The sequence below is a fragment of the Uloborus diversus genome, chromosome 8, assembly GCF_026930045.1.
Source record: "Uloborus diversus isolate 005 chromosome 8, Udiv.v.3.1, whole genome shotgun sequence".
Lineage (NCBI taxonomy): Eukaryota > Metazoa > Arthropoda > Arachnida > Araneae > Uloboridae > Uloborus > Uloborus diversus.
Window position 1 is genome coordinate 30,560,356 of NC_072738.1, and position 60,948 is coordinate 30,621,303.

General features: G+C 35.1%; 1 protein-coding gene across 2 annotated transcripts; it reads right to left on the reverse strand.

Annotated features, from left to right (window-relative positions):
- Positions 1 to 36,306: 36,306 nt before the first annotated feature.
- On the reverse strand, positions 36,307 to 60,442 carry LOC129227680 (serine/threonine-protein phosphatase PGAM5, mitochondrial-like). 2 transcript variants are annotated; one of them, XM_054862273.1, is made up of 7 exons: positions 60,330 to 60,442; positions 57,643 to 57,840; positions 55,574 to 55,755; positions 51,622 to 51,836; positions 47,548 to 47,681; positions 44,895 to 45,038; positions 36,307 to 36,396 (listed from the first exon to the last, which is right to left on the reverse strand). In XM_054862273.1, exons 2-7 carry the CDS (start codon positions 57,798 to 57,800, stop codon positions 36,378 to 36,380), a joined length of 852 nt encoding a protein of 283 aa, XP_054718248.1. In that variant the 5' UTR covers positions 57,801 to 57,840; positions 60,330 to 60,442; the 3' UTR covers positions 36,307 to 36,377. The 2 variants fall into 2 exon arrangements, with proteins under 2 accessions (XP_054718248.1, XP_054718249.1); XM_054862274.1 differs by lacking the exon at positions 60,330 to 60,442 and adding an exon at positions 60,160 to 60,297.
- Between the last annotated feature and the right edge of the window lie 506 nt (positions 60,443 to 60,948).

Consider the following 60,948-nt stretch of genomic DNA (forward strand, 5'->3'; position numbering starts at 1 on the left):
GTATCGCCATCTGTCGCCGCAAATAGTAACTAAATATACTATACAAGGAATAAGTTTTTCTGTTCTCCCAAGTGTAATAGTTTAGGAGTTACACAACAAAAATCAATGGGAAACTGCAAAATGTGATAAGAATATGTCAATTGTTAGGAAGGTTTTTAATAGCTACACAATGGGCACAGAAGCACCCTTCAAAAGGGTTTTAGTATAAGATAGTGATGTTCTTTGAAACGGCTTTTTGTTCAGTCGATAATAACTTAGGTGGGCCTGGCACACAAGAATCGTTAGTTTTTTTTTGTTGAGCAATCCCGGTTGCTAATTGTTTTCACTTGACCGTCCTTGGCGTCCGGTTCCTTTTTCAATCCCACCTTCCTCTGCAGGCGCGACTGTCCCCCGGTCCTGAACAATCCGCTTCTCCTGGTCGGCGGCGTCCACGTCCTACACACAAGCACGATCACACACATACGCACACGCGTGGCTTTGCACACATACAAGCCAACGTGCACTTATGCAGGTCTACGCACACACACAATCCTACACATACTGCCTAAGAGGTGGGGCATGCTTGGGGGGACAGGAGCCGTTTCTAGAAACAATAACTCCAATGACTCGGGTCCTATCGCAGCTCGTGATTGCGAAAAACATAATTTGAATTCAAAATTTCAGAATTCAAATTTTATTAATTAATTAATTTATTTATTTATTTGAGTAATCACGATGGCTGATTGTTCTCATTTCACCTTCCCTGGCGTCCGGTTCCTTTTTCATCTTGGACCAGGGGCCACTGCAGCACCATCGCCCATCGGCCTCAGCAGACGCGCCTCCAAGGTCCTGACCACTGTCATCCGGAATGCAGTGGCGTGCATGTCCTACACACGCGCGCGTTCATACATACTAACACACATACACGCTGACACACACACAAGCCTTTACACACATACACTTAGGTCTACGAACACACACAGGCATAGCCTACACATGCACGCACGCACGCCTACACACACACACACACACACACACACGCTTGTACATACGTAACAGCCCAGCAGGAGGGGCAGGCTTGAGGGGACAGAAGCCGTTTCTAGTAACAATATCTCCAATGAGTAGGATTCTGCCAGTGCTGTAACCAGACTTATGTTTTGGGAAGGATTTTACAAAAAGGTTTCTCTTGAAATCTACATGATCCGTGATATTCGATTTCATTTAAATATTCTATTGGTTTTTGTTACAATAGGTTAGATTAATGAGAGAATGCTACTACAAAGGTATTAACATGCTCAAATGTAAAAGATGACATATCTATTGAAGGAAGCAAAAAAATGATTTATGCATTGCATAACTTCACCCCCTGTTAAATATTTGATGTATTTTTAATAATTCAAAAAATAGATGCGAGTACTCATATACGCTCATTCGAAGTAATACTTCTTTATTCCTATGTTTTGACCATTGATAAAAATATATTAAATTTCGAATTTGCGTGCTTCAAACTAAAAAAATTGCGATGTTTTCATTAGCGCCGGTATTTGGTAACGCTGCATTTTTTTGTACGAAATGATGTTCACAATAAATACACCAAAAATTAAAGCTACAGATAAAACACTGATTTTGTACAATTCGCTAAAGGTAATAATGTCATTCTTTAAAAAAAGAAATTGATAAACGGATAAAGAAAGAAAGAATGCTGCGGACACTTACTGCTGAGATAAATTCATTTTAACTATTAGTTTGTGGCCACTCTCAGCTTCATTCCGATGACGTCTGCCTCCAGCTCGGTTATTCGCTATTCCTGACTGAGGAGTTCTAATAAGAACGAAACTGCAGTCTCAGGATGCGATAACCGGGCTGTCTGGTATGTTGTAATAATGAGTTTAAAAACAAAAGTAGAAAAATATTTTAAGACATATTGTGGAATACTATCAAAAACTTCTAAACGGGGTTTGAACCCTGAAAACCCACCTCTTAAATATGGCCATGCTTCATACACAATTTTAACCAATCTAAGCGAAAATTAAGATGTTAACATTTAGCGTAATATTGTCCTTCCATCCACGGAGTTAGCGTAGGCGCGGCGCGTATACTATCGGGATCATGTGTCACCCTCTATTCGAGAAGTTCTATTTTTGGTTTCCGTAGCGTGTGTAAGTAGGCTTAACGTGTAAAAGTAATGCATTTCATTTAATTACTTAATTTTTTTTCTTTAAAATTGTTTTTCGCTCCTATTAAAAAAGTACACAAACAATAATAAAGAAAATTGACCTCTTTTTGAGAAAGTACAATTATCTGAATTTTTGATTATCCGAATAGGCTTTGGTCCAAATTGGGAATTGAAAGTAACGAACAAGACATCTGGCGAGAAAATCTAAATCGGATAAGATGGCGATTGCCCATTGCTTGAAGCGTTAAGGTTTTAAGCAAAGGAAGAAAATCTTATGTGTTTATATTAGCTTATTGACTGAAAATAAAAAGTTCTCAGGCTGTTGTGTTTGCAAAAACTATTGTTCCAGAGTTAATCTTAAAGATAAATCTGAAAAAGGCATCTAAAAAAAATTGTCTTGTTACTCAACATATTCACGATCTTTCTTCTGTTCATGTAAGTGCGGCAAGTTGGGAACGAAAATATTTTGCAATTTAAATCACTCGGAAAACTGACCCTGAATTATTATTCCCAGTTGCGTTATCAGTAAAAGAGCAGAATAATGAATGTGTAAGCACATACCAATACAAGGAAACGCTTACTAGTGAAAAAAAAAAAAAAGAATCGATAAATCTAGAGTTTTTGAATTCTTAATGAATTAAGAACAACCAAATCGAAATATAGATTGCATAGAATATGAAAAAAAGCAAGTATATCACTAAAAATAATTAGAAAAGTAATGTTTCCCAGTAGCTTAATAACATAGCATAAGATAATAGCAAACAAGTTGGTTTCGTTTCTTTCCTTTTTTTTCAGCTCCACCTATAGTTACTTTCCGTTTTCAATTGATTCGGAAAAATAGAGTTCTAATGCTTACATTGGCCATGTTTAAAGATCCAACCTCCGTATTTTTCCCTTTTTGACTCTTTTTTGTTTTTCTGCCAGGTCTTCGGGGGCTCCAGGCACACGGGAAATCTCCCTCCCTTTTGGTTTCGTGAGCCGCTGCAAGCAGAAATTCATCAAAAAGAAGCTACTTGCCCTCGATGCTGACGGTCAGGGGACGTCCGCAGAGAACTTCTTCGTACCATCCTGTTGCGTGTGTCACGTGACGCGGAATGAACAGAAACAATGACCCTCGAGTTGGACTGGATAGGAAAGCCGTGTCGAGATGTTTCGTTCCTGACTCCAAGCGTGAGGAATATGTTTGTCAGAAAGAAATTGGATGGAAGGAATTGCCAAGGGCATTGCCAAATATAACAGCTACCTGAATTAGAAGCTAAAGACCAAACTATGTGTGACAATTGTTGCTGCTGCGTTATGAACATGCTTTTTCGATAGAGCTAAAATGGATTAGTTTCTGGTGATGCTTAATGTGTTCATTGGCACAATCAGAATGTTTTGTTATAGTTATTAGAGTGGAAAGTGCACATACGAATTCTAATGCGCAAGGGTGAATCTGAAAAACTGATTGCAATTTCAAGAGGTTATATAGTGTACCTGGGAGATTCTGAACCACATAGCATTGCAGTGTTGGAAATGCTTTCATCATGCGGTAGAGGGTGGTCTACAGGAATACGTTTACAAAAACACGTAAACGTCAAAAGTTTTCCCGGTACTTTTCCGTTCATTTGGTTTGGCGACTTTATTTAATTTGACAAGGTAATTATAAAAAAATTGCTTCAAGCGATTGGCAATCTCTGAAAGTATGTGGTGGTCCTATAATTTATAAATTTAAGTTGTTGAATGTCGTCAACTACGAAATTCTTAGTTTGCATTAGCGATCAATGAATTAAATTGATAAAAAATAAAATATGTTCCAAGTGGCGTACCTTTTTCGGAAAAGAACTGTTTATTTTATTGTTACTGAATACATGAAATTAACTTGCTCTGATACATTCATAGTTCGTTTGTTATACACTTCAAATGTTAAGAAGCAGATCTTTTCAATTAAATTAAAGAACACTTTCATTTTTGATGCCTTATTTCGCGTCGCATGCTCAATACGTTATCTGTATCAAAAAATGAGTTTCTTGTAACCCCAAAACATGTACTTGAATCGATTTTCGATTTTTGCTTCATTCATGATAATTTGGACCGGAAAGGCAAACCGTGTCGAGACGTTTCGTTCCTGGCGCCAAGCGTGAGGAATATGTTTGCGAGGAAGAAACCTGCAGGAAGGAAGAAGCCAAGGATATTGCCAAATGTCACAGCTACCTAACTAGAAGCTACAGACCAAACTATGTGTGGCAAATGTTGCTGCTGCGTTAAAAGCATGCTTTTTTTGACAGGGCTAAAGTGGATTAATTCTTGGTAATGATTTTTGCATTAGCGATCAATGAATTAAAATGGCCAAAAAAAAAAATGCTCCAAGTGACGCACCTTTTTCGGAGAAGAACCGTTTTTTCCTTTTGTGCGGAATGTATGAAATCAGCTTGCATTGATGCATTCATAGTCTGTTCTTTAAACACTTCAAATGCTAAGAAGCAAATCTTTTCAATTAAAGTAAAGAACACTTTCTTTTTAGACGGCATATTTCGCGTCGCTTGCTTTATCTGTGTCAAAAAATGAGTTTCTTGTAACCCCAAAACATGTACTTGAATCGATTTTCGATTTTTGCTTCATTCATGATAATTTTCTAATCTAGAAATAACTTATTCATTGCAAGCCCTACTCTAAGAGAAAACTTTTCTGTTTTCGAACTTCCGTAGAACGCTATCGATTAAAGAATGAATTTTTGACCCCACAATGCTTTTTATTTCGTATCCTCTAAGTGTTTTCTATTACTTCTTAAAGTCTGGCCAATTTTTTCAGAACCACCATCTTTTCAGTGGTATATAGATGCACCTTCTTGAAACATGCCTTCAACAAGTACACGCTGGATTTGTCTAAATGATGTTTGCAAAAATAAAATGAGCGAAAAAATAACAATCCAAAATTCTGAATCGGCTGCTCCATGAGCCCAACCCGCTTGGAGGGGAGGGGGCTAATAACTCCTCAACTCTCTTCCAAACACTATGATAAGTTACATGAAATACACCGCCAGCTCAGTCGTTAAATCTGATGACTGCAGGCGGTAACTTATTGAAAATACCATGCCTTGCCTTCAATTTTTTAGTTGAACCGATCCATTGCTTCTGTCACTCGTCTGGTCAGTGCGAATTCTATATTAGGTACCAGTTTGTTTGGTACCCAAGAAGCATTAACTCATCGGATTTTGCTCGGCCGGTCATCGACTCCTCCTAAACTCATCGCGTAATGAACGCTGATATCGTTCCGATCAGAATCCGAGAACGGTTTTCGATGAGCTGTTTTTTGTCGGAAAACTATATCATTCGATCAAATTTTCCGATGAAAATTTGCCGAACTGCATTTCATCGGAAAAAAAGATCGTAACGATCAAATTTCCCGATGAAAATTTTCCGAGCTGCATTTCATCGGAAAAACAGATCGTAACGATCAAATTTTCCGATGAAAATTTGCCGAGCGAAATTTTATCGAAAAACGAAATTGTAACGATCAATTTTTCCGATGAAAATTTGCCGAGCTACATTTCATCGGAAAAAGAGATCATAACGATCAAATTTTCCGATGGAAATTTCCCGCGTTACATTTCATCGAAAAAAAAGTTGGTTGTTTAAATTTTCCGATAAAAATTTTCCCAATCTAAAATTTTTGGAAATCTTCCAACTGTTAAAATGGGATAAGTTTTATTTTTCGAATAATCCGACTATTGATCAAACGTAAGGCTATACGAATCAACATTCAGGGTTTAGAATCGGAGGAAAAATGACTGACTTTGACTCCGAATCCGACTCCTGGATTTTGGAAGGGTTTACTCCGATTTGCTGCAAAATCAATTCAACTTTAACTCCACGATTCCAACCCCGATTACCTCACTGGAATTGCGAACAAACCCACTCTTGAATGATTTCTCTCTATCTCCAAAACAATTCCACTCCGTTCAATTTGACTCCAAAATTACCGACTCCGACTCTGTTTTCGGGCAAAATGATCGACTCCGATTCTTCACTAGCTGGCGCCACAAGTATATTCACTGAATAAATTCTCACTATCCGTCCAGAAATCTGTCATAGCCTTGACCCCCGATAGATGGCGCCACAAATGATTTTCCATTTAATGGGCGGTAATTTACTGAATATTACTTTCCTCCTTGCAAAGAGCATTACTTGTCTAGTGGTTAGCATATGAATCTCGTATTCAAGAAGTCCAGGGTTCGATTCCCGGTTAAATCGACTTAGATTGAACTCGTGAATCACGTTCATCAAAAGTAAGAAATTAAAAAAAACAAGTTATTAAAAAAAATTAAAATATATTGAATAATTGTACCAACTGACGTCAACCGAAAATACCCCATCCTGAAAGTTTTCAAGATGGCGGAAGGATCACTTGATCATCCAAGATGGCGGACCCCCCCCCCCCCCCTTCCCACTGATAATTTTTTTTCCTCCTGCTTGTCCCTATATCGCGGTTGTTAGTACTTCTCATCGTATTTTCATCCTAAATTCATCGCCTCGGAACAGTACTGCTCGTATATTCCTCCAAATCTCATCGTATTTTCATCCAAAATTCATCGCCTTTGGGCTTGTTAAGGTATTTTTATTTTTTTGCAAGCATGGTTTTTCTTAATGACTACATCTGTGCTTTGCATTTGATTTCTCTTCTGCTTCTTTTTTTTCCTGCAGTTTCAAGGTACAAGATTTGTTATAACTATTGCATTTACCCCCTGATTTGGTACTCTAGGGATTCATATTAATTTGTTTCTTATTTTGGTACTTGATGTGTGCGATTATTGCATGTTGAAATAGTTTATCTTCAAAACTGGAATTGATAAGCTAGCCAAAAGGATAGATTCAGCAGCAATTGAAGATGATATATCATCCAATGTTGCACTTGGAGCATTAAAATTTCTGTTTAAGAGAAAGTTTGGCACAGAAAAAGATAAGTTGAAGTTAATACTGATATTATTCACATAGAAATAGATAAGAAAAACATTTAAAATAACAGAAAATATACTGACCAAGAATTACCCCGAAGGATCTGAATTACCCCACTAAACTGGGATATAAATCAGTATACTTTTAATACTCATTATTTTTAAAAAGAAGACAAAATGTATGTTGGTGTGAAAAGCTTAGACTATTTGCGATTAAAAAACAGCACAAACAAAATTGTTTCTTTAAAAGTGCTTCACATGCACGAATCTTGAAAAAAATCACTACTTTCCGAGACGATCTTTTCTAAAGATGTTTTTATAGAAGTGTGAAAACTTTTTTTTTTCTATTATTTACTTTACTGTTGCATGGTTTTTGACTTTGATACAGGAAAATTAAATGTACAAGATGACATATTTTTTTTTTTTGCAGAAACATTTTTTAACAGTAAAAAAATTAGTGACGATTATTTACCCCGAAAAGAGAGTGACCCATATTTCCCCCGGGTGATCCTACTTTTTTATTTTTATTTATTTATTTATTTTTAACGAATCATGCAGTTTTTTGAGTTGGATGCAACAGCAAAGCGGCGGCGGCGGTTCTAAACTACAGCATTTCTAGCTTATAGTTAAATACGGTCCGGGTGATTATCATTAAAGTTTCATTTCAAAGAACTTTAATTTACAAATTACAGGTCCAAATGACTATATTTCGCCAGAATAATTGTAAAGTCATGAGAATTGGTATGGTGAAGGAAAAAAATTGTTCTGAAGTATGCCGATAGATGACGCAGTCTGTTACAGAATTAACTGTTGCGGAGTTTTAATTACTAAGTAAGACCTGGGGAAAAGAGATTCATCGTGATGCTAATATTAAATCAATATCTCATCAATTCATACATGAGGTCAGAATTTTTTTTGGAATACTCCATCTCCATTCAAATCGGCTCTTACGGGAGCATATCGTCTGCGATGTTGTTCGAATTCCAGCACACCAATTTCTCTTTCGAATCTTACGCACTAAAAAAAACCCTCTTCCCAACCAACTGCTTGCCAAAAAAGCTCCCCCCTCCCTCTTTTTGTTGCCATGTGATGTCCTTCCTGCCCTTTCACTAAAAACCTAAAAAAAAAAAAATATAAGAAAAAAAAATTTTGCGTAAAAAATTTGTTTTATTATTATTTTTTTTGCATTGCTTGGCCCGGAAGCCGTACATTTTTTCCCCTCTCTCATCACCAAAAAATGTCTATTTATTGCAAGTTTTCTTACTCCCAGGCCCGGATCTGCGTTCCCGCAGATCCCGCAGTTTGGAGGGGGGGGGGCACTTCCTTATGGGGCCCAACGGCCCAAGAAATTGGCAGTAAAAATAAGAAAACACGAACACTAAGCCTTATTAATGCTGCAAATATATACTTCTGGCTCCTGGGGAGGGGCCATACACAGTTTGTTGCAGGGGGGCCCAAAATTTATAGATCCAGGGCTGCTTACTCCGTTACCGATAACAGGTATATGGGATTCCTTTCCAGCAGGGCTATGGAGTCGAAGAGTCGGAGTCGGATTGATTTTGGGGTGAAGGAGTCGGAGTCGGAGTTGTTAGAAAACATGCTGACTCCGACTCCGACCTTCTTTTTTTCCTTCCTTTTCACTGACTCTCCTTGCATTTTTTAAAGACTGACTACCAATCGGTTCGATTACATGTATAAAAAGATACTAATGAGAAAATAACTGCCATTATGGCAATCAGCTAGCTGGAGTGCTTACCGAACTTTCTGTAGCAGTCCCCTACTTTCCTTGTTTTTTAACTTAACCAATAGCAACTGTCAGCAAACGGTTTGTTGCCTAACATTTTCAAGTAATCACTTTCAAATAAAAATAGAAATATAGTGTTTTATTCGATCTCAGTTATATATAAAATAGTAAAAGAAACGTAGCAAATTAGCAAGTCGAGGCCCGTAGCTAAGGTTGAAACGTTTAATTGTGATCGGCAATTTCAAAAAAGTTCTGGCGTAAAAGCACGAATCCAAAAGATCCGATGAAATAATCTTATGTTTTTTTCTTTATTAAGACTATTTCTATAGGCTTGGTTCTCACTAAAAAGTATGGAACAAAATAAGTGTAAAAGAATTCATGATTACAACACTCAATAGTTGCAGTTAATCTCAAAATCTTCATATTAAGGTTAATTCTAAAGCCGCCAATAAAATTTAAATTAAAAATTTAGCGAAGAAGAAATACAGGTATAGTAAAAGCTATTCGTATGGATTTGCATACCGCCGCATTTTGTGTAAAATTAGCTCCTGACGTATATGTGCCCTATTTTCGTTGAAATTTCATTGATGAAATATAATTTTAAATATGTTCGCGAAAATTTTCAGAATTAAAATATTTATATTTTTTCTAAACTCTGAAATTATTTTTGGGTGTCATCTACCAGATCGGGGCAAACTATCCCCTCTCAAGAACTTGGATTTAGAAAAGAAGCTTTTATTTCTCTCAAGTTACAGCTTTCAAAAATTGAAACCACACGATTTGATCAATATCAATTTGTATATAAATTTACTATTTGCATTAAAGGGAGTCAAATTAAAAGTAATCCTTTTCACATTTTTTAAAAGGGATTTTTAAGTCATCTCACTTTTTAACTCGTAACTATTGGAAAATATTATTTTTAAATTTTTCTAACGTTGTATGCGTCTTGGGTTTACAATAAAAAACAAAATGCGAAATCGTCATTAAAAGGAATTAATATTTCAATCTCTGTTTAGAGGTTTTCCCCCTTCCCCTCAAGGGAGAGAGGGAGTAGAAAAAGTACAATTAAAATAATATAAAAAAATCCGGAGTCGGAGTCGGAGTTGGAGTCGGGCGTTTCAAAATCCAGGAGTCGGAGTCGGCCATTTTCCTTCCGACTCCGCAGCCCTGCTTTCCAGGCCTGTTAAATACTTCATGTGTTTGTTGTCATTACTCACCACATTCGTACAAGAATCAGCTAAGATTTTTTCAAATCTGGTGTGGAACATGGTGTTTTGCTCTTCGAATAATCAGTTTGTCTTGGAACAAGGTGAAGGGCATAACGAAAAATTAATGCCAACTAATCCGTTAGGTGCATGTATTATTAACCTCCTGTTTTTCTCCTGACATCAATACTGTTATCGCGGTCAACACTAATAAATTGCTCGCAAACCCCTGGAATCTATTGTACCTTTCTTGCGAACATCACTTTCGCATAACTACGATTTCTTATCGTATGCTTTTTCCGTTTAATTCAATCGAAATTAGAGTTCCTATTTCTGCGCCATCTATTGGCATACTGTCTAACTTTTATTTTCCTTCGCACAAAGTCCCCTGTTCTAGCGAAGTATCCAGGCATTCGGACCGGCAGTGTTTAAAGTTAGAAGATTTTGATAACGGGACTTTAGTTAAAATCATCCGGTATATTTAAATTTTTCAAATGATTTATCCACAGAATGATAAAACACTGCTATGAGCAGCACACATTTTTTGACTAGTACTATAAATGGAACGACACAGAGAAGAGTTTAGAAATTAGAACTTCCTTGCGTTTAGTACTTTTTCTTTGCGAAAAGGAAAAAACATTTCTTCTCCAGCCATTAAAGAATAAGTTATTAAAAATGACAAATTTAAATAACTCTAATATGTATTGAAATCGGTTTCTAGGGGGAAAATATCTGAGTCCCCACTTAAAAATTTGTATGTTTGCGCCCATGTAATCACGCTTTTGATTCCAAAAGAAACATAATAAGTAATTTGTTACGGAAAAAGTGGTGAATATCTAGTCTGCATTATTTTGTTTTTAACATTATAAACGGGAGAACAATCGATAGAGAGAAACTCAACACACGGGATGAAATAACAATAACGGCATTGAAGAAATTCGCGCCGGCGACAAAAATTATTAAACGCGGGAAAACATTAAATTCGGGAGTAACAGATGTGTTGATTCAAATGCTAAGCGAATATTCGAGAAGAGCACTTAAAACTTCAAGAGAAATAACAGTAAATCCTCGAATTGGCTTAGGAAAAGATGACGCCTTTTGAAAATGACAGAAAATAAATTCTAGTACCAAGAGGGAAACTAGTGATAATCGCTTGAAAGTGCAAAATAATAAAAAAATCTAAGTTTAACTTTTTAGAATATCAGTCAATTGCCAGTTTATTTCCAGACGAGAAGCCTTATATACCTCAATAGGTTCATTGACCGTGTTAGTTATCTCTTTTATTCTAATATTCCTTCTCTTGCAGGTTGGTTCTAGGATATCCTACAACCACTTGTATATAGAATTAATAAGTGTATGCTCAGGACAAGCGCGGCTGAATCCGTGCAAGAAATCTCGTATTTTAATGTCTCAGTGCCATTAGAACATGAATAAAGATTCAGTGAAAATGAGCTTGATATTAATTATTCAGTAATCTGCAATTATAGATCTTTGATGGCAAGTACATGGAGTGTCTGCCATATTTGGCACTGTAAAAAAAAGTTTTCTGGCCATCCAAAATAAATAAATAAATAAAATTTGAAAACAAATTAAATAAATGAAACGACGCGGAAAAAAATATTTATTTGTCTATACAGGTTGGTAAAAATATTTTTGTTCCTCCTTAGGCTAGAAAAAGTCTGGCATAGACAAACTCTGTTAACGAGCTTCCTTGCAATCTATAGAATTTCCACGCGATTGTAGAAACTTACAGAAAAAACTCATAAAAAAATTACAGTAGTTTATTTCATTTAAGTTTGAACTCTTTGCAGTTTATTTTGCAATGATTATTTTGAATTCATGGGTTTCAATCAACGCTTTTTGTTTCAAATAAAGTGTTATGTAGCTGTTGCAAATGAAAATATTCGGCATTAGCACTAAATTTCAATTTTCCCCGAGTTCTGCATCGAAACGTATCGTTTGCGGAAGGATCCAGCGAAGGGGAGTTTTGAGCTTAAAAACTTCCCATAACCCTTTGATTAGAAACAACCCTAATCAACCCAAATATGCTGATTTATGTACCTGCAAGACACTCGTGGTCTAACCTCCCCTCCCCGACCCAGAAGGAAAAAATCTGGCTGAGCAAGTGGTTTGCTGCCTTACGACTTCGAAATCGAGGATATTTTTTATTTTTAATAACAATGAGCGTACTTAGATCTCATTTCCAACCATAGATAGCGTTGCTTGTGAAACTGCGATTGAGATCCTAATAAAGGATCTTTACTAATACACTTGGTTACTTGAGGTTATTTGACACCATCGTTGCCTATGTTTGATACAACCCTTGCAAAATTTTCATACACCGTTTAAATTTTTGAATGGTTGTGTATCGCCATCTGTCGCCGCAAATAGTAACTAAATATACTATTCAAGGAATAAGTTTTTCTTTTCTCCCAAGTGTAATAGTTTAGGAGTTACACAACAAAAATCAATGGGAAACTGCAAAATGTGATAAGAATATGTCAATTGTTAGGAAGGTTTTTAATAGCTACACAATGGGCACAGAAGCACCCTTCAAAAGGGTTTTAGTATAAGATAGTGATGTTCTTTATGACGGCTTTTTGTTCAGTCGATAATAACTTAGGTGGGTCTGGCACACAAGAATCGTTAGTTTTTTTTGTTGAGCAATCAGGGTTGCTAATTGTTTTCACTTGACCGTCCTTGGCGTCCGGTTCCTTTTTCAATCCCACCTTCTTCTGCAGGCGCGACTGTCCCCCGGTCCTGAACAATCCGCTTCTCCTATTCGGCGGCGTCCACGTCCTACACACAAGCACGATCACACACATACGCACACGCGTGGCTTTGCACACATACAAGCCAACGTGCATTTATACAGGTCTACACACACACACAAGCCTACACATACTGCCTAAGAGGAGGGGCATGCTTGGGGAAACAGAAGCAGTTTCTAGAAACAATAACTCCAATGACTAGGTTCCTATCGCAGCTCGTGATTGCGAAAAACATAATTTGAATTCAAAATTTCAGAATTCAAATAGATTTTATTTATTAATTAATTAATTAATTAATTTTTTCGACCAATCACGATGGCTTATTGTTCTCATTTCACCGTCCCTGGCGTCCGGTTGATTTTTCATCTTGGACCAGGGGCCTCTGCAGCACCATCGTCCATCGGCCTCAGCAGGCGCGCCTCTTAGGTCCTGACCACTGTCCCCCGAAATGCAGTACATACACGCTGACACACACACACGCCTTTACACACATACACTCAGGTCTACGAACACACACAGGCATAGCCTACACATGCGCGCACGCACGCCTTCACACACACACACACACACACACACACACACGCTTGTACATACGTAACAGCCCAGCAGGAGGGGCAGGCTTGAGCGGACAGAAGCCGTTTCTAGTAACAATAACTCCAATGAGTAGGGTTCTGCCAGTGCTGTAACCAGACTTTTGTTTTGGGGAGGGTTTTACAAAAGGGTTTCTCGTGAAATCTACATGATCCGTGATACTCGATTTCATTTAAATATTCTATTGGTTTTTGTTACAATAGGTTAGATTAATGAGAGAATGCTACTTTAAAGGTATTAACATGCTCAAATGTAAAAGATGACATATCTATTGAAGGAAGCAAAAAAATGATTTATGCATTGCATAACTTCACCCCCTGTTATATTTGATGTATTTTTAATAATTCAAAAAATAGATGCGTGTACTCATATACGCTCTTTCGAAGTAATTCTTCTTTATTCCTATGTTTTGACCATTGATAAAAGTATATTAAATATCGAATTTGGGTACTTCAAATTTAAAGAATTCCGATGTTTTCATTAGCGCCAGTATTTGGTAACGCTGCATTTTTTTGTACGAAATGATGTTCACAATAAATACAACAAAAATTAAAGCTACAGATAAAACTGATTTCGTACAATTCGCCAAAGGTAATAATGTCATTCTTTAAAAAAAGAAATTGATACAGATAAATAAAGAATGCTGCGGACACTTACTGCTGAGATAAATTCACTTTATCTATCAGTTTGTGGCTACTCTCAGCTTCATTAGCTCGGTTATTCGCTATTCCTGACTGAGGAGTTCTAATAAGAACGAAACTGCAGTCTCAGGATACGATAACCGGGCTGTCAGGTATGTTGTAATAATGAGTTTAAAAACAAAAGCAGAAAAATATTTTAAAACATATTGCGGAATACTATCAAAAACTTCTAAACGGGGTTTGAACCCTGAAAACCCACCTCTTAAATATGGCCATGCTTCATACACAATTTTAACCAATCTAAGCGAAAATTAAGATGTTAACATTTAGCGTAATATTGTCCTTCCATCCACGGAGTTAGCGTAGGCGCGGCGCGTATACTATCGGGATCATGTGTCACCCTCTATTAGAGAAGTTCTATTTTTGGTTTCCGTAGCGTGTGTAAGTAGGCTTAACGTGTAAAAGTAATGCATTTCATTTAATTACTTAATTTTTTTTCTTTAAAATTGTTTTTCGCTCCTATTAAAAAAGTACACAAACAATAATAAAGAAAATTGACCTCTTTTTGAGAAAGTACAATTATCTGAATTTTTGATTATCCGAATAGGCTTTGGTCCAAATTGGGAATTGAAAGTAACGAACAAGACATCTGGCGAGAAAATCTAAATCGGATAAGATGGCGATTGCCCATTGCTTGAAGCGTTAAAGTTTTAAGCAAAGGAAGAAAATCTTATGTGTTTATATTAGCTTATTAACTGAAAATAAAAAGTTAATCTTAAAGATAAATGTGAAAAAGGCATCTAAAAAAAAACTTGTCTTGTCACTCAACATATTCACGATCTTTCTTCTGTTCATGTAAGTGCGGCAAGTTGGGAACGAAAATATTTTGCACTTTAAATCACTCGAAAAACTGACCCTGAATTATTATTCCCAATTGCGTTATCAGTAAAAGAGCAGAATAATGAATGTGTCAGCGCATACCAGTACTAGGAAGCGCTTACTATTAAAAAAAAATCGATAAATCTGGAGTTTTTGAATTCTTAATGAATTAAGAGTAACCAAATCCAAATATGATTGCATAGAATATGAAAAAAAAGCAAGTATATCACTAAAAATAATTAGAAAAGTAATGTTTCCCAGTAGCTTAATAACATAGCATAAGATAATAGCAAACAAGTTGGTTTCGTTTCTTTCCTTTTTTTTTCAGCGCCACCTATAGTTACTTTCCGTTTTCAATTGATTCGGAAAAATAGAGTTCTAATGTTTACAATGGCCATGTTTAAAGATCCAACCTCCGTATTTTTGCCTTTTTGACTCTTTTTTGTTTTTCTGCCAGGTCTTGGGGGCTCCAGGCACACGTGAAATCTCCCTCCCTTTTGGGTTTCGTGAGTCGCTGTAATCAGAAATTCATCAAAAAGAAGCTACTTGCCCTCGAAGCTGACGGTCAGGGACGTCCGCATGAACTTCTTCGTACCATCCTGTTGCGTGTGTCACGTGACGCGGAATGGACAGAAACGATGACCCTCGAGTTGGACCGGAAAGGGAAGCCGTGTCGAGATGTTTCGTTCCTGTCGCAAACCTTGAGGAATATGGTTGCGAGAAAGAAATTGGATGGAAAGAAGAAGCCAAGGACATTGCCAAATGTGACAGCTAATTGCATTAGAAGCTACAGACCATACTATGTGTGACAAATGGTGCTGCTGCGATATGAGCATGCTTTTGCGATAGAGCTAAAGTGGATTAGTTTCTGGTGATGCTTAATGTGTTCATTGGCACAATCAGAATGCTTTATTATAGTTAGAGTGGGAAGTGCACACGAGTTCTTATGCGCAAGAGTGAATCTGAAAAACTGAGTGCAATTTCAAGAGGTTATATAGTGTACCTGGGAGATGCTGAACCACATAGCATTGCAATGATGGAAATGCGTTCATCATGCGGTAGAGGGTGGTCTACAGGAATACGTTTTCAAAAACACGTAAACGTCAAAAGTTTTCCCGGTACTTTTCCGTTAAAGGTGCTCCATTTGGTTTGGCGACTTTATTTAATTTTACAATGGCGACTATACAAAAATTGCTTCAAGCGATTGGCAATCTCTGAAAGTATGTGGTGGTCCTATAATTTATAAATTTAAGTTGTTGAATGTCGCCAACTACGAAATTTTTAGTTTGCATTAGCGATCAATGAATTAAATTGATCAAAAATAAAATATGTTCCAAGTGGGCGTACCTTTTTCGGAAAAGAACTGTTTATTTTATTGGTACTGAATACATGAAATCAACTTGCTCTGATGCATTCATAGTTCGTTTGTTAAACACTTCAAATGTTAAGAAGCAAATCTTTTCAATTAAATTAAAAGACACTTTCATTTTTGATGGCGTATTTCGCGTCGCATGCTCAAGACTTTATCTGTGTCAAAAAAAAGGGTTTCTTGCAACTCCAAAAGATGTACTTGAATCGATTTTCGATTTTTGCTTATCATGATAGTTTTCTAATCTAAAAATAACTTATTCATTGCAAGTCCTACTCTAAGAGAAAACTTTCCTGTTTTCGAACTTCCGTAGAACTCTATCGAATAAAGAATGAATTTCTTACCCCACAATGCTTCTTATTCCGTATCCTCTAGGTGTTTTCTATTATTTCTTAAAGTTTGGCCAATTTTTTCAGAACCACCTGTATGCAGGGTTTACCAAAATGGTTCGTCGTGTTTCAAAGAACTATTATTTTAACACAGTGGTATATAGATGCGTCTTATTGAAACATGCCTTCAACAAGTACAAGTTGGATTTGTCTAAATGATGTTTGCAAAAATAAAATTAATGAAAAAATAACAATCCAAAATTTTGAATCGGCTGCTCCATGAGCCCAACCTGCGGTGGAGGGGGCGGGGTAATAACTCCTCAACTCTCTTCCAAACACTATGATAAGTTACATGAAATACACCGCCAGCTCAGTCCTTCCATTCCGATGACTGCAGGTTTTAACTTATTGAAAATATCATGCCTTGCCTTCAATTTTCGAGTTGAACCGATCCATTGCATCTGTCACTCGTCTGGTCAGTGCGAATTCTACATTAGCTACCAGTTTGTTTGGTACTCTTTGTTTTTTTAAGAGGTTTTCCATCTCCAGCAGCCGATTCCCAAACCGAGCTGATGAGTGCTAATTAGCACAAAACTGCAGTCCTTTGATGGAATGACTGAGCTGTCGGTGTATTTCATGTATTTCTGCCTTAGCCCAGGCAACAGGGCGGTAACTTACTGAAAATACTATATTAGGTTATACTATCGATCTTAGTGTCGCGGAAAAGAAGCCTTCACGATCTACAAGATGGAAGATTAACTTAATTTATAAGAGTTGTAGAAAGAGTTGCAGTTTTGACTCTACTGTCTGACTGCCAATGAGGTGGAAAGATGAACGTTCGGTTTTAGGCGGAAATGAAAGCATCAGTTAGTTTGCAGAGATGGCAGGTTAAGCATTTCTGTTTGCAACTCTGAGTGAAGTAAACTTTTTTTTTTCCTTTTTAATGTTTCCATAGACTTTTTGTTTTCACTCATTTTCAACTCAATGATGACAATAAATAAATAAGTCATAGTGACAGGATAAAACGCGTGCATCAAAACCCCATCTTTATATTTCCTATTCTCTCCCAGCAGATTCATTACGATGGAATCGTCTTAACCTGGCCGCTTGCCAATTTCCATTCCACAAGGGATTATGATGGTCCTTTAAATGTGTTCCGGTCCACTTTGCTACAAATTTTTGGCCACTAATGTCCAATGTTACTGTGATAAGAAAGTTGGCGCAGGGTATGAATTAAGTTTAATGTTGAGAAAGTAATATCATGTAGACGTCATTTTTCTCAATCATATGCTTTCTATTCTGGTTTGTAAACTTGTGCTGTGAAATACATGAATTTTGTGTTTTGAAAATATTATTTTTTTATGTAACTTTAGAGATTAGAAATAAAGTATTCATTTTTGTTCATTTTTGTGTTCTCACAGCTGTCTTCTCTTCTCTATCACTTTTGGCCCACGGACCGGTGAGAGTTTGTGAAAATATTTCGCGAAATCGGATGTTTTTATTTATTCTCCTCAACCTCTTTTTTGTTTTTGTTTTGCTAAAATGTTAAACCGTTATTGATAAAGTGCTACATGAGCTATGTGGGAAATTTCACGGCTAACTGACTGACATTTTTGAAACAAAACGATACATATTTTGAAACGTTCAACCAACGCAAAATATGTGTCGTGCAAATGATCTTTTACCCTGAAATATTGCACTTTTAAACTGAATTAAAGAGTACAATTCAATTTCCGAAACACGTTTTAGTTGATTTTTAAATATTTATTAAAAACATGGTAACTGACTGACATTTTAAAAAGAAGTAAATAAGTCATTCAGTTACCGTGCTTTTAAATTTTTTTTTAATCGTCCAAAATGTATTTTGGAGAATTTAATCGCACCATTAAATTTAGCCTAAAAAGTACAACATTCCACGGGCAAGGATAGTTTTCACAATGTATATTTTGCGCTGAATGTTATGAAATAAGTATTGTATTGCTTCAAAAATGTCAGTTGCCTGTTTAATTGCAATATACAATAGTTTTACGAGCATTTACTAACGAACTATTTAATGATAAATTATTCTCGTATTTTTTATGCAAGGGCTGCATTTTTTTCCAACCTCAGATAGGCTGTGACGAAAAGTCCATCAAAATCAAAAAATACTTTGTTACCAATAGTAATATAAAGGTTCATTCAAATGAAACCCGGTCAATGCATCTAACTTTATATTAGACGCAAGGAGGAGCCACATAACTGCATTATAGAAGCACCATCTGCTGGTAGAGAAACTGACGTGTGCGCAACGTTCGATGCTGCACTGCAACAGTGTGGTTTCACCTCGAACAGAAGGTGATCACACAAGTTTGCCATCTACTATGAAACACACTTTTTTTTTTTACCAAAAAGGGTTCACTGCTAGCAGAGTTCTTGAAACGGGGAACCACCATCAATGCCCAGCGTTATCAAGCCACTTACGGAACCTCAGACGAGGCATGAATTCGAAAAGATCAGGCGTGCTTTTGTTGTCCAATGGCAACCAGGCACGGCCAATGCGCATAAGACGACATTGCAGTAATTTCGATGGGAAACGCTGGAACACCCACCGTACAGTCCCGACCTTTCACCGTTTTACTTTCATGTTTTTGGACCTTTAAAACTAGCTATTCAAGGATATCGATTCACAACGACGAAATGTGTTACTGAATGCAGATCTGGATCCGACAGCAGTCTACTTGCTTCTTCAAAGATGGAATCGACCGATTAGTGCCGAAATGGAATAAATGTGCTAACAGTTTTGGCGACTATTTTTGAGCTAATAAAATCGCTACTGTTACTTTACTCTAGTGATCGAGTTTCTATTGATTCCCCCTTATACAAATCAGGTTACTTCTAAACATAATCGCCTTGATGAGTGAGATTTTTGTCATATCGTGAACAAGCTTTGAAATGCCCTTTTCATAACATGTGTGGCAATGATTTGAAGGGAGTTATGATACACATAGTTCGAGCTCTTCATTATTTCAGAAGCAATATCCCCTAAGCCACTTTTTCCGTTAATTATTCACTTTAGGTGAACATTCGATTTTCCTAAACCATTAGTCAATGCGTTCAACAAGATCGTCTGTAGAGACAGACTTACGTCCTTGTCTCCCTCTACTGTACACATCAGTTTAAATTTTCGACATCATTCAGGAGCAGCATTACAACCAGGGAATCTCAGGGCCTCAGACAGCCAAAACGGGACCCTTGTCAGTTATGTCGCCGGGGTCCTCCCGCCCACCAAAAAAAGGAAAAAAAAAGAAAAGAAAAGGGGGGAAAAGAGAAGAAAGGGGGAAAGGAAGAGAAAAAAGGGGGGAGGGCAAAAAAAATCGAAACTGCTTACTAGAAAACATTTAACTCAATGTTAAGTGAGAGAACAATAAATGTCAAAATACTAAATTTTACTTAACCTTTACGTTTCTCTTATTCGAGAAATCCCCCCCCCCTTTTTTCTCACTTTCTTTCTTTCTATCTCTTTCATTCTTTTCTTTTTGGGGGGGGGTCAGGTCGACCCCCCTACCCCCCAAGAATTGGGTCCCTAGGCCTGAGGGATCTCAACGGACGGGAGCCTCATCTTCTTTGACTGCACGGCGAAAAAATGACTCGATTTTTCCATCACCGCTGGTGGTGCTAGTATTCCATTACTACTCTCATTTGATGCAGAATGGGAAAGAGAATTTCGTAGGTCCCCGAGTGTTTTCGACAGGGTCAGTGGGGAGACCGCCGGGAGGTCGCCTACACTCTGCTAATTTCGGGCCGTGGATGAAAAGAAATTTTGAGAGGTCTCATATGGCACCCGATTATCCTCATCAAAGAGATCTTTTTCATTATGATATCAAAATTACTTTCTTTCTCGTACTCTTTCATTTAAAATCTCATATTTATTCAATATTCTAATCGATTAAAGTATTATTTGCAAATTTTTACCCAGATCATTATTTTTATTGCAAGAAAACATGGTTATTTCTGCATCGTTTTGTGTGTGTGTGTGTGTGTTTTTTTTTTTTTTTTTACTTATTTAACATCGATCATTCACAAAAAATGCATTTTCCATCTGCCTTTTGTAAATCGGATCACCCAAGGGATATAATTTCGAAATTGGAAAAAAAATTGCGAAGTTAAGTTTAAATAACTTTTATGTAGTACTTCATTATTAATTTCCTTGCTTGCACGTTTGTTGATAACTTAATTTTCACAACTAAATTATATAGGTACATATTTTAATATTTTTTACAAATCAATTCTGGTATTTAATTCAAACATTGATATGATTCATTGCTTAACATACAAAAAACGTTCTTTTTTAAAAAAAAATCATTACTAAACTAAGATTTTGTTCTGCAAATAGGTTGAACCCAAATTTTTTTCTATACGCGTAAGTTCTCCATACGACTATAAAAATATTTCAACAATTAAATTATCTTCACATACATTGTTGTCACAATTATACTCCCCCCCCCTAATCAACTTGCTTTGTGCGGATAAAACATTCTTATTTTTTCCTCTTATGTAAGAATTTCGTCAAGCAGAGAACAGCATTTTTTTTCGTAGAGTTGTTGTAATCATTATGCTAAGCACAAAGTCATTCTGAGAAAATGCTAAACACAACATTTTTCAAACAATGTAATTAGTGGAGTAAGAATAGGGGTCGGACCCAAACATCCAAAGAAAAAAGTTCAAACCTGTTGCAAATTGTTTATTACCCTCCCAATAAGAACAGGTACGAAGTCCCACCCCATTGTGCGTCGGGTGTCGGAATGGGGGGACATCTAAAACTTACTGTTTTGACCATTTTTCGGAATTTTTACAGTAACTTTCAAGAGGGAATATTATGTCAAACTAAATTTAAAAGCATGAAAATAAAGGTGTTTACCCCGCAAGAGGGATAACGCAATCCACCAATGCTACAGAGCCCCCCTATCCCCGTAAAACGAAGCAGTACCCCCGTTTCCATCCCTCCATACATTTCAAGTGGAAATATTATTTCATGCACAGTTAGTTTGTAATCAAGTGTGTCCATCCTCCAAGTGCGATGGTGCCCCTCCTCCCAAAGCTACAGCATCCGCCCCAAAATAAAATAATACACCAATCTCCCCCCCCCCCCCGACCCTCCTTTCTATTTCAAGTAGAAGTATTATTTCATGTAAATTTAAAATGCATTAAATAAGGACTGCCCACCCCACAAAAACAGTAGCTCACCTCCCAAAACGAAATAATATACTTAAAGATTACCCCTTCCCCTCTGATGGCACATTTGATTAAATGGTCGGAAAAATAATGCTGAACTGGATTTTTTCCCCTTTTACTATATTGCTTTTTTAAGAGTACTTAAAAGCAAAATTTTTAATTTGCGTTATAACATGCCTCAAATACGTCATCAGACTGAGATAAAATCATCATCAGAACTGAAGTTTTCAAATGATTTCTCCTACACTGTAAAAACGCTTCAGAAACGTTCCTGGAAAATAATAGGCAGCTGATGTGCCCAATTTCTTCCAGTCACTTATCTTACAAAAGCCAGGAACGTTTTCCGATAAAATTCAGTGACCTTCCTGTTTAAAGACAGTCGTGTCTCTGGAACTTCAGAGTATGATATAATAGTTTGGTATTTTCCTGCATTTTCAGGAAAGCTTCAAAAGCAGTATCGTAAACATGGCCACAGCTAAAGCCTTGGTTTCCTAGAAGCGAATCGCCGATCTTCGACGTCGCTCATCGACGTAACGCTGAAATCAAAGTCAAGTGGATTCCGACGTGACCACTCAGAACGCCGAATTGACTCGGGCGCGCATGAGCAGAAGAATCAAGTTTTCGCCTCGGCGAGGAACGACGCCGACGCTAAGCGTGTTCGCTTCTAGGAAACCAATGCTTAAGAGAGAATTCCAAGCAAGTATCTAGAACGTTACTCGCCTGTAATTCTTGCAAAGCCACGTAGTTAATAAACTGATTTGCGCCCTTTGGACGTCTTATCAGTTTAGCCCGGCCGCAGTCGAACTCGAGCCGATACACTTTATAAAGACGCTTAGTTAATCTTTAAACTGGGAGCTTAAAATATTTTTTACAGCAGTGAGAAGTCGGAATTCGTGCGACTTGCAGCAATTCAGGAAATTGTTTGGCTATGATGCGTGATTTTTCCAGGAGGTGGATAAAAACCAATGAAATCCCGGAGCGTTACACGGAAATACTCAGTAACGTGTCGGAATTCTTTTACAGTGTAAGCTTGAAATAAAAAGTCTTCGTTATCAAGATCTTTTTTGGAATCCTCGGCAAAATCGTTATTGTTGCAACTATGTCTAACACAGTTTGCGCATATAGTTGAGCAATTCAGTCCACTTTCAGACTTATCAAAGATTCATTTTTCCAATTGAACCCATCAGAGCAAGCACAAGATATGAGGCGAAGAAAGTCTTCTAGAGCGGAAAGCTTGGCTGTTGTAATAGGACGCAGATATTTCTGTGGTGCTTTCTCCTTCTTTGTACCCATGAAAAATGACACTAGCTCTCTCATACTTAGAAGTGACATATACACTGCATTGCAGGCATATTTCCTTGAAATTTGCAGATCATTACCAAAAAGAAAACCATTATCGAGAAGGTATCTTCCATATATAGCACATATGACAGCAGCTGTTTGTTTTGTGATGGTGGCGTGGATTTATCTCTCGCTTCAGATAATAACACTTTAACCGTACAAGTTTTCTTTCTTTCTGAAACCAAATTCATCGAATACTGATGGATGATCAACGCACAACTCGTACTAGAAGTTTTTAGCAATTTATTATTCCATCTTTACTGTTCATACCATATTTTGTAAAATATGGTTTGGGCTTACACATCTCTACAGATAGTAACTACTCTTGTAACAGAAGCTAGAGACCAGGGGCGGACTGGCCACGTGTGAGATGTGGAAAATTCCACATGGGCCGTCCTTAACTCGGGCCGTTTTCTGTACATTCAATGTGTGTACGTACCGTTTTCCACAATTTTATTTCAAAAAAAAAAGTTCTTAGCTAGGCCGACCGTTCTTGTGTCGAGGGCTGAAGCGAGAACTGCTCTTTTTTTTTGGGGGGGGGGGGAGGGAGAGGAGGACAGCAGCTCCTTTTCCAACGGTCACTCTCAGGACGTTACTCTGTTCTTCCCTAACTATTACCGTATCTTGTTACGTAGGGAAAACGAAATAATGTCTTTGTTGGGTGGTCTTCATCCGAAGCAAAGCCTTCAGGGTTCATGGGTCTCTCTCGTATATGTCCGAGATTGATGTTTCCTGGAATTCTGGTAAGGAGTTTTATTGGGGGTGGGGATCTTTTTTTTGTGACGATCTGAGACTGACTGGGAAAAGATTACATTGAACCTTTTTCTAATGAAATAAGAGGAAGGCGCCATCCTAAGAATAGAATGTATAGGAGCAAAACGTCTGCTAAAAAGCTCTTTTTTTTTTCCTTTTCATCCTTCGTTTTTTTGTTATGTTTCCCAGCACTTTGCAATAGATAGATCCATGACTTTCTCAACCAATTATATAATTTTGAGATCTCCTCAATTTCGCCTCCGAGGGAAAAAACGAGTCATTTGTTATACACCGTGTTGACTGCTCAATGGGATTGCATGTGTTTTAAATCCAACGGTGACAAGAATCATTTTTAGGTAAGTTTAATTTTTTTAATCATCATGTTTTTTTTTTTTTTTTTTGTCATCAGCACTTTAAATAATAAGAACTTGAACTATCGGTCATAATTATAACAAATTGACGGTGTTACACAAAAATGGGTCAACTCACCAAGCAGTACTTTTGAGTAAATTGAGTTCTACGCTGAAATTCATAGATGACATATTAATTCAGAATTTGGGCTTAAATCGTCTTTGTATCCCCGTAGTGTATCAGTTTATCTGCCAACCTATGTGAATAACTCATTATTTTTTTGAAAATTTTTGTTTGGTAACTCATTTTTGTATAACACCGTCCAATTCATCTATTTTCGTTTAGCAAAAATAAAATTTACAAAAGTACAAACAATATAAATATTTAAAACAGTGATTTCCAACATTTTTTTATCCGTCGCCCCCTTACCTTTTTCCTTGAAAAAAGCAAATTTTAGAGCAACGTAAAATCAATATTAGGTATTTTTTGCATACAGTGAAACCTGTGTAAGTTGACCACTCGCGGTGCAGTACTTTGGTGGTCAACTTAGACCGGTGGTCAACTTATAAAAGGCAGTAATGATTTCTTGAAATATTTTTTGTCATTTCTCGCACCGTGTATTCATTTTTCGAGGAATTCACCCTTATTACTCTTTCTATTCAACTAACTTTCATTGTTTAACATTACTGAAAGTGAAACCATAGTTAAAAATACTATTCAAATAGTTTTGTTTTTTCTTTGTTTTGAACTATATTAGACACCGTAGTTTTAGAAATTCCATATGTGCCAGCGAATTTTCTCTGGCTTTCTCCTTTTTCAATTCATTTTAATATTTCATACTATTTATTAATTTCAAGTTCAACTAACTTTCTTTTTGAAGCCTTTTTATGTAACACTTATAGCACAAAGAGCAACAAGCTCCTCGACTCTCTCAGTTCATGAAGGCAAAATTAAAATGTCAAGGGGACTAATGGCCCTAGAAATTGAAGGAAAAAAAAGAAAAAAAAAACTATCATTAAGACTTATTAACTTTACAAATAGGCACTGCTGGCCACTAAGGAGATGCCCTACCCATTTTGTTGCAGAGGACCCAAAATGTACAGATCCGGGCCTTAGCACAATTCCAGTATTGCCACAACCTATTGCAACTGAAAGAAAACACTTTGTACTTTTCTACTGACACCTATTTTTATTGAACAGAGTACAAAAAACTATCTCAAATAGAACAACAAATGAAAAATAAGTTTGGAGAATAAAGAGCAGCATAAGCTTTATGCTGCTGTTTAGTTAGTAAATTGCTAGTCCGTTATCAAAGCATTAAAAACATTCTTGGAAAGCTATCAAATAATAATACAATAATAATAAATTAATTCATAATAAAATAATTTACTGAAGAAAGTTTTAAAAAATAAACCAAGTGGTAAACATACAAAGGGTTTTTTACAATACTCCAAACCAAATTTGGCGTACATTAGTGGTCAAGATAGACAGGTGGTCAAGTTACAGAGGTTTTCCTTCATTATATAAGATAAGACTAATTCCGTTCCTGACAAAAGAGGTCAACATAGACAGATGGTCAACTTACAAGTGTGGTCAACTTTACAGGTTTTACTTTACTTAATTTTAATTTAAAGACTAAATACTGTACCAATTTTATCCACTTATTGTTACACACATTTTTTATGTTTTTTTTTTTTTTTCAAGAGTAATTAGTTTTTGAAGGGAGATAATAAACTAAGATTATTAATGTACTTTTCAAAGACAGCAGAACATTTTTCTTTTTTTTGGTATAAAATTTAGGATTTGGAAGAATAAAAAACTTTGGCAGTTTAAACTTGAAGAAAAAAAAAAGAAGAAGAGAGAGAATGGTTTGTTCCGGTGTCCAGAACCTGCCCTGAATACAATTCGTATGCTTGTCCAAGATATGAGGATGTGCATGACCCTCCTGAACTTAATTCATTTCTTTTTTAAACTCATGATTTTTTGTCTAAACTCTGGACCATCGATTTTGCATACGTTTTCACTTTCAATATTTGCTGTTTTGTTTCAATTTTTAAATTCTTATGATTTATGTTCTTATTATTATTAATAAACACAAATCATTAGAATTTAAAAATTGAAAAAATATAATGATTTATGTTTATTACTTATGTTTATTATTATTATTATCATTTAAATTTTTGTTTTGAATGTTCATTGCCCCCTGGAGGAACCAAATCAACCTTTTGGGGGTAATCGCTTCAGGTTGGAAACCACTGATTTAAAATATACTGGATATTTCACTTGATTAGAAATAAAAAGCAAAATATCCTTTTCATAACGTTCTCTTGAGGACTTTTGTTAATTTTAAAATGAATATCAACTTAAAATTTCAGTTGACAATCAGCAATTATGCTATAGAATTTTTAATTCGTATTGAAAGTTATCCATAAACTTTTATGTGATTTGTTTTGATTTTTAAAGAGAAAATGTCTTACATTTTTAGATACATCTATTTAATTCATGAATATAACACGGATTGTTTTTACATTTAGCTTTAAATTTTATGCCGTAGTAACATTCCTGAAGTAAATTTCAGTTTTGCTGTTAAATAAACAAATTAGTTAAAGAAAAAAAAGAGAGAGAAAGTAAGGAAGGGTTTACGCTACAGTAACCAATCCTATTTTGCTATATTAGTTGGTGTTTTATGTTGCATATAAGCAATCTTAATGAATTCTTAAAACAGATTAATAAAGTGTAAGTCTAAAGAAGTTCAGCTGACTCAGCACTTATAAATTGAATCAATATCAGCAACTACAGTGATTTATCATTATAAATAATGTCTTCACGATTTTTAAAGCAGAAATACATTAAACAATATCCAATTTATCCCCCCACCCCCTCATCTATGTGAGGGATGAGGAACCATTTCGCACTGAATAAATTGAAAGCCACATGCAATCTCAGAACTAGGCATTAAAAAAATCTTATACTAATAAAATCTGAGTATCTATCTATCTATGTCCAAGCTTCTTCTCCCGAACGACAGTGAACTGACCATCGAACCAGGTATCGATGGATTCGTCATCTTCCCGTCTTCATGTTTGGCTATTTAACATAATCCTCCGATAATAATTAGCGGAGATATCAATTAAAAACTATTAATTATGACTCTTAGATTTCAAAATCAAATCCCTATTTTTCGAAGGCTTTCCTCCATTCAAATTATTATTCAGTGCTTCATCTCAACTTTCCATAACAATGCTTTTATTAAAATGTATAGCGGGTGAAGAAAATCATTGAGATGAAAGATCTGTTGCCATTTTTTTCTCGAATATGAACAGGTAAAATTCTTGTTTTTATTTTGAGGCTTTTCCTGTAATCAGGGGATTTAAAATGTTTACTTTTTGGGGTTTTCCGCAATCTGCCGCAAAATTTCAGTGACTTTTTTTTTTTTTTTTTTTTGGTTCAAGCCTGAGTGTTGAACTCGCGTCACTTGATATAACTTTCATTTTTTAGGTAGTCCGTGCAACGCCGGGCACGCAGCTAGTAAATAAATAAAAGGTGCGGCTATATGAAAAGAACTTTTTCTCGTCAATACCTTTTCATTCCGTAAAAATTACGGATTACGATAAAGAAGTTTAAGGTTTCAAAACTAATTTAAAAAACGTCTTTGAAGTTGTATATTTCGTTTTGGCATTTAAAAATAAATTACCTTTTACAATGCTATTTATGATAAAAACTGAAACTAATAAGTTTAGGTACATTAGGATGTCTTCTTATGTAAAATGGAAAATAATACACAATTGATTGATATGAAAATTAAAAATGAAAATATTTTAAAAGATTTGGAGTTTTACAGCGTTTAATAAATTTAATGCGATTTTTAAAATTTATTATTTGTAATTCGAGCATTAAAGTTGTTTCTAATAAACGAAATACTCTTAAATGCGGATTTTCAAAGAAGCCACAAGTTTTCACAATGATTTTTTTATTGCGTACAGCAATTTAAGCTTGTAAATATTTTTGTGAAAGTTAGATCCTTGAAATATCATCTGTATATTATGGGCGTTTGCTGTATGCTTGATTTAAATCAATCTGTCCACTAGTTTGCTTGAAATGAAAAGTTAAATAAAGATTTCTGAAAAAAAAAAAATAATAATAATCTTGGTATTTCAGCGGGGGGAGAGAGATGAGGGGGTGCTGGGAGGAACGTTTTATTTTTCTGGAAAAAACACACTAGAAACATTTTAGGTTTGGAAAACTACTGCCAAACTTTTTTGGATGGGGCCGGCATGAATTTTTTTTCCACATTAAAAGTTTAAGGCCAGTCCGCCCCTGTGGAGCGACAAGCATAAAATTGTGTGTTTATGGTATGAGCTCCCCTATCCCAAGAAATAAGGGAATTAAGTTCCATGAAGAAATAGATAAAATCACAGACAAGACAGATGACGTCCAATTCTCAAGAAATAACAACATTATAATAACAACCAACAAAAAGAGCACAGTTGACAAGGTAAGTCAATTAAAATATTTCTTAGGAGTAAACACAGCCACTATACTGATTGAAGACGCCGTAAGCACCAAATACATCATTAGAAACGTCGACACTGAAACCTCATTAAAATATATCGCTGAAAAATTAACCGAAGACGGTATCATAGTCAGCCAATTAATCAGATTTACGAAAAAAGGCTCTACAGAACCCATTCCCGTCGTGTTGATAAAAGAAATAGGCATAACAAATAGAGATAACATAAAAATAAGCCGATTACGCTTTAAAATTGAAAAATTCATCGACAAGCCTAGTATATGTAGAAAATGCCTTAAGATAGGCCATCCTGAAAAATATTGCCGAGGAACCCAAAAGTGCGTCAATTGCGGCGGGGAACACGCCACATGCGATATCACTCCAAAGTGTTTACGCTGTAAGGGAAATCACTCTGCTCTGGATAAAAATTGCCCAGAATACGAAAAGTACATTAACAAGAAAAATAGCAACATAATTGAAATAAAACCCTCTTACGCCAATGCAGTAAGAACAAACACTAACTTTGATATCCCTACTCAAAAAACGGAATCAAAAGAAAATAAAAACTACAAGACTTTATTAAATATCATCAAAGAAAAAGAGTCTGAAATAAACACATTAAAAGAAGAAATCAAAAACATAAAGACAGAACTCTTCGCGTTACGAAACGCTCTCACCGGACTTTTCGATAATACTGAAAATGTAATGGGAGATAACGAAAAACAACTAATTGAACAATATAGAGCTCTACGAAACAAAGACATTTTACTCAGTTCATGCTCCGTCTTCGACTCCTCAAAAGAAGACCTTTTTTACGACGTTGGTAGTCCTATGCAAGTCTCTAGTCCTCATGTGGACGAACCAGGAGGAAGCACGACGCCTTAACGGGGTTTTTTTTGTTTTTCTTATGGGTTTTTTTTTGCTTAATTGGAATTGCCGCAGTGTAGGCAAAAACCTTTGTTTTCTTAAACTTCTTATATCTTGGTCTAACCCCAATATCATTTGCCTCCAAGAGACTTGGAGTAGCGACAACAAAATACCAGTATTGTCTAATTACATTTCATATGCAAAAGAAAAACCGTTTCCTCATAAAGGTGGAGGTGTCTGCATCTATGTACAAAAAAATTTATCTTCCCGTGAACTTTTCTACGATACAAGTAATTTAACCCTAGAATTCAACGCAGTTGAAGTTTTTGTCGAGAACAAATCTATTAAGATTTTTAACTGTTATCGTCCCCTCGGACACTTCCATGATAACATTATCAACTTTTTTAACAACATTTTAGATAATAATATTATTTTTACCGGAGATTTTAACGCCAGAAACACATGCATTGGTGACAGAATCTCCCATCCTAGCTCGAAAAAATTTTTCGACTGGATTCTTGAAAAAAATTTATGTATAATCAATAGTAAAGAACCAACCCGCCGCAATAGAGGCAAAGAAGACGGAATCCTCGACCTCACAATAGTTAGCACCGACCTAATTCTCTTATTTTCTTGGTTTCGAAGTAAAGAAAGTGGAGATAGCGATCACTTTCCAACTTTTTTAAAACAAAGTAACGCAAAAGATACCAAACTCATCAAAAAACGATATACAAATTGGAATATTGTCACTAATAACATAAGTAATTTTATTGCCGAAACAAATATAAATCCAACACAAAGCGAAGACATCATTAAATTTAACCAAGGTATTCTTAAAGTCGTCGAAGAAAATACAAACACTATCACCTTTAAAGACACAAAAACTCATCAAAAATGGTGGAACAGAAGATGTGCTATAAGCAAAAAGGAAAAAAATACAGCGATGAATAAAGCCTATCACACGAACAACGTCACAGATTGGCTCAATTATAAAAAGAAACTTGCAAAATTTAGAAAAGTAATCAAAGAAGAAAAAAATAAATTTTGGGGAAATATCCAACACAACCTAAAAACTACCAAGGACATTTATCGTTCGGTTAACAATTTAAAACGTTATTCTACGAGACATAGTTACGTTAGTAATTTAGTTCTGGAAGACAAAGGCAATTTGATTAAAGAGCCACAAGCACAAGCAGACCTATTTGCAGAACACTATTCCAGAACTACCAACCCATCTTCAGATTCATCTCCCACAATTTGGACTAAACTTCCTCACAGACCCTGCATTTCGAAAGACTTCACCGCCCAAGAATTAGATTTTGCAATTAAGAATTTAAAATTCACAGCTGCAGGCACAGACGGAATAAACAACAAAATTTTAAAGAATTTACCAGCTACAGGGAAAAATTTGCTGAGAGAGTTTTTTAACAATAGTCTATTCACCGGTATCATTCCTAATATCTGGAAAATGTCCAAAATAATTCCCATCTGCAAACCAGGAAAAGACAACAAGAACACAGAAAATTACAGACCGATTGCCCTTACTCAAAATACTTGTAAATTAATGGAAAGACTAATCCTTGAAATATTGATATGGTGGGAACAAACATACAATATTTTTCCTAATTTTTTATTTGGTTTCCGAAAAGAAAGAGGAACTGAAGACTTTCTAGTCAAATTGATTACTGATATAAAAGACGCCAGAACAGACAAATATACCATCTACCTCCTCTCATTAGATATAAAGGGCGCATACGACAACATCAGAACAAACATCTTAATAGGAAAACTGTTGAAAACTAATCTTGACACAAAAATAATCAAATGGATAAATAATTTTCTAACAAACAGGTCTTTTAAAGTGAGTTGGAGAAACTCAATGTCAACCACGAAATCCCTCGCGTATGGTTTGCCTCAAGGCTCAATTTTATCAGCTTTTCTCTTTAACTGCTTTTTAATCGACTTACATCACATTCAAAACAAAGAATGCTCTATCTACGCTTATGCCGACGATATCACCTGCATAATCAAACACAAAAAAGAAGATGAAGCAAAGATAGCCCTTAATAGAACAGTACACCAACTTACAGAGTGGGCAACAAAAAACAAACTTGAGTTTACCCCTGCCAAATGTTGTCTCCTCAATGTTTCAGCAACTAGATCAAAAAATAATTTCGACGTGAAAATGTACAATACTATCATACCATGGAATAATAACCACAGAATCCTTGGATTATGGATAAATAATAATCTCAAATGGAAAACTCACACAGATACAATCGAAAGAAAAATCATCAAAACAATCAATGTTCTTAAAATTCTCAGCACACAAAGTACCGGAATGAATAACAATAACCTTATCTCAATAGTTAAACAAACCATTATCCCACAAATTGATTATGCCAACATATGCAGGACAAAAGACACGAAAAGAAACAAAAACAGATTCTCCACTATTGAAAACAAGGCACTTAGATGCTGCCTAAAAGTCAACTCTTTTACCCCAAACGATGTATTACGACATCTCACACACCTTGGCTCGTATGAAGATAGAATGACCTGGAACATTGTCAAATATAATCTAAAACAAAATTACAAAAGTGATCGTCGAAGCAACTTTAAAACCAATATAAAATTAAAAACCAAGAGCGACATAGAAGTCAAAGCACTCAGTATCATAAAAAATTATAAATCAAATTACGTCAGTAATCAAGACAACTTGCTAGGAAATCTTAATATACCACCATGGAAAGAAAACAACCTAGAGTTTATCACAAAATCCGAACATTTTCAAAAGGCAACCTGCATAGAAGAAATTAAACAATCTTTTACAGAATATACTGAACAACACAGCAACTTTGATATCTGGGCAACAGACGGCTCAAAAATAGAAGACAAAGTGGGTTTTGGCATTGTAAACAGTAATAAAGTTAATAGGAAGATAAAACTTCTAGACATTTGCTCAGTGTTTACAGCAGAAATGATCGCCATCTATTATACCGCTAAATTTCTCATCGACAAATCAAACCCCACCATTATCATTACTGACAGCTTAAGTTCAATAGAAGCATTAAAGAACAAAAAGAAAAAAGAAGAAAAACTCATTGTAGCCACAAGAAATATCTTACAAGAAGCCAGCAACAACAAAAAAATTATTGTAACCTGGGTCCCCAGTCACACAGGAATTTATTTAAATGAATTAGCCGACAAATTAGCTAGAGAAGCCGTCATGGGCCAGAATACTCCAATACTTTCGCTAACAACCTGGAAAGACTGTAAAAACCACATCGAATCAGCTCATAAAAATGAACTAAAGGAAAGATGAATGAACTCAAAATATTACAACAAATTCAAACTAAGAACTATCCCTGATAAATCAAGCATCCATTGGATTAAAAACAGAAAACAAGAAATCTTTTTAAATCGACTAGTCCTTGAGAGTTTCCTCTTGAAAGACAAACTCTTTAAACTAAAATTTGAAATATCCCCAAATTGTAATTCCTGTGATTCTCCCGAAACTATCTGGCACAGATTAAACATTTGTGATCGTTATAATAATCAAAGAAATCTGCTCATCCAACTTATCCCTAAACACCTTGTTTATTGCTCTGACGATTTTTTAGCCTCTCCCCTTCTCGCTTTCTCTCCAGATTATTGTTCGGTTCTCTCCTCGTTTTTTCTAGAACCGTAATCCCTTTTGGCTTTTCGCCCTGTTTATATTCTGTTCATTACTCCTTGCTTTTATATCTCGATTTGGTTTCGTTCTTCATGTCTCTTAGGTTTATGCTAATTTCCTAAATTCCCACAATCATTCCTTATTTGCATACATATTTGATCTTTCCTTTTATATCATATTGTGTACCTTTTTCAATACAAGCTTTGTATCAACCTTTATATTAATAAGAATCCTTACAATTTGACGTCCAATTTCCTCAAGCCACTATTCACTAAGAATCGATAGCACTCCTTTTTTAATATCCCAGTCCTTGTAAAGAAGAAATATAAAGATCCTCCCATGATTGGTCAATCTCCTCTATTCAATTTTCGCTCAATTTAACTAGCAGAGGCAAGGCGTTTTTCACGCAGTCCTCTTATCAACCTGGAGTCTGAAGACTCTTATTCAACTTCAACTTCAACACCTCTTGGAGCGATCGGCGTCAAAATTGAACCAAAGCCTGTTTACATATGGATTCACATATATTCCAAATTTCAACCAGAACGTAGCATTACTTCTTGAGATAGGGCACTCAAAATGGAAAAAAAGAACGGGTGATTGCGCTACCCCCTTTTTAGCTGTTGACACAAAAATAAAATCAGTTCTTATACTCACTAAGGGCTACTTGCCGATAAATTTTTCTTTCATTCCGTTCATTATTTCTTGAGATACAGCAGTCACAATTGACGACAAAAAACGTTCTATAGCTCAACCCCCGTTTGAGTTATTGACACCAAAATTGAATCAGCACCTGTTCCTGTTAATACCAACATATGGACCAAATTTTGTTTGATTCCGCCGGTTACTTCCTGAGGAATAGCAAGCACGCGTAACTCGAAAAACGTCCCATTGCTCCACCCCTCTTGGAGGAATTCGCGCCAAAAACTAATGGGCACAAGTTCACATAGGGGCACATATGTGTACTAAATTTCGTTCGATTTCATGCGGTAGTTTTTGTTGTAGAGCGGCCACAAAAAACTGGTCACACACAGACGTGACACACACACACACAGACATTTTCCAACTAGTATGTTGTGGCCATCACGAAACTTTCTTCTATATTTTTCCTTTTTCTGATCCCTCCCCATGCTTGACGAGGAAGCAATATTCCTAACAGAAACAAAATGACACATGCAAAAACTTGACGACCATCCCAATGTCTGAATTATTGTAAAAACAAAACAAAGAGCGAAAATTGAAAGTTACTTTAAAAGCCTTACTTGAATTAATTACAAATATTTTATTTATTAACAAACATTAGTGGCAACAGTTAAAAATTTTAAATCATTGAGATAATATTTCCGATCATTTCCATACAATTAAAATCACGAGAAATACGCAGACGACAATCTATTACGATTTATCTTTCTTATTGTTGCATTAATAAAACTATTTTTATTCGCAAAAAAAAAAAAAAAAAAAAAAAATCAACACCTCTTGGAGCGATTGGAGTCAAAATTGAACCAAAGCCTGTTTACGTATGGATTCACATATATTCCAAATTTCAACCAGAACGTAGCATTACTTCTTGAGATAGGGCACTCACAATGGAAAAAAAGAACGGGCGATTGCGCTACCCCCTTTTTAGCTGTTGACACCAAAATAAAATCAGCTCTTATACCCACTAAGGGCTACTTGTCAAAAAATTTTTGTTTGATTCCGTTCGTTATTTCTTGAGATACAGCAGTCACAATTGACGACAAAAAACGTTCTATAGCTCAACCCCCCTTTGAGTTATTGACACCAAAATTGAATCAGCACCTGCTCCTGTTAATGGCAACATATGGACCAAATTTTGTTTGATTCCGCCAGTTACTTCCTGAGGAATAGCAAGCACGCGTAACTCAAAAAAGTCCCATTGCTCCACCCCCCTTGGAGGAATTCGCACCAAAAACTAATGGGCACAAGTTCACATACGGGCACATATGTGTACCAAATTTCGTTCGATTTCATGCGGTAGTTTTTGCTGTAGAGCGGCCACAAAAAACTTGTCACACACAGACGTGACACACATACATACACACACAGACAGACATTTTCCAAAAATATTCGAAATGAACTCAGCACACCTCAAAACGTTCGAATCCGTCAAAATTCGAAATTCGAAAATTTGCACGAATCCAATACTTTCTTCTATATATTAGATATAGAAGAAAGTAACAAAGTAGTTGTTACCACAAAAAAAAAAAAAAAAAAAAAAAAAAAGCTCAGCTCAAGCTCCAACAGTTTGCGAAGAGAGGTAGGACTGGTACTGCCAACATTTGAGAGTTTTTCAACATTTTTACTGCAAGTTATCCTAGTAAAACATACCAGGTTCATACGTATCCTTTATTCCAGGTTCAAATGAGCTCCATTTGTTTCATTTTCTTTAAAAAGGTCTGTTTTAAGAGAGCAATGCAGATTGAAAAGTGCAAAGACATACATTTTTAATGCTATCCTATTTAAAATGCTTATCAAGATTTAAAAAAGAAAGGCAATTTACAACTGAAAGTTGTTAGCTAAAATAATATTTTTTCATAACACAAACACCCAGTGATGTCCCCATCAATTTTTTTTGAGGGTATACTTCCAGTAATTCACTGCGCGCAATTTGTGTATGCGATGATATACATAATTCATCTTAATATGAAAATTATTGAAGCTTGAGGGTATACCCTATATGTCTAAAAAACGTTTGAGAGTATACCTATGAAAACATCCCTGCAAACAGCTATATGATTTTTTTTTTCATTTCCTGAAAAAAGGTCTGTTTCAAGCAAGTCAATTACAAATTTGCAATAAGCATTAAATTTTTTTTTTTTTTTTAAGATGCTTTCTCCTTTAAAATGGTTATCAAGATTTAAAAGAAAAAAAATGCAGCTACAAGTTTGCTAAAAGAATATTTTATTCATAGGTATTAAACATTTGTTTCAATTTCTTAAAACAAGTCTCTTTCAAGCACGCAAAGACAGATTTGCAACAATACAACATCAAGCAACAATTGGTAAAAACTGAAGCATTTTCTTGCATGAATCAATGTGTTTTGTACTTTCTGCAAAAGACAAATTTACTTTAGAAGATTGACATTTTAAACGAAGTTTTAAACAGAGTACATAATCAACCATTCAAAAATCCAATTACAAACTAGAACAACTATAGTTGGGGCAAACCTAACCGGCAGTGTCGAAAGGCTGTGTTTAGGATCTGCCTAGCCTTCACAATGCTGCCAGGTTAGGTTTGCCCCAATTATAGTACACTTTCACAAAATCACATAATATAAGAGGGAAACAAGAAATGCATCTTATAGAAAAAATCTACATACAAAAGTGATATGCAAGGCAATATTGTAATTAAGCGTTACATTAACTTGATATAGAGAAAAACTTTTAACAAATGTCCACAGATAAGTTTTCAAATTAAATCATACATAATTTTTAAACAAATATAATAAGCTCATTTTTTACATTTAATAATCTTGGTTTGGTGCAATGTTCATTGCACCAAATAACAATGAGTAAAAAATAATAACATCTAAATTTCCTTTCATTTTACACTACTTTATATCTATTTTAGAAACATGTTTCCAGACAGAACTAAAACACAATATGCAATTAATTTAATATTCATTTATTTAACGAGCTGTTTTAGCTAATGTGCAAGAAAAATGGAAATTTCTAGGAGTGGAGGGAGGTAAAAGAAAAGTGGGCATAAGACTATTCTTGGGTACAAAGCAAAAAATAAAATACAATAAATCATGATTCATAGTAAACAAGGTATTGCCAAAAGGATTGTTTTGTGTATGGATATGTTTCAGACCATTTAACATCTTGTCAATGCTAATTAAAAGCTTATTTATGTTAATTTTATAAAAATAAAATAAGGTTAAATTTTACTTTGAAATAATAATTAAAAAAAAATAATTAGAAAATTAAGAATAGTAATAATAAAAAATGAAGTAAAAAAAATACTTAAACTAGAAAATGAAAAAGTTGAGATTATTAAAAAAATACCAAAAAAAAAAAAAAAGAATGAAATCCTTACAAAAAAATAAATTGAGAATGCACAGATTATGCGTTGTCAGTGCCAACAGTTAGGAGCTTTTTAACAGAAATCATGTTAGCAACAAGTATCAAATTAAGAAATTAATTGACAATTTTTTAATTCAAGCTGAAACATATGTTTCAAATTTTATTAAAAATAAGATTATGTTTCAACATAATACATCTAGAATTGTGATTGTGTTCCTTAATACTTAATGTGACCAGATTTTTCTAATCAAAACTCTGGATGTACGGAAATACAGTATGTAACTACTAAACGAAAAATAACTCTAACAACACACAACAAATTCTTTGGTATAACCAACATAGGTATACTGTTGGAAGCAATTTTAATAAGAAAATTTCTATATCGCAACAAAAAACCTAAAATTAACAAAGATATTTTCAAGTTTCTATTGACAGTTATTTTTCAAATGTCCAAATTTTTTTCACAAAAGAAAAAGGCCTTTCAAATACTGCAGTTATTCCTGGCAAGCTGAATTCAATATATTTTTTATGCATTCAATCGACAAAATTATTGAAAAAAAATTTGTATTATTATTTTTATTGTTTGGCAGATCATTAACAGAAAAGCTTGACATTTTGGCAGGGTATTTTGCCATCAGGACAAAAAAAGTGGGACTGTCTCATTAAAATCTGGACATCTGGTCACTTTATTGATGCTTGACACAAGAATTAAGCATATTTTCAGAACTATTATAGAACTGGTATAGGTATACAGAACTATAAAACATTAAAAAAAAATGTTGTGTGGTTTTTAGATTTAAATGTATGCTCCAGCTTTGAATTCATTAAAATACCCATCAAGACAAAATGCTACAAGCGTAGCGCAATATTCAAAACACATTAAAATTTTAATAAACTAAGCTTTATTTTAGTTAGCAATATTCCAATGAAAAATACATTTTTCTGAGCAGCTCAGTGAAGAGGGAGATACTTACATCTAAGATCAAAGAATATTATAAAATGTTCTCAGTAGTTGGAAGTAGTAAGCTACAAGGAGTGACGCTACTGTAGTAGCTACATTTTTTTAGTAGTTTGTAGTGTAGCGCACTGCTTTTTTAAAATAGAGTAACGAGCAGTTCGATACAAAAACCTACCTTGTAGAGATTTCTGGAAAATACTTTTAAATAAAGTTTTTAAAAAAAGAAAAGAAAGAAACGCGGTTTCAAACGAATCTGACTTGCACCAACCAGATTTGTAAGACTCTGAAAATTACGAGCTGAGCTCAGAGATATTATTTTGACTCCACATGTTCCACCTGTTTGACGTTTAGCATTGAAATTTTCACATTTCCCCAATATTCCCCTTGAATAGCACATGGCTTAGAAAGAAAAGATTAAGCAGTAACTGCCAATTTAATACTGCGTTTATCTTTTCTGGCAGCAGAGAATGTCCTGTTGATGAATATTTTAGATGTCAACGAGATTACTGTGCCAATATCTGCCTAATATGGAAGCTACAGTAAATATCATAGAAAGGATGATATTTTACTGCCCTGGTCAGCTAACAGGGGCGTAGCTAAGGGGGGGGGGGGTTTGGGGACAAAACCCCCCCCGAAAAGTTAGTCTCAAAAAAAGAGAAAAAGAAGAGAGAAGAGGAAGAAAAAAAAAAAGAAGAAAAGGAAAAAATTCCAAGCGATTATATATATATATATTAAATATATATATATATATATATTAAATATATATATATATATATATATATATATATATATATATATATATATATATATATATATATATATATATATATATATATATATAAAAGAACTAACCCCCCCCGAAAGTCGGGTCTAGCTACGCCACTCTGTCAGCTAACAATAAATATTGCAGTGTTACAGAAATGTATGACAACCAAAACTTTTCGTTTCATGCAAACTTTGCCCGTTAAGCAAAAAGCTTTTGGTATCGATGTCATCTGCATATTCAGCCGAATCTCAACTTACCCGAGGGATGCGTTGCAAGACTCCTCGTGTAGCTGGAAATTTCGCCTAGTGAAAAAAGGCATCTGTGCGATTTTTTATGAACAAACCAATTATTTTAGACACTTGAAAACATCCACCCCTCAAGCTGTTTTAAGCCAGTTCTTAACTTCTTGAAACCTTTTAAATTTAGAGAATTGAAATTTTACTGTATTTTAAAAAAGTTGTGTTACTGAATATAAAATACTGTTAGGATGCACAGAATCAATGGGAGAGAAGGGCATAAAATGAAACAGTACTTTATGCACAGTATGAAGCAGTAATAAAATGCAATATAATTATATTCGACACACTTTTTAGTTGTTCAAGCATATCGAAAATCTTTACATCTCTTTTGCCAGAAACTTTCTATTTTCCTTTCCATTTTTAAACTTTAGATAAACAGTTCCCTTATATGAAATTATGTTTATCATCAGTTTATATTTAGAATGAAAAGATGTGGAGTGCCGATTCACAAAGCGATGTTCCAACTAAGTAAGGTGTGGGGACCTACGCCTTCAGTCATGCTGAAAGGAAAGTTCATTCATGAAACTAATGATTAGTACTCAATAAAGAAGGTAATACCCAAGCCCTACGATTCCCTTCCAAAAATTTTCAAGTTGTGGGTGAGGAATTCACGTCAGGTTACTTGAGGAAAACTCGGCTATATAGCCATTTTGCGTAAATCCAATCGAGTTGTAGCGTGAGTAAACTGTAGTTTAAAATTGCACATTGAAGCACATACAGTGAAACCTGTGTGTAACACAATACTGTCTATAACAATAAAACTGTCTATAACGATATTTTTCTTGGTCCCAGCAAAATGTCAGCATAAATAATGAAACTGTCTATAACAATAACCTGTCTATAACACTATTTTTTCAGGTCCCCACAGTATCCTTGTAGACAGATCTTACTGTAGTAAGCATTCTTAGTTATGTTTCATAGAGTACAACCTCGATATCTCAAATCTCTCGGGACGGGGAAAAAATTCGAGACATCGAGTTTTTGAGTTATCAAGGTTTTAAAAAAATTACACTAGAAACTCTCATAATTACACACACTATGCTATATGCATTTATATATGTACTATGAGACCACTTTGAATTACGATCAATAAAGTAGTCTTCAATATTTTACTAGATTTGAAATTTTATAATTGTTGAAAGTGCACAGGAAGAGATTTTGAAATGAATAACAATTTCAACTTGGTTTTTCACCTAAAAATTTAAAATTTCTTATCTTCAACTAGTAGCTCGCCGCATTCAAAAAAGTTTTCAGCAGCCATTTTGTAGGAGTTGAAAAAGCAGAATGATGAAAATGAGGAACGCATTTTCCGTTTTCACTTGAAAACTGACTGGCGAGAAATCAACCCCCTTTCCTCAAAGTAGACAACATGCTCGAGAGAAATGCACAAAAATTCTAAACTCTGGGGAAAACACAGCACCCCTTTCATACCAACACTTCCCTATTATCTTGCTTCAATCCCCTAATCACAAAGTTTCCAAGAAGAGATATGAAAACTGGGCCCTGGAACTGGTTTTACTACGAAAATTGCCAAAGAAAAACGACAACTGAAACTTGCTTCTGTGCAAAAATTTCGACATATCAAGGGTTTCGAAAAATAAATTTTGAGATAACTATGGAAAATACATAGGGGTTTTTATAGAAAATGCAGGGGAAAAATGTTTTTACCGAGACATCAAGGGTTTCGAGATAAGGAGGTTCGAGATATCAAGGTTCGACTGTATTTTGGATATTTATCCCCATTTGATTATAAATACTAGTGCTGTTTGGGATATTTTTTCTATTTCTGTACTTTCTTTTTTTACTGATTGCAGGGATCTGTCTAGGATTTTTTTACAGGGTCCTATTTTTGTGAATTTAAAATTTTTTTTGTGAAAAATCAAATCTTTTTGTGAAATTTCAAAATGTTTAACCAAAACTTATCCATCAATATAGATTAGATTTCTGGTTTGCATACTCATTTATTAACAAATTAGTTCATGCAAGGTCCGATTTGGTCAATCAAAATTTTGTGAAGGGTCCTTTTTAACTAATTAGATTTTTGTGAAGGGTCCTTAAAAGGACCTACATTTCCTCTGGCCAGACCCTTGGATTGAGTGTTGATATATTAACATAATAAAATTCAACTATTAGATATCGTAAGTTTTTCAAGGTTATTGGGTAAAATTGAAAAACGCTTGTCTTTCATTTTATCAGTGGTGTAAGGAAAGAGATATTGGCCAGGTAAGGGCTCCTAACTTGAAGCTCAAAATCTATTAATTAGTTCCTACAAAATATAATTTCAAAAAAAAAAAAAAAAAAAAACTCCTATAATCAAAATTAAAAGTTTTTCTCTTTTATTTAAAATATATTATTCATCATCTAAATCAATTTTATGTCTACGTCTGTCCATGTAAAATTTAAATCAAATTGCGACTGCATCAATTTACATTTTCAAGTAGCCGAGTTGCACTTCTAAAAATTTGAGAATGATTTCTTTGAACTTTTAAATCCTTTCTTGCAGCAAGTATTCATAAAAATCATAAAAAATGTTTGGAATGACTAATTGGCTCAGTAAAGAAAAGAAAGAATAAATAATTCTTAGTAATATTCCATGCTCAAATGAGTCAATTTATCAATCACTACTTTCTGAATTTTTTCGTTCAATTCTCAAACGATGTGTATGCATTTTATTTATTTATTTTTTTAAAAGTAGAAAAGTAGCGACTACATTTCAAAAGTAGTTTGTAGTTGTTACATTTTGAAAAAAAAAAAAAAAGTTGTAGTTAACTACATTTGTAATAAAATAGTTGTAGTTTGCTACAAAAAAAAAAAAAAAAAAAAAAAAAAAAAAAAAAAAAAAAAAGACCACTGTGTTCTATAGTGCACTGTGTTGCTAGATTAAGCAACCTCATAAATTTATGAAGTGAAAATATCAACTAAAAAGTTACGTTTACGATTGACAAGAGACGGATCTGTGTTTAAGGCACTGTGCACCACTATGTAGTTTGCCTTCCCCTCCACGCAGCCACACAACTGCCTAGCAAACACAGAAAGAAGTATTGATTTTACAGGCACAGTAGCAGACATTGTTTACAGGATCAGCAAGTTGCTTATAATGCTTTTATGATGTAATTTTCTGCCATATTTTTTAATTAAAGGATTTAACAAAAAACAAAAGCTTTTTTGTTTTCTTGCTCGTTATTTTTTTCTTTTTAAGTCCCTATATTCTTCTTTGCTAAAAAACTTTTTATGAACAATTAAAGTGAGCATTTCAACTCTCATGAAACACATTTCTAGAAGTTATTTGGTGACCTAGGAGAAAGCAAGTCAAGGCCCTTGCACTCGGCAGCAATTTGTGGGGGGACTGCAAATTCAACCTATTTGTTCCCCCCCCCCTCCATTGAAACAAGCAATAAAAACTAAAAGAAAGATGGGTAAGGGTGGTTGTTTCAAGTTTTTCCCTAGCTTAGAAAAATCAAAAATCGGATGCTGTATTGAAGCAATTTTTTCACAGTTAGGGCAGACCAACCAGTGAACCAACAGTTTGTAATTTAAAAATCCAAAATCGGAAGAAAATTTTTTTTATATGTTTCGCCACAACCAAATATGCATTCCAACGAAATAAATGTTCAGTCCCGTTTAAGTGACTATTAACATTGCTTGAAAGGGTGTACAATTCCCGTTAAAACGAACAAGATTTACAGTCCCTTGAGGTAAGTTATAATCAGATTTCACTGCAGTAGAATAATTATGTCTATTAATTAATAACATTACACTAATTAAAAGTACAAAAAACACTAATTAAATCAATTTTGTAAAATGTTTGAGTTGAATACATTTGTGTATTAGACGGTTTCCCAAATTTGGATTGTACACTTCATACAGTCATTTTGCAGAATTCACTCCCAGAAGATTCAGCAAGCCCTAGGGAAACCTTGGTTCTTCGGTTAAGGTTTAGTTGGAGTTTGAATTTGAATATCACTTTGCTGTGAAAGTGAATTTTTGGAAGGGTAAAAAATCAAAACATTGCCGTCTCCTAAATGTTGCTGCCCTATGCTCAGCACAGAATGGCACTTTCCTAAATACGGACCTGATTACAGATATTGTGTTTCACAACTTTAAACAATACAAAATATTTTCAAAACAAAAAATATAAGCTTTAAATATTTCATATTTTTAATTTTGATTTAAAGTGAAGTAAGAATAAATGTATGCCCAAAAAATTAAAAAATGAAATATAAAGTAAATCAATTTCCAACTATATCAAATACTAAGAATGCCTTATACCTGAAAATGAGTTTGTCTGGAATTCAAAACAAAGTATTATGTTACCATGAAAGTTCGAAATCTGGTAAATATTGACATTAATCGGTGAATAACTACATTCACCTTCCAAAGATATTAGAGGTAGACTAAATATTTCTGGTGAAAGTCAACATTCTCCAATTTTGGTGTTTTACAATAACGTACACACATACATGTGATTGCATGAATTTCTTAAGTATAACATATCTGAGAAAGAAATATTATCACAGGTTTGTCAGACATTTCCTGAGTGGGTTCCCTGTTATGACCGTTTGTTGTATGAAAATGAGATAAATTTTGTCAAATTACAATGGGGTCGTTTCCAAAATTTTAAAAGTATTTTTTTTCTGAAAGAGCATGCTTAAAAACATAGGATTTGACCATTTTTTTAAATAATTTGTTTAAGTTTAATATTAAAAAAAAAATTACTTAAATCGGTGCACTTTCATTGTTTACATTTCTTGCTGATGACATCACAAATGATGAAATGCCATTCAGTGTTGCCTTTCACAGAGCAAAATCATTAATTCCCATCTTTACTCACGTGTATTGGCAACGATAGGGTTGATAGCAAGCATAGAGCGCAATTTTAATTCGCTTCTTGATTATCATAACGTGGAAACGCGATAGAAAGATGTGCCAAAGATCATCATTTGTGACCTCATCAAGACCACGCCTTGTTTGAAAAATCGGACATTTTGAAAAATTAATTAAAAAATAACTGCTGGGAAAATGAAAGTATTTTCTGGATCCATGTTATTATTATTTTTTTGCTTATTCTATCAATTTCAGTGACTAAAAGTACTACTTTTGACTGAAGGAAACAACCCCATTGAGGCAATGAGAAAAAAAGGGATTTATATATAAGTGACAAAATTAAAAATTTGTAGATAACCAGTACAAATGATAGGAGAACCTCTCCTCTGCTTTAGGGTATGAAATAGTACTAGCAGCCCTGGTAGATGCTGCTATACAGCGTGATTAAGGAAAAAAATATAATGAAAGTCTACCTAGGATCTGAACTTATAAGGTGTTTTACTAAAAATTTGAAAACATCAACTTACATCTCTTTGCTTCTCACTGCCTCTATTTTTCTGATAAATCACCATCAAATTGTACATACAGAAAAGGGGATAGTTGACTAAGAATTAAGCAGATAAAAGAGAAGTAACCAAAGCCAAAACATTTTAGAAAAATAGATAATTTCAGTACGTAGTCATTTTGTCTTTGGACAGATGTCCAGAATCTCCTATAGCATAAACTCTAACTCTGCCAGTAGGAGGAATAGCAACCCACGTTATACTGCAGTGATGTAATGAAAATCTCAGCCATGCTTCAGGCGGAAACTGAAGTGCTCTAAATGTAAAAAGGAAAAGAATAATTATGAGACCACTGTGCTGTAACATGAGAATACAATGCATATAAAAAGTCTGAAAATACTCATGAAATTCAAAGTTAGCAAAGAATTAAAAAAAAAGCATGAAGTGAAATTTTGCATTGAAAATCATACAATATTTAGGTTTACATTTTAAAAATAAAATAATAGATGTAGAATAAAGGTTCATTAACAATTTTACTGCAAGGACGGATACAAGAGAGGGGCGATCACCCTTCCCTTTTGGCATCCTGCCTCGGCAATTTTTCCAAATTGAAGTTCTAAAACTGAAGTGTAGGCAATTCTTGACAACATTTAAGAAATGGAATAGGTTCGGATCTCTCTATCGGACACTTTTCGGGATTGAAGTTTCAAAAAGGCAGTTCAGACTATCTTTGATGATGTAAGGAGGAGGAACATGAAGGCCTTCCTTTGGGTATTTTGCGAAATTTAAGCCTTAATGACACGATTCTAGACATCTCAGGGAGTGTTATGGGAAGAAATCGGTCAAGCTTATACTTCAAGCATGAGTAAATTACGTACGTAGTAGAAGCAAGTTAACAAATCAACCGGCCCCCTCCTTGAACAATTTCTGGATCTGCCCTTGTTTTCCTGCAACACATTCCTGACTGTCCATCATCATTCTGTAGACGAAGCAGCAGTTCACCGATGATTCTTTTAAAAAAACTGACAGAACTCAAGATGGGTGAAATTTAGGGTACAATGCTGCGTAAGTCTGCCTTGTTTGGTGCAGTTTTTTTTGTTTACAAAACAGTAAAAAATGGGGAAAAGTTTAAAGGTTTTAAATGATAAAAAGTCAAAACTTTCTCAAATTTGCAAAAGTCTGACGAATCTCATCCCTGTGTACATTTGAGCAACAGCATGGCTTTGTTTCTACATTCCAGACACTAAAATAGTCTCCACAACAAAAAAGAATTTTGTCAATTAACATAGAGTAAAATCATGTTTCAGGTGCAATCAATGCTTTCTCGAACAATGGCCTGACTTCTTTGAATAAAGTTTCGATTAGCTATTAGAGACAACAATGTGCAACCTTGGCCCAGAGAGGGTAAAATTTTAGGTCCAGGTATCCGAGATCACAAACTTTACTATGATCTTACGTGTGCCAGACCTAGGGCATGTTTTATTACCACCACTAGGTTTAATGCCCTGAATCTCATTAACTACTTAGATGGTGACAATGCCGCTGTTAGGTCAGCTGTAAGAATGTAAGAACGAAATTATCTCTATGTCTGCATATTTTCCTTTTGAAAAAAAAAAAAAGATCCTCTGTCAGAGAGGATATTATGTTTCCGCAACTGTAAGAATTTCAGAATTCATGACTAAGGACAGAAACAACAGCTTGCCCACTATAAAGCTTCCATGCGGCAGATTTACTTTCCCCCGCCTTCCTCACCTCAGATACCTTATCCAAAATGCTTCAGTTTTCAGTAAGATAGCCAGGGCTAAGGCAGAAATACATGAAATACACCACCAGCTCAGTCATTCCATCCGAGAACTGCAGTTTCATGCTTATTAGCACTTATCAGCCTGGAATAGGAAGTGCTTGAGCAGGAGGTGGAAGACTTCTTGAGGAAGCCAAGAGTGCCAAGCAAACTGGTAGCTAATATAGAATTAGCACTGGCCAGACAAGTGACTGAAGCAATGGTTCAGTTCAGCTCGAAGATTGCAGGCAAGGCATGGTACTTTTAGTAAGTTATCGCCCTATAGCCAGGGCTAAGGCAGAAATACATGAAATACACCGCCAGCTCAGTCAATTCCATGCAAGGACTGCAGTTTCGTGCTTATTAGCACTCATCAGCCCGGCATATTAGTGACTGAGCTGGAGGTGGAAAACCTCATAAGGAAGCCAAGAGTGCCAAATAAACTGGTAGATAATACAGAATTAGCACTGACCAGATCCATCTCCAACTCAGTCACTCCTATGCCGGGCTGATGAGTGCTAATAAACACGAAACTGCAGTCCTCGGCTGGAATTGACCGAGTTGGCGGTGTATTTCATGAATAAGCAACATGCTCTAGCACTTTTAAAGGGGTGAATCACACATATGCCGATCTCTACATAATCAACATTTTAGGATAATTAGGACACACATTTTAGGAGGTTTTCAAAAAAATCAGAAATTGTAGAAAAATTAGTCTGACACCTGATAATACTGTCTTTCTTCTTGTAAGACAACCATATCAGTTGGCCCACTAAAGTTTTAGGCAGTTAGTGGACAACAGGCCTGGATCTACGCACATGCAGACTGTTATAAAGTCTGCTGTTATAAAGGGGCCCGTGGCTCTCAGTGGTGTAGAAATCCAGTAGGCAGTTAAGGGCCCTGCTGATTTTTTGCAAGGGGCCCAAAATTTATAAATCCCGGCCTGGTGGACAGACAATGTGGCCCACAAACACATGGAATCTTTGATATGGCATCAAACCAAATTTTTAGAGGTAAATTTTAATTTGTACGAAAATTTACTAACCTGCAAACAAAATAGCGAATAACATTTGCGTGACACACAATTATCTCATAACTGTCTGATTTCTGTTTTGCCTCTGCTCGATGAAAGTATTTTCGGAAAGCAGCTTCTATTCTAGCACCATCTTCAAAGTACTTCTTAAAACAAGAAAATAAAACAAATTTATATGCAAACTACTGAAAAAAATGTTGCAAAAGTTCAATCAAGAAATGTTTGGAAATCATTTATTAACACAAAATGAGAAAAAAAACCTTTTTGCTTCCCAGCTTCTTACTAGTACAAAATTCAAGAGTAATAATAGTAAAACTAGTTTGTATTTTATATGTTATACATGATGATACTTGTACTCATTAATACTTCAAAATAAATCTGGTAGTAAGTTAATAATTATAATTATTACAGTTCAATTATAGTTAAAGAAATGGGTTAGATAGAATATGGAATCTTGTTTTATTACTCATAAAAATAGAATAGAACTTTATGCTAGATTTTTATGCATAATGAGAAAGAACCTGGTTTTCTAAATATCATTTTACAATAAATTTCTTTAAAACACATGAGTTTAATTGCTTGTATAGAGCCTTCAAAGAAATAATTATATATTATCAAAGAGAAAAAGTTAGGAGGAAATGCAGGAAAAATCAATTGTGGAAAAAATTCATAAATAAAATTTTCTATTTATAGGTTTTGCCTTTTTATGATATTTTTAATTGTTAATCTTCACAAAATCTCTATTCACTGAAGTCCCCTTTTACCAACTTTTAAAGGTAAATTTTTAAAAAAACATTTCACCATTTTCAATAATAATGCAATAAAAGAAAGTTTGCTAAAAGGTCTGAAGTAGTTTTATGAAAACAAGGACAACAAGGCATGCTTTACGTGTTCAAATCATTAATTGCGAAAATATATTCCAGTCACAGATTGTTTATTCTGATACAGATTATTAACACCGACAAATAAATTAATGCATTATTTGTATCATGAAATCCCCAACATTTTTCAAATGGCCAAATTGACAAATGAAGTACAAACATAAACATTTTAACTTGAACCTCTTGTGTACAAGATCATTTTCCTATTTGTTCAAATTCTGTAATTTTATTAAATCCAAATGAAAAACAAAATCTCCTTATAATGTTCCCTGTACCAGGAACATTGGTTGTACAGCTAACTAAGCCATACATTATCTGCATGAGGTTACAAAGGAAAATTGTCCTAGACATAGCATGTATCTAGCATGCTATGTCTAGGACATAGGCATGCATCTAGCCATACTTTTAACCACTAGCATAGTATGCAAGTGGTTAAAAGTATGGCTCGTCCATCAGTTCCGGATTTAGAGGAGAGCAAGGCTAGGCCCTCACCCAGGCGGCAACTATCGGGGGGGGGGGGGGTATTTCACCTTATTTCTGTTCCAAGACTAAATGGAAATATTTCCTGAAAATCCCAATTTTTGAAATGAAAAAAAAAAAAAAAAAGAAATATAATGACCCATGTGATGAAAAATTGGACTATTAGGGACTCAAAAGAAAGCAGGGACTGGGGGTCCAGACTGAAAGCCCTGACTCACTTTGAGAAATGAAAATCCCCGACTTTTCCAGGTGTTTCAGCAGAAACTTAGTGAAATTCCAGACTTGAATTTTGAATTTAAGGCTAAAAGTTATGATTTTTTTTTTGAAAACATAAGCAAAAATACTGTTAATTTTAATATGAGCACTTCAATTTTCATATAGGGTGATCCGTTTGTACCTGCAAAGACCTTTATTTTTGCAACCGTTAGTCCTAGATGTGTCCCAAAAATGTTCAAAATCAGATGCAGGATTAAGGTATTGAAAGTTTGAAGCACAAATAAAAATGAGTCAAGAAATACAGAATTTAACTTTTTATACAGGCCCCTAGTCCCTAAGTTATGTTTAGGGAAATATTCTCCATTGAAAAATAATTCCAACACAAAAAGTTTGAAATTAGTACGACCAATATTCACCAAGATATGAAACGCAGCGTTTTTTGACTTACACCACTTTACACTTGCCGTCAATAACACCTTTTGGGGAAAAATATAGCAGTTAACAAGTGTTTAAAATTATATGTGTGCATAAAGTTTGGTTTTTCAAATTGTTCGATGTTTAGTGGCGTGTTTTTGTATATCACAGCATACCATTTGCATTTATTTTTGAATTGCAAAGAAAAATATAAATTCTTTGTTTTTTGAGCAATCACGACTGCTAATTGTTTTCATTTGACTGTCCTTGATGTTGTGGTTCCTTTTCCAGCTTGGACCAGGGGCCTCTGCAGCACCACCGCCCATCGGCCTCTGCTGGCGCGCCTCCTCTGGTCCTGACTACTGTCCCCCGGAATCTGGTGGCATGCATGTCCTACACACACACTGCTCATACACACACACATGCACGGGCCTTTGCACACATACACACTGACACACATATGCGCTGACCCACAGACACCTGCCTTTACACACATACACTCACACCTACATTCATACAAGCAGGTCTACGCACACACACAAGCCTAGCCTACACACACACACAGGGGCGTAGCTAAGGGGGGGGGGGTTGGGGACAAAACCCCCCCCGAAAAGTTAGTCTCAAAAAAAAAGAGAAAAAGAAGAGAGAAGAGAAAGAAAAAAAAAGAAAAGGAAAAAATTCCAAGCGATTATATATATATATATATATATATATCCTATATATATATATAATATATATATATATATATATATATATATATATATATATATATATATATATTATATATAAATATATATATATATATATATATATATATATTATATATAAATATATATATATATATATATATATATATATATATATATATATATATATATATATATATATATATATATATATATATAAAGAAGTAACCCCCCCCGAAAGTCGGGTCTAGCTACGCCACTGCACACACACACAACTACACTGCCGTGTGCAGGTAAAGAGCAGTAACTGCGAATTTTTCATTTTTCATATTTTTACATTTTTGTCATCTCTCGTATGTTATCTTTATTGTACAAGCTCGCTATTTGGTTTCTGCTGAAAAAAAAGTTTGAAAAAGACGTCAAATTCCAACATTTCCCCATTGTTAGTATTGAGTCCAAAACGCGTTTCTTCAAATATCTCGAAAACTCATTTCTGCAGATACTGCCGTTTACCTGCACACGGCAGCATACACATGTCCAGGAAGAGGGGCAGGCTTGAGGGGGCGGGGCCATTTCTAGAAACAATAACTCCAATGAGTAGGGTCCTGCCTAAACTCGTGATTGCGAAAAACATAATTTGAATTCAAAATTTCAGAATTCAAATTAATTTATTATAATTATTATTTTTTTAAAACTTTGACAACCTGCCATTCTTCTGAAAGGGCGATAAGTTCCTATTTCATCCTCTAGATGGTCCCTTAAAACTTTAAAATGGAATATCTCCTTGAATTTTGGTGGCACAAATGTCAAGTTTTTTGTGTCAGTAATAGTTTTCAATGGAGAATATTTCCCTAAATATAACTTAGGGGACCTGGGGTTCATATAAAAAGTTACATTTTATATTTTTTGACTCCTTTTTATTTTCACTTCAAACTTTCAATATCTTAACTCTACATCTGATTTTGAACATTTTTGAAATTTGAAGTATGCATCTAAGACTAACGGTTGTGAAAATAGAGGTTTTGCAGGTTAAAACGGAATACCCTGTATACGTAAGCCTTTGGGTAAGTACTCGCTTCACATAAGAATATGTATATTCATTCTGGTTTCGACACAGTGGCTAAAGAACATAATGCTCTATTTACTGTAGTAGTTTATGAGACAATTCCTGTTTATTTTCCCCATTTTTCCATGTTTTTGAATAAATCAATGATTTATGATTCTTTTGACCAAAATTAAATTCACCGACAATTCTCAGTATTCCCTGGTGTCTGAGAACTCTGCCAGCATGGCAAAACTTTGCTCTGTGATGCACATCCTACTTTTCATCATATTTTTGCCTTAGAAATGTAATTTCATAAAACCTACACATGCAATGAAATTTTGGAAGAATATTTTATCACACTTACTTTGGATTCAGGCTTGTAATATCCCACAGGAGGTTCAGGTGGAATTGGTGCTCCTTCTCGAAGAACATCATCAGTTTTAACAGATAAATCAGGAAAGTTTTTGAGAATAATATCAGATGTTTCTATTGCTCGTGTCATTGATGATCTAACAAGTGATGTATAGTTGAATTTCAAATCCAATAACCTCTGTCCTACTGCTTGTGCTTGTTTTATGCCTAAAAAAAATATAATTAAAGGAATGTCAGAAAATACTACAATACCATAGACATTTAAGGAGGGGGGTGGGGGATGGAAATGAATATACAGTGGTGTAACAAATTCCTTCAACTGTACTAAGCTCATAAGACAGTTATTCAGCTGCAGCAGTGGCGGATTGGTTGAAAAAATCGGCCCTGGCATTAGTAGATGTATAGCGGCCCCTTATCTCTTATAGGTATTAAATTTTACCTAACGATTGGGATATCACTTAAATATCAAGAAATTATTCATAACAACTAAATATGTTTTATTTAAACAAAATTCAACAGATAGGAACACTTCTGCGCTTTAATGGTGAACAAATTGATACAGTATTAGCTAAACTTTATTTTGGGGGAAAATTGTGATTGTAATTGTCCATTTAAGTATTTTTATGATGCCCCGAACTTGATTGAATATTTCCGTAATGATAACACTGTTTGGTTAGTATGTCCTTTTCTGCAGTCATAACAAGTAACTTAATTGCCCTGTTACATGAAACTGATCTAGCAATGTTCATGGGTGAAAGACTAGGGCCGTCTTAGAACGTGATGGGTCCCTCGACACAAACATACATTACTGGGCCCTGTCATTAACATTTCCTTTTTTATACTGCCATACCCTGACAACCCCCGAACTCGATGCGAGGTCAAAAATCTTGTGGGAGGAGACAGGTACGAGTTTGGCAGCCCCCCCCCCTTCTTTTTTTTTTTCAAACGCATGTATCAATGCAAAGAGAGAGAGTGTGAACTCAGTTTTCTGGCTCCTGGGAGTCATTAAAGTACTAGCAATATAAAGTTAATGGAAAGATTAACCTTAAGCCTGAAATAGGGGGGTCCAGGGGGCCTCTCCCCCGGAAAATTTTTGAAATTATAGCCTTAAAAACTCAATTTTAGACAATATTTGGTGATGTTAGGGGAGCGTAGGTTCAGGGTTTCTCCTGCTGCAATTTTTCAGAAGTGAAAATCTAAAAACAGAATTTAAAATTATCTTCGAGTATATGCTATGAAGAGCGATTCCGGGGACTCTCCTCTGAAAATAAAAAATAAAAAAATTAGCTCTGAAAACGCAGTTTCAGAACTTTGGTGATTTCAAATCGAGATAGATTCCGAGGCCATCCACCAGAAAATTTTCAAATTGAAGTCTTAAAAGTGTTTTTTTTTTTGGTAAAGATAAGGGCACCGGCAGTTACTCGAAAGTTAAGTTCTAAAAACGGAATTTTTGGTGACCTTCAGTGATGTTAGGAAAAGGAGTTTTCAGGAGGCTCACCCCGGAAAATTTTCGAAATTAAAGCACTAAAAACGAGATTTAAAACGTTCTTCATTGATGATGCCGAGAGAGAGGAGGAGACGGCACACTTTCCCAGAAAATTTTTGATACTATTAATTTAAAAACACAGTTTTAGACCATCTTTGGGAATGTTTAAAAAATGGGAGAGGTTCGAGTGCTTTCCTCCAGCAAATTTTCAAAACTGGAATTCCATGTTATGGCGGGAATGGATTCGGCTGTTCTCTTATGAAGTTATTCAAAATTAAAGCCCAAAAATTTAAAGTTTATACGATCTTCGATGATATTAGGAGGGGGGGGGGGTCTAGGGACCACCGGAATTCTTTCGACATTGGTTTTTATCAACTTACTTTCTTTTTAAACTGAGAGGCCCGAAACCGTGAGTTTGTACAGCATACAGAATACTTTATGTTTCGTCAAAAAATGTTTGAAACTCACATTTCGTCAGAATTTGGCATCTGATTTGATAATCTTAATAATGTAGAGTCGTTCATGCTCCTCAAGGGTATTTTAAAATTGCTTTTTTTACAATAATTTTACGTAAAAAAATATTTTGTTGCTTTTATTCCAATAGTTATAAACAGGATCGCCGATAGCAAAAGGGAAAAAAATGACATAGGTCATTTTTTTTCACAGGCCCCCTTCTACACCTTTCACCATTAGGATATTTTATCCTCTGCACGAGTTCGATTCCAAGCTGGGCCCCTATTCTCCAACTAAGCTGACATGACCTCACGTCGGCCCCTGCTATAAGTTGCATTTTAGAGCAATTGTGAATTGTGACTTATAAATAAAAGCGTCAAAGAAACCAAGTCTTATAACATTTTACCCTGTGTTTTTTTTTTTAATTTATTTTTTTATTACACCACTAAAAATATATTGGCAGCCTCAGGGCCCGACTAACTTAAAGTGAGGCTCTAGGCCCACATTAATTTGGAGGCCCCCTGAAGACTATGCAGTATTTCATTTACATTTTTAAAGCACGAGTGCACTTTTGGAGGCCTTTTTGTCTAATCACACAACTATGTATAAATCACTTATGTACATTTATGAATCCCCTTTGGGAACCCTCATAAGCATGACCAAGGAAATTCGTTACTGGCAGAATGATTAAAAATTCCCCTTTAAAGAAGTTTTTTTCTAATTAATAAGCCACAATTAAAAAAAAAACATGTATTTTTCATATCGTTGCTATGCATAATTCTTTGAAAAATTAGGGGCCCCTTAGGAACATGGGGTCCCAGGCCTAGGCAGCCTGTGTGGTAATCAGGCCCTGGGTAGCCCCATTTCAGAAATTCCCCCTCCCACCGCCTCTTGGTGATGGTTCTGCCTTTCTCCACCCGCAAGCTTTAGCCCATGCGTAAAGAGGAGCTGAAGCTATGTTTTGCGAATTTGCGTTATTCTAAACACATGAGCACAAAATTTACATTTTATGCTAATAGACGGGCCCGAAATACTTTGCTGTTAGTTGATCGGCCCGAAGCATGACCGGCCCACCGGGCAAATGCCCGGTTGCCCGCCGGCTGTATCCGCCACTGAGCTGCAGCATCCTGAATTGCATTTAAAGTTATCTATCTCATTTTTTTTATGTCACACTCTGTGATTATGGTAGACCCTCGCTTTATGCGGATTTGATCATACACGTTTTAAGATTTGACACCTTTATTTTATTTAACACAGACGAGCTTTGATTTTACAGGGATGAGGCATTGCAAATAGACAACATTTTCTATTCTTTCAAAATTTAAACTTCTAAGATTGCAGAAAAAACGTAATAAACTGCATTTAAGTGCTAATGAGCAAGCTTGGGTCATCGGGGACATTTTTGCGATTGGTTCCAGAGCTCTTTCCGGAAGTAAAGTTATTAAAACTCACAAAATTCAGAGCTCTTTAAAGTGACAAAGGAGAACGAAGCCAACAAGGATACTGACATTGATGATTCAAAATCAAAAGCTCTCACTGAAAGTTTTGAGGCATTCTTTGACAATTACAAATAATCTTTCCAATTTGTTAGTGAAGGAACATGGAAATTAAATGAGTGATCATGGAATAGTTATGTCCTACAAAGAACTACAGAGAAAAATAATTAATGACTACAGAAAGAATGTTATAACCAGCTCTTTTTTTAACATTAAGTTAATTCATTTTCTCTTTATGCAGGTTCTGTGTAGGTATCGGGAATAAGTAAACATTAAACTTATTATATATATTTATCTATCAATTGAATGAAGTTTTTTTTTCATCTATGGAACCCAACCCCTATTTTAACACTACTATTAAATCACTGCGTGGCATTTCCGTGGAACGCAACCCCCGTGTAAAACAAGGGTCTACTGCATTTCAAAATTAGAGCTTGTCACTTCTATGCAGGTGACCTAACTTTTATTGTACTTCTAAGTTTTAATTCAATTTATAAACAATAATTTACCTAATTCAGTGAGACGCCTGTCTACATCTGCTTTAGCAGACTCGTTATACTGTCCATGACGTATAAGAAAAAGATGCCTTGTTGCAGTGGGTGTAACTTTAACTTTCTGTTCATTTATTCTGTTTTGTTCAATAGGATCATTTTCCTTTTCAGCAGGTTTTATCATACTTAAGGGTTCACGCCTAAAATAGACAAACAAACATTTAATAACCAACAATTTTGTAAGTAATACATATATTAGTATAAAAAATTCAGAGTTAAATAAAGGAAGCAGATTTTACTGTAACTCTAGCAAATCTAACCTGGCAGCACCGTGAAGGCTACACAGATCCTAATCACAGCATTACGATGTTGCCAAGTTAGGTTAGCCCCAAGTACAGTTAATTCAAATTGCTATTATAATCTATGGTGCTCATGCAAGTGTAACACAAAATTGCAAATTTTTCGAGTGACGCCTGGCTGTCTGTGTTATACATAATTAGATAATAAGTTCTTTTTCCAAAAGTTAATTTTTTCGACGCCTAAAGGTATGTATGTTGGAGTTTTATCCGCCAAAAAAAAAAACCGTAAGAAACGAACCAACAGTTCCAACACCGATTTGTTTGCCCACCAAATGGCAGTCGAGACTAGTTCAAAAGGAATCATTTTTCCCCACGAAGTTTCGTAGGATGATCTACCTAGTTAAGTGAGCGCTAGCGAACCGGTTCCCATGTCTATGGCTTTAAAAGGATTTTCAAGGACCCGTGGGAACTCTGAAGAAACGAACATGAATATCAAAGCAAAGTTATACTTTACGTGGGAAAGTATTAGTTTGAATAATAAGTTATTGAAATATAACAGTCTAATTACTTCCTTTTACAAAAAAGGAAGTATTGTATTCGCGAAAAAATTTTCACTCAAAAATCGCCCTTAATTTCCATTTTGCTCACCCCCAAATGAATGTTGAGTTTTTTTTTCGATTCGACCACATGCGGAAAAGTGCCTAAGAATGTATAGACACGCGAAATATCCATTTTGACCATCACCGAGGTAATTACAACGACTTTTCTCGTGACGTCTGTATGTATGTGCGTATGTGTGTATGTGCGTATGTATCTCGCATAACTCAAAAATGGTATGTCCTAGAAAGTTGAAATTTGGTACATAGACTCGTAGTGGGGTCTAGTTGTGCACCTCCCATTTTGGTTGCTTTCGGATGTTCCTAAGGGGGTCTTTTGCACCTTTTTGGGGGGAAATCATTGTTAATTTCGATGTAAACTCAAGTGGCGTTATAATTTGTCGGACACTTGGCGATATATCGCCAGTCTTTTGGTCGCCAAGTTTTGTCGCCAACTTGGCAACAAATTTGGCGGAGTTTTTTTTTTTGGTTTCAATTTGGCCATTGTTGGTGATATTTAGAGAATAAATATTGAATCACATTAAAATAGCGAATAATGGGGAAATGACATTAAATTGGAGTAAAAGGAAGTCATGTGATGCACACATCAGCTCGTTTTTTCTCTCTTTTTGTTATGCTTAACTAAATATTGAAAAACACTTAAATAAATACAATACAAACTTGATATGTCGAATATCACAAGAAGGGATAAATATTTGAGATATTGAGTTTTCGAGTCATTTTGTAAAATTTACACTAGTAACCGTAGGCGGCTCGTAGGGTGGGCAACTGCCCCCTCACTTCCAAAAGTAAGGGGGCCTTGATCCTCACTTTTCAGAGTTAAAAATTAATGATTGATTTAAATATAACTTTTACAGCGAGCCTATCAAGCACTTGACTGTGTGATGAAACAAAAAGACTGCATTAGTTCTTAGCCACAAGAGGCTTAGATGCAAAATTTATGTGTAATAGGTTGGAAAAAAGAATGACATAATTTAAGTTAATTAGCCCTCTTAACACAGAAATTTCAACACACCTATGATAATAACAAAAACTGCTGGAGAGAAAAAAGGGTTAAATCAACTCTGAGTAAAAATATTGTAACTTGCATTCATTGTTCTTCACAACATTTAATAACATGAAAAATATGTGGTTTTATTTTACATTCAGTCATTAAAAATATCTCAAATACCTGTCCCAATTATAGTCCCATTTCACAGAAGGCTCGAAGTTTGTAGTCCAGGACATCTCTGCACATTTTTTCTCTGATTGAAAATAGCTGAACATACCCAATACAACACCACTTCCAGCCACAGCATAAAGCCATTTTGCCCTCTGAGCCAAAACCATTTTTGTATCACAGCTAAATGACAGAAATATACAGCACAAGCTGAAAGTAATAAAATAGTACATTTTAACAACAACTCTTTCTAAGTGGTTATGAATCAATTGTAGGCAGCGGTGCCTCAAACTTACATTTTTGGGAGGGGAGAATTTTTTAATATGTTGAATAAAACTCGGACCTTTACCAAATGCTAACATTAAAAGCATGCACACCTAGATACATCTAACGAGAAGAGAAATTTAACATGAAAAGAATTCTGCAGCACCATCTTCAAATTTACTGAATATGGAGGTAACTGACGTCCCATCGGGGACTCCTGATTTTATGTAGAACCAACAAACACATTGATGGTGACCAGGCTCGGATTTGCTTACCAGCAGACCCCACAGTGCAAAGGGGGAGGGGGCACATTCTTAAAGGGCCCAACGGCTAAAGAAATTGGGGAAAAAACAAGCACTAACACTTATTAATCACTGTTGGCCTTTGGGGAGGGGCCCAACAGATTTTGTTGTAGGGGGACCCAAACTTTATAGATTCAGGCCTGATGGTGACCAAACTACCTATTATATTCCATTAAGTTACATCTGTTATAAAGATAAAAAGAACACGAGCATGCAAAATCAAGCTTTGTTGGCTTTAAAAAACCAAATCAAAACTTTGAAACACGCTTGTCTTTATATAAGCTCAGTACCACAATAAATTTTTTTACAATATTTTAAACTTATACATAGCCTTAATATGAATTAATGTATAAAAAAGTTGTAGCTAAGGCAGAACTACAAGCATTAGACAGCTTGACTGTGACATCCAGATACTGCAGTTTCATTCTTCTTACACTTAAGTTACTGCTCCTAGCAGGGAGTTAAGGCCGAACTACAAGCTGTTACCTTCACTTAAGAAGATGTGAGCTGTACTATACTCTCACAGGTGTGCTAAAGTTGTTTCAGCTACCAGTGTGAAGCCAGCATCATCTTCAATGAAAGGAAATCTGACTTCAGCTTGTGTTTGGTTATTCCAGACAAGTGATCTATCTCTCTAATACGATTTTGAAAGTGTAGTATTTGGATGTTGTTAACAAGTTGTTTACATATGCTGTTAATCTTCTGGGAATTTAAAATGCATGCGAGGCTGAAACAGGTATAATGATAAGCATAAGTAACTTTACAGTACCATAATAAAAATACGAGAATGAAAACTAATTTAAAATATTAATAAACTAATTATTTAATTCAGAAAATCAAGCATATCATTTTTATTACATGAAAATCACTATTCCTTTCTCAAGTCAGTTTGCAAAAAAAAAGAAAAAAAAAGAGTAGTTTAAGAAAACCTGATGTAGCTGACTTAATTTTCGATTTTTTTTGACATATTAGGTATAGCATTTAATCTTTTGATTTATTTTTTGCTGCAGTTCAATTTTATATTAATAAGATCATAGCTCATTTTTGGCGTTATTTGTGTGACATTTGTTAAGGTTTCGGCTATTTCTTATTGAAATTTTAAGATTTTTGTATCAGCAACAGAATATTTTTTCTCTCTTGAACCAAGATACAGGGTTCGTACTCAATTTCAGAAATAAAATGAAAGAGTTTTGGAGGAGTTTTGAAGGAGTAAAATGAGATTTTGAAGGAGTACTAATGGGCTGTCATAAAATGTTTGACCTTTTTGCAACATATTTGACCCCCTTCCAACTTTGTCACAAAGTGTCACACTTCACCTAACTCCTCCTCTTGTCACATGTCATATTTTTTATCAAAATAATGTTACAATAACTGAGATGTCACTTTTTGCACTCTCTCTTCCCCTTGTCACAATTTCCATAAACCTGTCTCCCCCTCAAGGCATGACATCACATGTGGATGACCCTTTTTACAATATCATAACTGCGACTTACTAAACTATTGTTTTTTTTTTAAATACAACCACTTATTGTAGTACAACTGTTTATGTATTTTTAAATATTTAAACAATAATTAGGAAACCTGACTTTTGCTGCTGAGAGTGTGGTGGAGGGAACAACTATAATCATAAAACTTGGAAAAATAGCCAAGCACCATTTAAGCATGCTTTACTTCACTTATCAAATGTTTTAGTCATCTAATAATATTTTCACCTTCAACTTTTATGACTTCATGAAAAAAATATATATATACAAAATTACTACATTAAAATCGCTCTTATGACGAAGTTAAGTTGTCGATCAAATTATTTTAAGTAACTGTCATAGAGAAAGATTATATAGTCTTGAACTAAAAAAGAAGGAGTTTTGAAGGAGTTAAAACCAAAATGAAGGAGTTTGATGGGCCCTTCAAAAAAATTTCCTAAATGAAAAGTATTGGAGGAGGTTTGAAGGAGCGTACGAACCCTGAAGAATCAACAATTCACAATGTTACACGATGCTCTAAATCGATCAGGAATACTGCATACATGTGAAATGAAATCAGTTATTTGAGTATAATTGATTAGTTTCAGCACTTAACATTGCTTTTAAGTCGAAGACGTCATTTGCTGTTAACATAACCACGTGTTCTTACCAATGTAAACAAATCCGAGCAAAGTTCTCCAATCATATGAGATAACGTTTTTAGCGAGATTCATTCGATGACATACGGATACAGTCAGGTTGCGTTCGACGAGCACGACCGGGATCAACCGGTAGTTAATCACGTGACAACTAATGATCACGTGCTCCAATCCACCAATCAACAGCTTAAAATGGTAACCGGTTAGGTAACCGATATAATACTAACATTTTTAATTATGCAATTAAAATTTTCATCAACAAATTATCTGTTCATTCTTACTCTTATTAAGCGAAACAAACAAAAAACGAAGGGAAAGAAAAACACATCTGCGAGCGCTCCGAGAGATGAAAGTTCCCTCCCTCTCCTTCTACGTCATCTCACGTCACTCCGAGTCATGGCAATAATGGTTGCCGAAAAGTAGCCAAATTTTTATTCTTATATTTAATAAAAGTAAAGAATTGTTCTGTTTAATGATGTATATATTCAGCAGACCGACAACGTGATGTCGCTAAAAACCGGTCATTTGATAACAAAAAGCAAATGGGTTATTTTTAAATATTTTTTAAAGCTCGCGAGCGTCCTCGTAGACTCTAATGCTAAGACCAGTTCCTAAGCCTAACGAGGGGAA

Excerpts from the sequence above, each read along its gene's own strand:
- LOC129227680 (XM_054862273.1), bottom strand. The coding sequence starts at position 57,800 with ATGGTTTTGGCTCAGAGGGCAAAATGGCTTTATGCTGTGGCTGGAAGT. Across the intron at positions 51,837-55,573 it reads CAGGCGTCTCACTGAATTAG|GCATAAAACAAGCACAAGCA; the intron begins GTAAATTATTGT and ends TATTTTTTTTAG. Across the intron at positions 47,682-51,621 it reads ATTACAAGCCTGAATCCAAA|AAGTACTTTGAAGATGGTGC; the intron begins GTAAGTGTGATA and ends TCTTGTTTTAAG.